Here is a 72,089-nt window from a genome sequence, read left to right on the forward strand (position 1 = left end):
AAATCAGATGGAAACGCGATCTTCGCCCAACAGTTTGTTCCACTGCGATATATTTGTTGATATACTGGTCAAAACAGAGTAGAATCTGCCCGCTTTCGTAAGCTCTATGATTAATAAAGCTGGGCCCCATCTTGTCGACTTTGTAACTCATTTTCATCAAATCTTGCCGGCCGTCGAACACGAAATGGTCATTTGGGTTTTGACGAATGAAAAAAAGAATTCGAATTTAAATTTGGATTTATATTCCCCGAATTTCGATATCAGATTTTGGCTCATATTATCTTTATCAACTGAGATAGAAGTGAAACAGAAGAAAACACTGCAGTAGTATGCACTCTTGTCACCTTTGGATTACTTTCCACACAACCGTGAACATGGTAAAGCACCTCAGAAATATATCTGGTTGGTTTCAGAAAAATTTAACATGATGGGTTTGAAGTTACGAAACGCAACCAATTAGTTCATTTATTACAGGAGATCGCGCATCACATTCATGTATTTCGTAAACCTGCTATGTTGTTATTTATAATCTGGCTCACACCAGGTACGCTGGCAGAATAAATCTGGCCTGAAATCGTGGCTTTGCATGTCGACTGACATGTACCGACGAGATAAATCGAATAACCTTGCTCTTTATGCTATTTCTAAAACATCCGAATAACTCACCAAGATTTCTTTGATATACCTTGTTGGACAAAGAAAATAAAAAACATGAACAGCGTAGCTATAAAGCGAACTTGGTACGAGCAATACAAAGTCCTACCGAGTCTAAGCCGGTGTAACATCTGTGGTTGTTTCCCATGTGTCAGTGTTTCCAAACAATAGGCAGCTAGAGAGACCATGACTTTTCAATAGGGGGAAACACAGAAAAAATTGTCAATCTATCTTTTAGCGTTCCCAAACAATGAGGGGAAACACTCAAAAATAGAAACACTCAAAAACATTACACAGGTGTGCAAGGGATAGTAGTCCTAGGGCTGATTGTCCGTGTAACAATAGCCCGCATTGCTAAATGTTTTGGTTAGGGTTAGCGGTACAATAGATCATGCTGCTTAATTGATCAAATACAATGCTACCGGACTATGACTCCAGGGGGACTATATCCGCTGTCACACCGGTATCACAGCAATTGATCTTATACATCATCAAGTGATATACAAGTTTCTGAATGGAACCCTATTGCAGGCCCTTTTGTCCATATGTTCACCAGGCCGAGACTAGCTTATTGATCGGTGCTGGACTTATAAACAGGAAATGAAAACGTTTTTAAAAAAATACTTCCTGCAGTGCATATACCAGAGCAATTTCAAAAGTAAAATTCAATACTTGACTTGCCAAACTCAGAAATGCAGCGCCACTCGCGGACAAAGATAGAACAACTCGACATTTTTTTCACCGCTTTTCGCTGCGCATGCGTACCAGCCATCCGGAAACTAATAATGGCGGCAATCTGAACATGATTTGTGTAAGTTTTTAAGAGTTCAAAAAGTTCTTTAAGGCTCATGATTTGAGATAATTTTGCAATCTGATAACTATTACGTGTTAAGAAACAGACGTACCACAGAAGATTTAAAAACATGACCACGAAAAGTGGAAATCAACTAAAGATGACGGCTGGTACGCATGCGCAGCGAAAACCGGTGAAAAAAATGTCCAGTTGTTCTTTCTTTGTCCGCGAGTGGCGCTGCATTTCTGAGTTTGGCAAGTCAAGTATTATCTAACCTCTTTGACCATAGTTTCCCTGCTGTTAAGGGCTTCCTTGGACTTCCATCTCTTGCAATGTGACCAAGACACGAACTTACATGCATGCTTTCCCCTCCGATGGTTGAAGCCTCCGATTGCATCATGTTTGGAACTCAAAACTGAACATTCTAATGTTGAGCGCGAGTTTATTGGTAGCCAGTATTTAAGGGATATATCTTCAAGCCGCTTTCCAACATTATCAAGCGGTATAAAGGTAATGCCCAAGCAAGCAAGTTGGCCTATGGTGCTTTCGCTTATACATATGATGAGGGCTGCAAACAAGATGTTTCGATGGAAACCTCTTCTCGTTGTTGACGAAACACACGCATTATCATTTGAACTGATCATTTCCGATAAAAGACTATTCAAATTCATTTATTTTGCTCTCAATCAGTGTATGTCTCTCAGTTAGGTAGGTCCACAGTTCTAGTGGAACGAAGTGCATTTGGAAGTTTGTGTTGACACCCTGTGTCCTTTGTTGGCGAGCTGATGGTAGATATGCCTGAAGAATATACTCTCCTTTCAAACTTCTAAGATCTGTTCTCAATATTTAATTCAAACTACATTACCATACAAGTTAACAAAGCATTTAATTATACTACTCTGTTATATCACGTACACGTATACCGTCTTCAGGCACCATATTTAAGAGGCCCGAAGGGATGAATACCTCGCATACCTAATACAAAGGTTAGGCCTAGTGGATTGGACTGATTGGCTCAGATCGTGGCACAGACCACTAACCAGAGACAACCACTACTTGCAGTCCGCTACCATTGGTCATAGGATTTTGAATGAATTGAATGAGTTGTATAACCAGACAATCGTGTTTGGGCTTTATTCATGGCGTGACCGAGGCGGAGCAAATGGACAATGCCCATTCATCACTTGGGCAAAGAAAAACCGCCTCGCGTGTGGTGAACCTTATTGCGTACCCCACCCAATGTATGGACACTGTTATTTTATATTAGCGGTATAGGAAGACGGTACACGTGAGGAAGCAGAGTATATACCATGGCCACTACGTCGATCTTGTTCCGGCTTGGCGTTTGCTTTGATAGAACATTGATTTGATAAACCGGTCTGAGATGGGTTAAACTATGGTATACAGGTGGATCTGCTGCAGGTAGAATGTGAACAGAAAACACACCAAAAAATGACACAACAGTTAAATATAATAGTAGTATGACACAGAGGGCATGCAGGGATATGTTGAATAATGAAATGTGGCAACTACGTTTGATTAGCGGAGCTCGAAATGCGAGTGGTGGTGTTAACAGATCATCTGCCATTATAGGGTCAATGACAAAACACGGGGGCACTGACATACCATCATCAGGCTCAGTTTGTCTAACATACTGTTGTGAAAGATGACCAAAGGAAAACTGGGGCGGGGTAAGGGGATTTGTCCGCGAGCGGAGGTAAGGCAATGACAAAAGGTAAGGATGCCAGGTCCTACCCTGAACACTCGGATGTCGGAGCAAAACCTGCCACCGACCCAAAGGCAGTCACTGCGGATCCAAAGGGCAATGAAAGATCATTTTCTGAGACTGAAACCCCTTCTTAATTTTTTGAGATATCGCGGATGTCCAAGAAAACAGCGAACAAAATCGTGAAATGGAGGTAAGGCAATGACAAAAGGTAAGGATGCCAGGTCCTACCCTGAACCCTCGGATGTCGGAGCAAAACCTGCCACCGACCCAAAGGCAGTCACTGCGGATCCAAAGGGCAATGAAAGATCATTTTCTGAGACTGAAACCACTTCTTAATTTTTTGAGCTATCGCGGATGTCCAAGAAAACAGAGAACAAAATCGTGAAATGGAGGTAAGGCAATGACAAAAGGTAAGGATGCCAGGTCCTACCCTGAACCCTCGGATGTCGGAGCAAAACCTGCCTTCGACCCAAAGGCAGTCACTGCGGATCCAAAGGGCAATGAAAGATCATTTTCTGAGACTGAAACCCCTTCTTAATTTTTGGAGATATCGCGGAAGTCCAAGAAAACAGCGAACAAAATCGTGAAATGGAGGTAAGGCAATGACAAAAGGCAAGGATGTCCGGTCCTATCCTGAACCCTCGGATGTCGGAGCAAAACCTGCCACCGACCCAAAGGCAGTCACTGCGGATCCAAAGGGCAATGAAAGATCATTTTCTGAGACTGAAGCCCCTTCTTAATTTTTTGAGATATCGCGGATGTCCAAGAAAACAGCGAACAAAATCGTGAAATCTACGAGATCAGCAGGAAGAAAGCCAAGTCCTTGAATGGGCTGAAGAACACCCATAACTTTGGAACACAAGGCACAAAGAACAAATATAAAAAGCAAGACCAGAAAGGATGTACCAGGGAAGCCGCTTTGCCGGAAGGATTTACTTTGTTGTCCGTCGTGGACCCAGAGAAGCCCCATAACATGTGCGACACTTATACTGTGCAAATCTTGAAGTCGTCCATTTTGTCTGGTGGAGCTCGTTACAAATTCGTTGTTCCTCGGTTCCCATGCGTTCCTTTATCAGGTAATTGTCCGCTGTGGATGCGGTACCCCTGGAGCCTGTTCATCTGTTGCATGTAAGCTGGTCGTCGGGCCTGGAGCCAGGTCCACTGGACGTCAACGAGCATAAACTGACACGTACAGGAGGAGGAACGCAAAAGTTCCGAACAAAACGCATGCCCAACAAAAACGAACGGTACAACCCGGCGGACGCTGTCGTCTAGTGGAGTCTGTTCCAAAGTTTGTGCATGCACAAAACACTCCTCCGAATGAGGCGAACCTCGCCCAACCTTGCCTAACAAAGAACGCATTCATAGAACGAAAGACAAATAGGAAACGCATGCAAATGGACAACATCGGATTGGACTTTGCTCTCCGTTGGACGTCTGTTATAACGCAAACCATCAAGGTGTGACTGGCGCTTCAGATCATTTCTGCATATTTAGGCAACGGAAGATACATGTAATGCACATGGATCGTTCGATGCCGTCCACCATGTCCGATTTGGATAGAAATTGTTTGGCGACACCATGTAGTCCGGTGGTCAGGGCGTCCTTTCCTGGCTCGGCCCGTGTCTTGATTCGTAGTAGTTATTGAAGCGAACTTCGATTAGTTTACGAATGTCGTGTTGGCAAGATTCAGGTTTTGATCAATGCATGTATTGATTTTTTATGCTTATCAATATTGGCTATCGAATAGGAAAAATAGCATCATATGGCTTAACTGTGATTTTAAAGATCATGAATGTTCATAATGCAACAGAAAAACATGTATTTGTTTCATCAATCTAAGACTGATGTATTACAACAATGTCGAAACAAAGACCAGGACGGGAAATAATGACCATCAGACAGCACATAGTGTCGCCAATGCATTGCCTATCCAGATCGAACTTGTTAGATATTGGCATCGACGATGCGTTTGCTATCTAGCTTGAATATAGCATGCTCCTAGAGTTAACCGGTCTGACATCGGTGTAAATAGATAATGTAAGCAAGCCGAGTCTGTTCCTTGTCTAGTGTTAATGAAATAAACGTTGGCATCGCCAATAAGTGATTGTGGGGCATTGCAGTGGATTGACTCGACAATCAACCTTGTGGTCCTTGTCTAGCTCTCTATGATGAAAATGTTGTCGTTCGATGTTTAAAAAAGTGATAAGGAGGTAGGTATTGGCTGTCGCTCTAAACACCGCAATGATGGTAGAGCTAAGATATATATGAAGATAGCTCCATCCGAGCGAAGTTTGCTGACACAACCAGTAGGCCTACTGGCAGCGATGTATTAATTTCTTTTCTAAAACATCCGAAATGAATATATTTTTAGGCATCATCCGCTAAATGTACGCAACATAGTTATATTTTGGACGTGCTGGGGCCCATTTGATTCTAATCTTTGATGGATGATGAATCTGACCTTATTTGATTAGCTTGAAGCCGGGTCTCTTGGTAAATCCAATGGCGGAGTCCTCCCCGACTGTCTGATCGCCATGCCGTTTCAACCTGTTTGTTATATTATTTGCTTCTGATCAATAAGGCAGTTACGAGGCGCGGCAAATCGAGAAATTTAGCGATGAGAAACTTGGGATTTATTGATAATAAAAATAAACAGTGTGCTGTAGCTACTGTAGTGATCAAATGACGTCCCCAAGCCACAACCAGTCCTTTGCGTTTGACCTCGGCCACTTCACCTTCATCAAGAGAGCATTGCCGCAGGAAATGGCATATGTCAGCAAGTATTGTTGTTTTTAAAACATCGGCCAGTGGTATCTGTTGTGCTGCGCAGCAGGGAGCTCTGGGTCTTGTTCTTGCATCAGCTCTCATTTCCCCGGAGAAGCTTGTGAAGGGTATCGCCCTTTTGGTAATGCGATGTATACATGCATGGCTAAACTCTGTCTTAGTCTCATTCACGAACAGATTATGAACTTTTTAAAGGTTTCTCCACTGCTTTTGGCTGGAGCTGGTCCAGGTGTTTCTTTTCTTAATCCAGGAAATTAACGTCATCAGCATATTCTATTTGTAGTGGCAGGTCCAGGCTTGGGACTGGTGGGTTAGGCCTGTTGGGGCTTGCAAGTGTAGCAGCAATTTAGCAGGTTAAAGGGACTGGTGAAAAGGCGGTTGGCCTGTGGTGAGCCTAGTAGTTTCAAAGGAATCGGACAGTTCGCTTTTCACGCCGATCCTTAGCTTCATCCCTGCCAGGAGGGATCTTACATGTCTCAGAATATGATCACCGAAGCCTGCTTTCAGTAGGACAACTAAGTTGCGTTTCCACCTGATGGAAACGCAGGCTCGAGACATATTAATGCTCATCTTGTGGAAGTCCCATTTCCTTTTGGGACTTTAGAAATTACTTAACTAGGTGTTATCTCGTTGATTGTTTTACTCATCACAGGGAGTGTGACTGAGTTCAAGATCAAGATTTTTACCCCGACTCAGCCACTCCTCTTCATAAAAAAGACAAGGGGTATCTCGATTAATTCTCCATTAGTTTATAAAAGACATACGAACCAACACACAGTACAGAGGACGGTTCTGATTTGATGATAGTTATAATGAATCGGACCAATCAAACTTCGTCTTCCAAACTGCCATGGGAAGCATTAGTGCAGAAGGTAGTGTTACGGAAAATAGAGTGTTATCATTTTTCGTCTCGTCAAAAATCTGAGCGCGAAATCCCATATCCTATAAATATACTGATCGTTTCTGAGTGGGAATTTCAGAGAGAAAAAAATGTTTCAGTTTTCACGAATGAAAAAGTTTTGAAAGTAAGGAGCAGGTTACAAAGGTTTACTTGCCACCCGATAAAATAATGGATAAGACGGAAAATTTGTAGAATATTCTATTTCTTTTAAAAACCCAGTCTATCGAGCATGAGATCGGTGATAGAACTTCAAATACCCGTGGCCAATTCCTGGCCAAGCTACGAAAGATCCGTCCTGGCCAGCGGCAATCATATCTACATATGAAATTATCGTCGATTGGTAACTCTTTCTATAATACCAATAGTGTGGAAGATTTTTCGGAATAGGAATATAGGTCACAATTAAACCTTTCTTGCGCTTGTCTGGAGTCATCGGCATCATTATTTGGTTGGCACTGTCCCATGTTACGTGATAGCAACCATGTCTACATCTAAAATCGGGCCATTTCAAATTGCAAATTACATGTATTACCACTTTCTGCTGATAGTTGCTCCTTTTAGTAAACAGATGTACACAGTTCCACATTGTGGCAAGTACATCCTTTCCTGCAGTTATAAAGACGGAATTCTGCGTTCGCTGTACTGACCGAACCATGGTTCTTTGAATGATGTGCACGTCCAGCTCCCTCCCCGCCGTCAAAGTGTAGTTGAATTTATTATCGACACCCTTGTCAATATCAATCTCGAAAACACCAAGTGCAATGAAGGAACTCGTTCTTAGGCCATTTTTGCGTACGCGATGAACGTATATAACGAAAGCTTGCCCAGTCAACTCGATGTGTTCTATGTGCAAAATTAAAACGAGCTCAATCTTCTGACTCTGAGTTGGCAGTTCCATTATGTAGAAACCCAAATGAACGCCACTGCGATCAAATATTTTCGGACATTCCCTTGGTCTGGCTGTACTAAATATCACGAAATAGGCCTTCCGAATGTATAATTTGTAGATCAACAGATGCTTGTTGATTGAACTTCTAGAAGAGTTGAATAACTGTCTTGAGACATATCGCCCTCGATTTTGATAAATCTGATGTATGAAAGGGGATCTTCGTTTAACAGACATCCTTTCCACTAGGATATATCTGTTAACATACTTATCATAATAGACTCGAAGCGAAGGGACAACCACCGTATTCCTAAAGATCTTGTCGACTTTGTAACTCATTCTTGGCAACTTTTCTCCTTTTTATAAATTCAAATTAAAACTTGTCTCACATTATTAACTAAAAGTACCAATGTCATTCAAACGCTTATGTTACAAATGTGCCGGCCACCCAGTCAACTTCTTTTTTACAGCAGCGGTTTCCACAATATTGAATAACACAAAATTAAAACATTTCAAAATTACTGAAATATAACGCTATTCCCATTTTAATCCCGACTGGACCCAAGTGAGGCATGTTATACAAACGATTAGGTAAATATCGCTTGATTACATGTAAGTGACCCAACCGAAGAAGTAACACAAAATCAACCGATTATGTGATCCACGACACAAAAAGTAAGGTGAAATACCCAACCGAACACAAAATAAACCGATAAAATGACCTTATTTTCCTGTAAGGGGAGGGGGGGGGGGGGGTTACACACGAGTTGCCACCTTTTCTTCCGTCGTCTGTAAATGTATAATAATTCAAAATGGGTTACATCTCATTTCATCAGGTTGGTTGATTTGACCTACATTTCAAGGTCACAGAAATCAACCATACGTAATTACATTTCACCAACAGTGGCACCTGTTATTAATATTTTGTCCAAGAGTCTTTACTTCGTTGATGTTTACATGGTACAGCGTTCGGTCATTCCAATATGTTGAAAACATTCGATGGAAGTGTCCTACCTTTAACGCCTTGCCAGGTCATGAATGTCAGAAAACTACTTGTAATTCATATTCAATGGCTATTTCTTTTCTTCTTACATACATGTAATGTACTGATGAAACGAAGGCAGATCATCCAATACCTTACCATGCTATAAACAGACAATGGAAGAAGCACTGTCAACGCGTGTATACCCCCTTGAGATGTGGTCACTGCATCGGTTGATTTTGTGTCACTTATTCGGTTTGGTCACTGATAATCTTGCCAATGTGAGTCATCCAAACGGTTGGGCGTTGGTCATTTATTTGGCTAATTTTGAGTCACTTAATATTCGGTAAGGTCATGGTCTAATTGGTTGATTTTGTTTTACGATTAGGTCGGATCACTTTATCGGTTGATTGTATGTTTCTTCAGTTGATTCACTTAATTTGGCGATGTGACCTATCACTTTCGGAACAAGGTATCCGTGCAGAGATCATTTTTGTGCGGAACGATGCATTGCAACGCCTGGTGTGGAGACGAAAATCTACACGACGACGTCACGCTGTTCGCACTCGTTTACCCCGTTCACCTTGTCTCCGCGGAGAACAACAAAGGTAGGCTACTGAAATAAAGAGCCGCTCACTCCGCTACAGATACAGACATGAATGCACTAAACAAATTTTGCTTTCAACGCAGTAAAATACCTGAAACCTCGAAGAGTTCAATTGAAAACCCGTGTTCTTTATGTTATTTCTGATTAATCTGATAAGAACTCACCACGATTTCTTTGATAGATCTTGTAGGAGAGAGAAAATAATACATGAACTGTCTGGCTCATAATAATCTCACCTTCTCGCTCCCGGATATTCTAACCCGATTTGGCCTTAAAAATGTTCAATGACCCAAAATTCCAATGCGCATCCAAATCTTTAACGAGATGTGCAAAACGTGTGTGCGTCGCCCAAAGCTGCCTTAAATGCACCACAGATTGATAACTTACTTTAAAAGCTGATCAGAGAGATTCTTTTAAGCCCCGGAAGAAGGTCAGACAAAAGCATGTTAGTTGATAAAACGGCGTGTTTTCATAGAAAACGGGAAATCCCAGTGCAATTCACTAGAAAACTATCGCGGGAACGAACAGACCTCGTGATCAGCATTCTATATCATGTATAAAGGTTTAGGCGTTCGGGTAGAATCTGGGCATCTAGGTGACATCTAGGCTGGTCACAACGATTTGTTGACGAAATACGGAATTCCTGTAGACCAGGAAGGGAAACTTAGTCGAAGACAATTGCTTCGTCATGTAAGTTGTTGATAGGTAGAGAAAACAGAGTTGGTATTTTGATTTGAACGCAGTAAATTGTGTTAGTTGCGTTGGAATATGAGGACACTGCGGGAGATCAGAAAAAGGATTAATCTGGAAATATCCTTTTTTCCTGCGGGGCCACTTATCCCAAAATCTACAATTTCTAGAATGTATACGTCCAGAGGGATTTCAAGAATAATAGGGGGTGCATTCAATAATCTAACCTCTTTGACCATAGTTTCCCTGCTGTCAAGGGCTTCCTTGGGCTTCCATCTCTTGCAATGTGACCATGACACGAACCTACATGCATGCTTCCCCCTCCGATGATTGAAGCCAGCGATGGCATCATGTTTGGAACTCAAAACAGCACATTCTGGTTTTGAACGCGAATTTATTGGTAGCCAGTATTTGAGGGATATATCTTCACGCCGCACCCCAGCATTATAAAGCCGTATAAAGGTTATGCCTAAACAAGCAAGTGAGGTGCTCTCGCTTATACATATATGGAGGGCTGCAAACAAGATATTTCGATGGTAACCCCTCCTCGTTGTTGACGAAACACAAGTATCATTTGAGCTGATCATTTCCGATAAAATATTAATAATACTATTCAAGTTCATTTCATTTGCTTTCAATGCAATCAGTGTATGTCGCTTAGTTAGTTCTAGTGGTCTGAAGTGCATTTGGGAGTTCGTGTTGACACTCGGTGTATGTTGTTGGCGAGCTGGTCGATGTCATGCCTGAAGAATATACTCTGCTTTCACGCATTTAAGATATGTTCCCAATATTTAATTCGAACTACATACCGTGCAAGATAAAAAAATCATTTTCGTCGTAAACCATGTCCACAACGTCGATCTTGTTCCGGCTTGGCGTTTGCTTTGATGAAGTACTGATTTAATAAACCGGTGACACTGGAGTCTAAAGGTGGGCCTGCTGTAGGTTAAATCCGCAGGTGGTAATGCCATTAGAAAAAGTAAGGATGCCAGGTCCCCCTCTCAACACTCGGATATCGGAACTAAACCTGCCTCCGACCCAAAGGCAGTCACTGCGGATCCAGAGGGCAATGAAAGATCCTTTTCTGAGATTTAAACCCCTTCTTAATTTTTCGGAGATATCGAGGTCAAAGAAAACAGCAAAATATTCACATCTATGAGATTAGCAGGAAGAAGGTCAAGCACAAAGAACAAATATCAAAAACAAGACCAGGTAGGATGTGCAAGGGAATCCGCATAGTTTGGAGGATGTACTTTGTTGTCCGTCGTGGACCCGGAGAAGGCCCATTACATGTATGGCACTTATAGTGTGCAAATCTCAAAGTATTCTATTTTGTCCGGTAGAGCCCGTTACACATCCGTTATTCCTCGGTTCCCATGCATTCCTTTATCAGGTAATTGTCTGCTGTGGATGCGGTACACCTCATGTTCATCTGCTGCATGTCAGGTGGTAGTCGGGCCTCGAGCCACGTCCACCGGACATCAAAGAGCATGAACTGACAAGTACAGGAAGACGAACACACTAGTTCCTAACAAAATGCATGCCCAACACAAACGAACCGTACAACCCGGCGGACTAGGTTGTCTAGTGGAGTCTGTGCCAAAGTTTGTATATGCACAAAACATTTCTCCGGATGAAGCGAACCTCGCCCGTTCTTGCCTGACAAGGAATGCATTCGCAGAACGAAAGACAAATAGGAAACGCATGCAAACGGACAACATCGGATTGGACTTTGCTCTCCGTTGGTCGTCTGTTATAACGCAATCCGTCAAGGTGTGATCATGACTGGCGCTTCAAATCATTTCTGCATATTTTGGAAACGGAAGATACATGTAATGCACATGGATCGATCCATACCGTCCATCATTTCCGACTTGGATAGACATTGTTTGGCGACACCATGTAGTCCGGTGGTCACGGCGTCGTTTCCTGGCCTGGCCTGTGTTGATTCGAAGTAATTATTGAAGCGAGTTTGGATCGTAGAACCTCGATTACCTTAGGCATGTCGTGTTGTCAAAATTCAGCAGGTTTTAGTCATTTCATGTATTGATTCCTTAAACTCCATCAATATAGCCGATTATACTGAGTTGCATTGGTTTGTGTTAAATGCTTATCGATATTTGGTATGGAATATGAAAAACAGTACCCTACAATGCATCATATGCCTAAATTATGATTTTAAAGATCATGACTGTACATAATGCAACACAAAAAAAGTATTTGTTTCATCGATCCATTAAGACTGATGTATTACAACATTGTCGAAACAAAGGCTAAGACGTGAAATAATGACCATCAGACAGAACACGGTGTCGCCAATGCATTGCCTATCCAGATCGAACTGGTTAAATCTTGTCATCGACCATGTGTTTGCTATCTAGCTTGAATATAGCATGCTCCTAGAGTTAACCGGTCTGACATCGGTGTAAATAGATAATGTAAGCAAGCCGAGTCTGTTCCTTGTCTAGTGTTAATGAAATAAACGTTGGCATCGCCAATAAGTGATTATGGGGCATTGCAGTGGATTGCCTCGACAATCAACCTTGTGGTCCTTGTCTATCTATCTATGATGAAAATGTTGTCGTTCGATGTTTAAAAAAGTGATAACGATGTGGTTTTGGCTGTCGCTCTAAACACCGCAATGATGGTAGAGCTAAAATATATATGAAGATAGCTCCATCCGAGCGAAGTTTGCTGACACAACCAGTAGGCCTACTGGCAGCGAGGTATTAATATCTTTTCTAAAACATCCGAAATGAATATATTTTTAGGCATCATCCGCTAAATCTACGCAACATAGTTATATTTTGGACGTGCTGGGGCCCATTTAATTCTAATCTTTGATGGATGATGAATCTGACCTTATTTGATTAGCTGGAAGCCGGGTCTCTTGGTAAATCCAATGGCGGAGTCCTCCCCGACTGTCTGATCGCCATGCCATTTCAACCTGTTTGTTATATTATTTACTTCTGATCAATAAGGCAGTTACGAGGCGCGGCAAATCGAGAAATTAAGCGATGAGAAACTTCGTGGGATTTATTGATAATAAAAATAAACAGTCTGCTGTTGCTACTGTAGTGATCAAATGACGTCCCCCAGCCACAAACAGTCCTTTGCGTTTGACCTCGGCCACTTCACCTTCATCAAGAGCGCATTGCCGCAGGAAATGGCATATGTCAGCAAGTATTGTTGTCTTGAAAACAGCGGCCAGTGGTATCTGTTGTGCTGCGCAGCAGGGAGCTCTGGGTCTTGTTCTTGCACCAGCTCTCATTTACCCGGAGAGGCTTGTGAAGGGTATGGCCCTTTTGATTATGCGATGTATACATACATGGCTAAACTCTGTCTCAGTCTCATTCACGAACAGATTGTGAACTTTCTATAGGTTTCTCCGCTGCTTTTGGCTGGAGCTGGTCCAGGTGTTTCTTTTCTTAATCCAGGAAATCAACGTCATCAGCATAATCTATTTGTAGTGGCAGGTCCAGGCTTGGGACTGGTGGGTTAGACCTGTTGGGGCTTGCAAGTGTAGCAGCAATTTAGCAGGTTAAAGGGACTGGTGAAAAGGCGGTTGGCCTGTGGTGAGCCTAGTAGTTTCAAACGAATTGGACAGTTCGCTTTTCACGCCGATCCTTAGCTTCATCCCTGCCAGGAGGGATCTTACATGTCTCAGATCATGATCACGGAAGCCTGCTTTCAGTAGGACAACTGAGTTGCGTTTCCACCTGATGGAATCGCAGGCTCGAGACATATTAATTCTCATCTTGTGGAAGTCCCATTTCCTTTTGGGACTTTAGAAATTACTTAACTAGGTGTTATCTCGCTGATTGTTTTACTACCACTCAGCCACTCCTCTACATATGGTAGGCCGTAGGGGACATTAATGCCGATTTATGTTCTAGACCGTAATGAATTTATGTCCAACAAGGCAAGTCCAGGCTTGAGACTGTTGGGTTAGGCCTGTTGGGGCTTGCAAGTGTAGCAGCAATTTAGCAGGTTAAAGGGACTGGTGAAAAGGCTGTCGCCCTGTGGCGAGCCTAGTAGTCTCAAACGAATCGGACGGTTCGTTTTTCACGCCGATCCTTAGCTTCATCCCTGCCAGGAGGGATCTTACATGTCTCAGAATATGATCAAGGAAGCCTGCTTTCAGTAGGACAACTCAGTTGCGTTTCCACCTGATGGAATCGAAGGCTCGAGACATATTAATGCTCATCTTGTGGAAGTCCCATTTCCTTTTGGGACTTTAGAGATTACTTAACCTCCCGTTATCTCGTTGATTGTTTTACTTGTCACAGGGAGTGTGACTGACTTCAAGATCAAGATTTTTACTACGACTCAGCCACTCCTCTACATAAAAAAAGACAAGGGGTATCTCGATTAATTCTCGATTAGTTTATAAAAGACATACGAACCAACACACAGTACAGAGAACGGTTCTGATTGGATGATAGTTCTAATGATAGTTCTAATGAATCGGATAGTTATAATGAATCAAACGTCGTCTTCCAAACTGCCATGGGAAGCATTACTGCAGAAGGTAGTGTTACGGAAAATAGAGTGTTATCATTTTTCGTCTCGTCAAAAATCTGAGCGCGAAATCCCATATACTATAAATATACTGATCGTTTCTGAGTGGGAATTTCAGAGAGAAAAAACTGTTTCAGTAATCACGAATGAAAAAGTTTTTAAAGTAACGAGCATGTTACAAAGGTTTACTCCCCACCCGATAGAATAATGGATAAGACGGAAAATTTGTAGAATATTCTATTTCTTTTAAAACCCCAGTCTATCAAGCATGAGAGCGGTGATAGAACTTCAAATAACCGTGGCCATTTCCTGGCCAAGCTACAAAAGATCCGTCCCGGCCAGCGCCAATCATATCTACATCTGAAATTATCGTCGATTGGTAACTCTTTCTATAATACCAATAGTGTGGAAGATTTTTCTGAATAGGAATATAGGTCACAATAAAACCTTTTTTGCGCTTGTCTGGAGTCATCGGCATTATTATTTGGTTGGCACTGTCCCACGTGACGTGATAGCAACCATGTCTACATCTAAAATCGGGCCATTTTGAATTGCAAATTACATGTATTACCACTTTCTGCCGATAGTTGCTCCTTTTAGTAAACAGATGTACACAGTTCCACATTGTGGCAAGTACATCCTTTCCTGCAGTTATGAAGACGGAATTCTGCGTTCGCTGTACTAACCGAACCAAAGTTCTTTGAATGATGTGCACGTCCAGCTCCCTACCCGCCGTCAAAGTGTAGTTGAATTTATCATCGACACCCTTGTCAATATCAATCTCGAAAACACCAAGTGCAATGAAGGAACTCGTTCTTAGGCCATTTTTGCGTACGCGATGAACGTATATAACGAAAGCTTGCCGAATCAACTCGATGTGTTCTATGTGCAAAATTAAAAGGAGCTCAATGTTCTGACTCTGAGTGGGCAGTTCCATAATGTAGAAACCCAAATGAACGCCATTGCGATCAAATATTTTCGGACATTCCTTCGGGCTGGTTGTACTAAATATCACGAAATAGGCCTTCAGAATGTATAAATTGTAGATCAACAGATGCTTGTTGATTGAACTTCTAGAAGAGTTGAATAACTGTCTTGAGACATATCGCCCTCGATTTCGATAAATCTGATGGATGAATGGGCATCTTCGTTTAACATACATCATTTCCACTAGGATATATCTGTCAACATACTTATCATAATAGACTCGAAGCGAAAGGAAAACCGCCGTATTCCTAAAGATCTTGTCGACTTTGTAACTCATTCTTGGCAACTTTTCTCCTTTTTATAAATTCAAATTAAAACTTGTCTCACATTATTAACTAAAGGTACCAATGGCATTCAAACGCTTATGTTACAAATGTGCCGGCTACCCAGTCACCTTCTTTTTTACAGCAGCGGTTTCCACATTATTGAATAACACACGAAATTAAAACATTTCAAAATTACTGAAATATCACGCTATTCCAATTTTAATCCCGACTGGACCCAAGTGAGGCATGTTATACAAACGATTAGGTAACTATCGCCTGATTACATGTAAGTGACCCAACCGAAGAAGTAACACAAAATCAACCGATTATGTTATCCACGACACAAAAAGTAAGGTGAAATACCCAACCGAACACAAAATAAACCGATAAAATGACCTCATTTTCCTACAAGAGTTGCCACCTCTTCTTCCGTCGTCTGTAAAAATATAAAAATTCTAAATGGGCTACATCTCATTTCATCAGGTTGGTTGATTTGACCTACATTTCAAGGTCGCAGAAATCAACCATACTTAATAACATTTCACCAAGAGTGGCACCTGTTATTAATATTTTGTCAAAGAGTCTTTACTTCGTTGATGTATACATGGTACAGTGTTCGGTCATCCCAATATGTTGCAAACATTCGATGGAAGTGTCCTACCTTTAACGCCTTGCCAGCTCATGAATGTCAGAAAAACAATTTGTAATTTGAATTCAATGACTATTTCTTTTCTTCTTACATACATGTAATGTACTGATGAAACGAAGGCAGATCAACTAAGACCTTTCCATATACAGCTATCAACAGACAATGGAAGAAGCACTGTCAACGCGTGTATACCCCCTTGAGATGAGGTCACTGCGTCAGTTGATTTTGTGTCACTTATTCGGTTTGGTCACTGATAATCGTGCCAATGTGAGTCATCCAAACGGTTGGGCCGTTGGTCATTTATTTGGCTAATTTTGAGTCACTTAATATTCGGTAAGGTCATGACCTAATTGGTTGATTTTGTTTTACGATTAGGTCGGATCACTTTATCGGTTGATTGTATGTTACTTCAGTTGATTCACTTAATTGGGCGATGTGACCTATCACTTTCGGGACAAGGTATCCGTGCAGAGATCATTTTTGTGCGGATCGATGCATTGCAACGCCTGGTGTGGAGACGAAAATCTACACGACGACGTCACGCTGTTCGCACTCGTATACCCGTTCACCTTGTCTTCGCTGAGAACAACAAAGGTAGGCTACTGAAATAAAAAGCCGCTCACTCCGCTACAGATACAGACATGAATGAACTAACCAAATTTTGCTTTCAACGCCGTAAAATACCTGAAAACCTCGAAGAATTCAATTGAAAACCCGTGTTCTTTATGTTATTTTTGATAAATCTGATAAAAACTCACCACGATTTCTTTGATAGATCTTGTAGGAGAGAGAAAATAATACATGAACTGTCTGGCTCATATTAATCTCACCTTTTCGCTCCCGGATATTCTAACCCGATTTGGCCTGAAACATGTTCAATGACCCAAAATTCCAATGCGCATCCAAATCTTTAACGAGATGTGCAAAACGTGTGGGCGTCGCCCAAAGCTGCCTAAAATGCACCGCAGATTGATAACTTACTTTTAAAGCTGATCAGAGAGATACCTTTAGGCCCCGGGAGAAGGTCAGACAAAAGCACGTTAGTTGATGGAACGGCGTGTTTTCATAGAAAAGGGGAAATCCCAGTGCAATTCACTAGAAAACTATCGCGGGAACGTACAGACCTCATGATCGGCATTCTATATCATGTATAAAGGTTTAGGCATTCGGGTAGAATCTAGGCATCTAGGTGACATCTAGGCTGGTCACAACGATTTGTTGACGAAATAAGGAATTCCTGTAGACCAGGAAGGGAAACTAAAGTCCTGTGTACACTAGCAACATTTTTACAACATTTCTCCAACATTCCTTGTTGCAACGCCGTGTTGGGAAAATGTTGCCAAGTGTGTACAGAGAAAATAATGTTGGAGAATTGTTGGAAATTTGTTGCAAAAAGAATTGTCTGGTCAATTTGTTGTTGCAGGTTTTTGGTCGTGTTGTAAAAATTTTGCTAAGTGTGCACAGAGCAAAACCAGTTTTCCAACATTCTTACAACATCTAATTGATCATGTGATCTACCTGAAGTCATGTGACCAGCTTAATTGGGTGTCTTGCTTTGCAATAAGGGGTGAAACCTTAGCAAGGAGTTCCTCAAATGCCCCCTCATCCATTCTCAGGAAGTTCTTATAGGAGGGCTTATCACTCATCCTCAACTCCCTCAGCAGGCAATGGTATGCTCCATGCTGCTGCCTCATTTGGATCCACGGCCTGGTCCACAGTCTCTTGACTTCCTTTTTCCTCCGCCTTTGCCGTCTTGACAAGACACTTGCCAAAACTGTGGCAGAAGCAGCCAAAACACATGTGCTCTCCTTGAATTCATCCATGATTTTCCCACCAAAAAAAAATTCCCGCTCTGTTTTTACAACAAACTTCCAACATATTCCCAACAAATTTCCAACACTCTTAAAATAGTGTACACAGGGCATGTTGTAAAAATGTTGTAAAAATGTTGTAAAAGTGTTGCAAAAATGTTGGAGAAATGTTGGAGAACTGTTGCCAATGTACACCCTGCTTTAGTCGAAGACAATTGCTTTGTCATGTAAGTTGTTGATAGGTAGAGAAAACAGAGTTGGTATTTTGATTTGAACGCAGTAAATTGTGTTAGTTGCGTTGGAATATGAGGACACTGCGGGAGATCAGAAAAGGAATAATCTGGAAATATCCTTTTTTCCTGCGGGGCCACTTATCCCAAAATCTGCAATTTCTAGAATGTATACGTCCAGAGGAATTTCAAGATTAACTGGGGGTGCATTCAATAATCTAACCTCTTTGACCATAGTTTCCCTGCTGTTAAGGGCTTCCTTGGGCTTCCATCTCTTGCAATGTGACCATGACACGAACCTACATGCATGCTTCCCCCTCCGATGATTGAAGCCAGCGATGGCATCATGTTTAGAACTCAAAACAGCACATTCTGGTCTTGAACGCGAATTTATTGGTAGCCAGTATTTGAGGGATATATCTTCACGCCGCACCCCAGCATTATAAAGCCGTATAAAGGTTATGCCTCAACAAGCAAGTGAGGTGCTCTCGCTTATACATATATGGAGGGCTGCAAACAAGATATTTCGATGGAAACCCCTCCTCGTTGTTGACGAAACACAAGTATCATTTGAGCTGATCATTTCCGATAAAATATTAATTATACTATTCAAGTTCATTTCATTTACTTTCAATGCAATCAGTGTATGTCGCTTAGTTAGTTCTAGTGGTCTGAAGTGCATTTGGGGGTTCGTGTTGACACTCGGTGTATGTTGTTGGCGAGCTGGTCGATGTCATGCCTGAAGAATATACTCTGCTTTCACGCATTTAAGATCTGTTCCCAATATTTAATTCGAACTACATACCATGCAAGATAAAAAAATCATTTTCTTCGTCTACCATGTCCACAACGTCGATCTTGTTCCGGCTTGGCGTTTGCTTTGATAAAGCACTGATTAAATAAACCAGTGACACTGGAGTCTAAAGGTGGGCCTGCAGTAGGTTAAATCCGCAGGTGGTAATGCCATTAGAAAAAGTAAGGATGCCAGGTCCCCCTCTCAACACTCGGATATCGGAACAAAACCTGCCACCGACCCAAAGGCAGTCACTGCGGATCCAGAGGGCAATGAAGGATCCTTTTCTGAGATTGAAACCCCTTCTTAATTTTTCGGAGATATCGAGGTCAAAGAAAACACAAAATATTCACATCTATGAGATTAGCAGGAAGAAGGTTAAGCACAAAGAACAAATATCAAAAACAAGACCAGGAAGGATGTGCAAGGGAATCCGCATAGTTTGGAGGATGTACTTTGTTGTCCGTCGTGGACCCGGAGAAGGCCCATTACATGTATGGCACTTATAGTGTGCAAATCTCAAAATCGTCCATTTTGTCCGGTGGAGCCCGTTACACATCCGTTATTCCTCGGTTCCCATGCGTTCCTTTATCGGGTAATTGTCCGCTGTGGAAGCGGTACACCTCATGTTCATCCGCTGCATGTCAGGTGGTAGTCGGGCTTCGAGCCTCGTCCACCGGACATCAAAGAGCATGAACTGACAAGTACAGGAAGACGAACACACTAGTTCCCAACAAAACACATGCCCAACACAAACGAGCCGTACAACCAGGCGGACGCGGTTGTCTAGTGGAGTCTGTTCCAAAGTTTGTATATCCACAAAACATTTCTCCGGATGAAGAGAACCTCGCCCGTTCTTGCCTAACAAGGAAAGCATTCGTGGAACGAAAGACAAATAGGAAACGCATGCAAACGGACAACATCGGATTGGACTTTGCTCTCTATTGGACGTCTGTTATAACGCAATCCGTCAAGGTGTGATCATGACTGGCGTTTCAAATCATTTCTGCATATTTTGGAAACGGAAGATACATGTAATGCACATGGATCGATCCATACCGTCCATCATTTCCGACTTGGATAGACATTGTTTGGCGACACCATGTTGTCCGGTGGTCAGGGCGTCGTTTCCTGGCCTGGCCTGTGTTGATTCGAAGTAATTATTGAAGCGAGTTTGGATCGTAGAACCTCGATTATCTTAGGCATGTCGTGTTGTCAAAATTCAGCAGGTTTTAGTCATTTCATGTATTGATTTCTTAAACTCCATCAATATAGCCGATTATACTGAGTTGCATTGGTTTGTGTTAAATGCTTATCGATATTTGGTATGGAAGATGAAAAACAGTACCCTATAATGCATCATATGCCTAAATTATGATTTTAAAGATCATGACTGTACATAATGCAACACAAAAAAAGTATTTGTTTCATCGATCCATTAAGACTGATGTATTACAACATTGTCGAAACAAAGGCTAAGACGTGAAATAATGACCATCAGACAGAACACGGTGTCGCCAATGCATTGCCTATCCAGATCGAACTGGTTAAATCTTGTCATCGACCATGTGTTTGCTATCTAGCTTGAATATAGCATGCTCCTAGAGTTAACCGATCGGTGTAAATAGATAATGTAAGCAAGCCGAGTCTGTTCCTTGTCTAGTGTTGATGAAATAAACGTTGGCATCGCCAATAAGTGATTATGGGGCATTGCAGTGGATTGCCTCGATAATCAACCTTGTGGTCCTTGTCTAGCTATCTATGATGAAAATGTTGTCGTTCGATGTTTAAAAAAGTGATAACGAGGTAGGTATTGGCTGTCGCTCTAAACACCGCAATGATGGTAGAGCTAAAATATATATGAAGATAGCTCCATCCGAGCGAAGTTTGCTGACACAACCAGTAGGCCTACTGGCAGCGAGGTATTAATATCTTTTCTAAAACATCCGAAATGAATATATTTTTAGGCATCATCCGCTAAATGTACGCAACATAGTTATATTTTGGACGTGCTGGGGCCCATTTGATTCTAATCTTTGATGGATGATGAATCTGACCTTATTTGATTAGCTGGAAGCCGGGTCTCTTGGTAAATCCAATGGCGGAGTCCTCCCCGACTGTCTGATCGCCATGCCATTTCAACCTGTTTGTTACATTATTTGCTTCTGATCAATTAAGGCAGTTACGAGGCGCGGCAAATCGAGAAATTAAGCGATGAGAAACTTCGTGGGATTTATTGATAATAAAAATAAACAGTCTGCTGTAGCTACTGTAGTGATCAAATGACGTCCCCAAGCCACAACGAGTCCTTTGCGTTTGACCTCGGCCACTTCACCTTCATCAAGAGCGCATTGCCGCAGGAAATGGCATATGTCAGCATGTATTGTTGTTTTGAAAACATCGGCCAGTGGTATCTGTTGTGCTGCGCAGCAGGGAGCTCTGGGTCTTGTTCTTGTATCAGCTCTCATTTCCCCGGAGAAGCTTGTGAAGTGTATCGCCCTTTTGGTAATGCGATGTATACATACATGGCTAAACTCTGTCTTAGTCTCATTCACGAACAGATTGTGAGCTTTTTATAGGTTTCTCCGCTGCTACTGGCTGGAGCTGGTCCAGGAGTTTCTTTTCCTAATCCAGGAAATTAACGTCATCAGCATATTCTATTTGTAGTGGCAGGTCCAGGCTTGGGACTGGTGGGTTAGGCCTGTTGGGGCTTGCAAGTGTAGCAGCAATTTAGCAGGTTAAAGGGACTGGTGAAAAGGCGGTTGGCCTGTGGTGAGCCTAGTACATTGTAGTTTCAAACGAATCAGACAGTTCGCTTTTCACGCCGATCCTTAGCTTCATCCCTGCCAGGAGGGATCTTACATGTCTCAAATCATGATCACGGAAGCCTGCTTTCAGTAGGACAACTAAGTTGCGTTTCCACCTGATTGTTTTACTTATCACAGGGAGTGTGACTGAGTTCAAGATCAAGATTTTTACCACGACTCAGCCACTCCTCTACATAAAAAAAAGACAAGGGGTATCTCGATTAATTCTCCATTAGTTTAAAAAAGACATACGAACCAACACAGAGTACAGAGGACGGTTCTGATTGGATGATAGTTATAATGAATCGGACCAATCAAACGTCGTCTTCCAAACTGCCATGGGAAGCATTAGTGCAGAAGGTAGTGTTACGGAAAAAAGAGTGTTATCATCTTTCGTCTCGTCAAAAATTTTAGCGCGAAATCCTATATCCTCCAAATATACTGATCGTTTTTGAGTGGGAATTTCAGAGAGAAAAAAATGTTTCAGTTATCACGAATGAGAAAGGTTTGAAAGTAACGAGCAGGTTACAAAGGTTTACTTGCCACCCGATAGAATAATGGATCAGATGGAAAATTTGTAGAATATTCTATTTCTTTTAAAAACCCAGTCTATCAAGCATGAGAGCGGTGATAGAACTTAAAATACCCGTGGCCATTTGCTGGCCAGGCTAAAAAAGATCCGTTCCGGCCAGCGGCAATCATATCTACATCTGAAATTATCGTCGATTGGTAACTCTTTCTATAATACCAATAGTGTTGAAGATTCTTCTGAATAGGAATATAGGTCACAATAAAACCTTTTTTGCGCTTGTCTGGAGTCATCGGCATTATTATTTGGTTGGCACGGTCCCACGTTACGTGATAGCAACCAAGTCTACATCTCAAACCGGGCCATTTCAAATTGCAAATTACATGTATTACCACTTTCTGCTGATAGTTGCTCCTTTTAGTAAACAGACGTACACAGTTCCAAATTGTGGCAAGTACATCCTTTCCTGCAGTTATGAAGACGGAATTCTGCGTTTGCAGTACTAACCGAACCAAAGTTCCTTGAATGAAGTGCACGTCCAGCTCCCTCCCCGTCGTCAAAGTGTAGTTGAATTTATTATCGACACCCTTGTCAATATCAATCTCGAAAACACCAAGTGCGATGAAGGAACTCGTTCTTAGGCCATTTTTGCGTACGCGGCGAACGTATATAACGAAAGCTTGCCCAGTCAACTCGATGTGTTCTATATGCAAAATCAAAACGAGCTCAATGTTCTGACTCTGAGTGGGCAGTTCCATAATGTAGAAACCCAAATGAACGCCATTGCGATCAAATATTTTCGGACATTCCCTTGGGCTGGTTGTACTAAATATCACGAAATAGGCCTTCCGAATGTATAATTTATAGATCAACAGATGCTTGTTGATTGAACTTCTAGAAGAGTTGAATAACTGTCTTGAGACATATCGCCCTCGATTTTGATAAATCTGATGGATGAAAGGGGATCTTCGTTTAACATAAACCCTTTCCACTAGGATATATATGTTAACATACTTGTCATAGTAGACCCGAATCGAAAGGAGAGCCGCCGTATTCCTAAAGATCTTGTCGACTTTGTAACTCATTCTTGGCAACTTTTGTCCTTTAAATTCAAATTAAAGCTTGTCTCACATTATCAACTAAAAGTAACAATGGCATTTAAACGCTTTTGTTACAAATGTGCGGGCTACCCAGTCACCTTCTTTTTTACAGCAGCGGTTTCCACAATATTGAATAACACACGAAATTGAAACATTCCAAAATTACTGAAATATCACGCTATTCAAATTTCAATCCCGACTGGACCCAGGTGAGGCATGTTATACAAACGATTAGGTAACTATCGGCTGATTACATGTAAGTGGCCCAACGAATGAAGTAACTCAAATTCAACTGATTATGTGATCCACGACACAAAAAGTAAGGAGAAATACCCAACCGAACACAAAATAAACCGATAAAATGACCTCATTTTCCTACAAGAGTTGCCACCGCTTCTTCCGTCGACTGTAAAAGTACAATAATTCTAAAGAGGCTACATCTCATTTCACCAGGTTGGTTGATTTGACCTACATTTCAAGGTCACAGAAATCAACCATACTTAATTACATTTCACAAACAGTGGCACCTGTTATTAATATTTTGTCAAAGAGTCTTTACTTCGTTGATGTATACATGGTACAGCGTTCGGTCATCCCAATATGTTGCAAACATTCGATGGAAGTGTCCTACCTTTAACGCCTTGCCAGGTCATGAATGTCAGAAAACAATTTGTAATTTGAATTCAATGACTATTTCTTTTCTTCTTACATACATGTAATGTACTGATGAAACGAAGGCAGATCAACTAAGACCTTTCCATATACAGCTATTAACAGACAATGGAAGAAGCACTGTCAACGCGTGTATACCCCCTTGAGATGAGGTCACTGCATCAGTTGATTTTGTGTCACTTATTCGGTTTGGTCACTGATAATCGTGCCAATGTGAGTCATCCAAACGGTTGGGCCGTTGGTCATTTATTTGGCTAATTTTGAGTCACTCAAAGCCCGTTACACACGAGGGACTTCTCACCAACTTAGTTGGAATTTTAATTCATAACAGGAATCCAGACCAGGTAACTGATACTTTGCCCGACTGGTTGGAGTTGCTGGCTGCACTACCGACTTGTTCTATTTCTTGACGACATCTTTTGTTTATATAAGGATTTTTTTGTTTATATAAGGAGTGTGGGGGAGAAATTTCCCCGTGTGATTCAGTCAACAACATAGTTGGGCCATATTTTGACTCCTTTGGCCTAAATAGTGCATGACCTAAATATTGCTGGGATTATGTCTTTCGTATGAGTGGGTGAACGACTCTCAACTTCCAGTCACCTGTGCACCTGCTCTTAATTTCAAAACCAACTAAGTTGGTGAGAAGTCCCTCGTGTGTAACGGGCTTAATATTCGGTAAGGTCATGACCTAATTGGTTGATTTTGTTTTACGATTAGGTCGGATCACTTTATCGGTTGATTGTATGTTACTTCAGTTGATTCACTTAATTGGGCGATGTGACCTATCACTTTCGGGACGAGGTATCCGTGCAGAGATCATTTTTGTGCGGATCGATGCATTGCAACGCCTGGTGTGGAGACGAAAATCTACACGACGACGACACGCTGTTCGCACTCGTATACCCGTTCACCTTGTCTTCGCTGAGAACAACAAAGGTAGGCTACTGAAATAAAAAGCCGCTCACTCCGCTACAGATACAGACACGAATGCACTAAACAAAGTTTGCTTTCAACGCAGTAAAATACCTCTGAAACCCCGAAGAGTTAAATTGAAAACCCGAGTGTTTTATGTTATTTCTGATAAATCTGATAAGAACTCACCACGATTTCTTTGATAGATCTTGTAGGAGAGAGAAAATAATACATGAACTGTCTGGCTCATATTAATCTCACCTTCTCGCTCCCGGATATTCTAACCTGATTTGGCCTTAAACATGTTCAATGACCCAAAATTCCAATGTGCATCCAAATCTTTAACGAGATGTGCAAAACGTGTGTGCGTCGCCCAAAGCTGCCTAAAGTGCACCACAGATTGATAACTTACTTTTAAAGCTGATCAGAGAGATACCTTTAGGCCCCGGGAGAAGGTCAGACAAAAGCACGTTAGTTGATAAAACGGCGTGTTTTCATAGAAAAGGGGAAATCCCAGTGCAATTCACTAGAAAACTATCGCGGGTACGTACAGTCCTCATGGAGTGCGTTCGATTACTTGTCTAGGACATGTCCAAGTGTGGTGGTTTGCCGGAAGTCAGTAGTCGGACCTGGTCCATCATCGTTCGAAAAGTGGTGTTGGACATGTCTAGGACATGCCCTTCTAACCCTCCTCGCTGATGGGGTTACTTGGGCAAGTGTCCCACAATGCATTGCAGCAACATGGCGTCGATGGCGAAGAAGCTGAAGGTTACGGGTGATAAATTCATCTTCGGAATCGATTTAGGCCTATACGATCCGCCCAGAGTGTATTGTTTGCTGTAGCAATTGAAACAAGGATGTTTTAGCAAAATTTAGTTTATAAATTGACAGTTCAATCAATTGAATTATTGTTAGCGGATCGATGATGTATTTTTTTACATATCATGATATTGTACATTTACATTACAACAAGTGAAAAGTCCAAGAGAAAAGAACCTGGAGTGTAAATAGATAACTTCGTCTCACAGGCATCATTGATGGGCACTGTGTCATTCCTCCCTGACGTAAGGAAGGAAAGGCCCAAAAATTGATTGGATTTCCGGTGATGCCTCTGTCAGCAGGTTCTTTCCTATGGGACCTCCTGGTACATGTTTATTTTTATACAACTTTTAATTGTTGATTGTTCTCAAAAATACATTTATAATATAAAATATATAGAATATATTTTGTTACTTCGATTTTGTTGCAGAACAGTGTTCGTGTCCGTCATTGGATAACTTGTACTGGGAACATCTCAAAATTGAACTTATCTCAGAAAAGACAGAACTGTTGCATGCATTTCTTTTTGAAGAGGGACTATAGGGTTGCTGTGGGTGTGGTGGGAGCTTGCAAAAGTCTTAGAGTGTTTAATTCGAAAAATCGCTTTTGAGGCTTTTTAAATGTCAGGCGAATCCACTTCTTGTTTGCGTCTTTTGGAAATTGTGTTTTTCCATTTCATGCATTGGAGAAGTTCTGTCTTTTTTCACATAAAACACTTGTGAGATGCATCCCAATCAGTAGTCACATTTAGTCTCTCCTGGCCAACAGCATTTCTAGTTCCCTACGTTTTTCAATTCCGCTGGTCCTGTGGTGGTGTGGCCTAGGCATAGCGGCATTCTCTTCATCTAATTGAAGTTCTTCTAGTGTATCGTCATTGTTCTTCAGACAAAGGTTGTGCATGACACATGCCGCCAAAATAGAGTGGCACAACAGTTCGAAGTCGGAACAATCAAAGTCCCTTAGCCTTCTGAATCGTCCTTTGAGTTGTCCAAAAGCTCTCTCAATGACGACCCTAGCAGAGTTATGTCTCTTGTTGTACCTCTTTTGATCCCTTGTGATATTCCCATAATCCTTATATGGGGTCATAAGCCATGGTTGTATCGGGTACGCCGAGTCTCCTAGGAGGAATTCATCCGTTTCAAACTTGGCTGCAGCCTCTTGGAACACTGAGGAGTTATTGAAAACACGGGCATCATGTGTGCACCCTGGCCAGCCAGTATAGACGTGGGTGAAGGCCAGGGCATCGTCACAGACACCCTGTAGCACAACCGAGTGGAATTTCTTACGGTTTACATATGAATTGGGATTCTTCGTGGGGGCTTTGATTTTTATGTGACACCCATCTATTGCCCCAATGGCCCCTGGAAAGTGACTGTACTTTTCGAATCCTTCAGAAATGTTCACTCTGTTCTCGTGACTTGGCCAGGATATTAGTTTCTTAATGAGGTTGTTCACAACGGCTTTGCAAACTCTGCGACAGATGCAGTGTGTTGTTGACCTCGAAATCCCAAAGCGATCAGAAATTGATCTAAACGAGTCGGGTGACCCAAGGTACCAGAGGAACACCAAGGCTTGCTTGCCGAGTTCAACTGGAGGAGAACCAAACCCATGTTGTCCCAGGGCGATCTCTGGACACGGTTGTAGTTCCCCCAATAAGACCTCAAATGTCGTCCTGGAGAGCCGAAAATGCGATCGGAAATCATCTAGAGACTGAAGTGGGACCGTCACCTCAGCATAGTTCTCAGTCCTTGGGACTTTGGCACGTCTTTCTTCAGGGAGGTGTCTCTCTAACGATAGGCCTGCTGTCCCAATGCTCTCACTGACAAACCTATTCTGTATTATTTGGGTATTTCCCCGGAAAAGGGCTATAAACATGGCCACCATCGCCCTTTTGCGGTTCGCCTCCATCATGTCCATTTAGGACAACCAGGACAATGCAGGAGACCAGGACAGACGTTTAGTTACAAAAGAAGACCATAGACGGCGACCATGAAGCGCCATGACACTTTGCCCTACAGAAACCTCACATGCGTTCGTTTAGTGACTCATGTCTTGGGAGCCCCAGATCGAGGTCGGACATGTCCTAGACAAGTAATCGAACGCACTCTTGATCAGCATTCTATATCATGTATAAAGGTGTAGGCGTTCGGGTAGAATCTAGGCATCTAGGTGACATCTAGGCTGGTCACAACGATTTGTTGACGAAATACGGAATTCCTGTAGACCAGGAAGGGAAACTTAGTCGAAGACAATTGCTTTGTCATGTAAGTTGTTGATAGGTAGAGAAAACAGAGTTGGTATTTTGATTTGAACGCAGTAAATTGTGTTAGTTGCGTTGGAATATGAGGACACTGCGGGAGATCAGAAAAGGATTAATCTGGAAATATCCTTTTTTCCTGCGGGGCCACTTATCCCAAAATCTGCAATTTCTAGAATGTATACGTCCAGAGGAATTTCAAGATTAACAGGGGGTGCATTCAATAATCTAACCTCTTTGACCATAGTTTCCCTGCTGTTAAGGGCTTCCTTGGGCTTCCATCTCTTGCAATGTGACCATGACACGAACCTACATGCATGCTTCCCCCTCCGATGATTGAAGCCAGCGATGGCATCATGTTTGGAACTCAAAACAGCACATTCTGGTCTTGAACGCGAATTTATTGGTAGCCAGTATTTGAGGGATATATCTTCACGCCGCACCCCAGCATTATAAAGCCGTATAAAGGTTATGCCTAAACAAGCAAGTGAGGTGCTCTCGCTTATACATATATGGAGGGCTGCAAACAAGATATTTCGATGGTAACCCCTCCTCGTTGTTGACGAAACACAAGTATCATTTGAGCTGATCATTTCCGATAAAACATTAATAATACTATTCAAGTTCATTTCATTTGCTTTCAATGCAATCAGTGTATGTCGCTTAGTTAGTTCTAGTGGTCTGAAGTGCATTTGGGAGTTCGTGTTGACACTCGGTGTGTGTTGTTGGCGAGCTGATCGATGTCATGCCAGAAGAATATACTCTGCTTTCATGCTTTTAAGATCTGTTCCCAATATCTAATTCGAACTACATACCGTGCAAGATAAAAAAATCATTTTCGTCGTATACCATGTCCACAACGTCGATCTTGTTCCGGTGTAACATCTGTGGTTGTTTCCCATGTGTCAGTGTTTCCAAACAATAGGCAGCTAGAGAGACCACGACTTTTCAATAGGAGGGATACACAGAAAAACTTGTCAATCTATTTTTGAGCGTTCCCAAACAATGAGGGGAAACACTCAAAAACAGAAACACTCAAAAACATTACACCGGCATGGCGTTTGCTTTGATAAAGTACTGATTTAATAAACCGGTGACACTGGAGTCTAAAGGTGGGCCTGCTGTAGGTAAAATCCGCAGGTGGTAATGCCATTAGAAAAGGTAAGGATGCCAGGTCCCCCTCTCAACACTCGGATATCGGAACAAAACCTGCCTTCGCCCCAGAGGCAGTCACTGTGGATCCAGAGGGCAATGAAAGATCCTTTTCTGAGATTGAAACCCCTTCTTAATTTTTCGGAGATATCGAGGTCAAAGAAAACATCAAAACATTTACATCTATGAGATTAACAGGAAGAAGGTCAAGCACAAAGAACAAATATCAAAAAACAAGACCAGGAAGGATGTGCAAGGGAATCCGCATAGTTTGGAGGATGTACTTTGTTGTCCGTCGTGGACCCGGAGAAGGCCCATTACATGTATGGCACTTATAGTGTGCAAATCTCAAAGTCGTCCATTTTGTCCGGTGGAGCCCGTTACACATCATTTATTCCTCGGTTCCCATGCGTTCCTTTATCGGGTAATTGTCCGCTGTGGAAGCGGTACACCTCATGGTCATCCGCTGCATGCCAGGTGGTAGTCGGGCTTCGAGCCTCGTCCACCGGACATCAAAGAGCATGAACTGACAAGTACAGGAAGAGGAACGCACTAGTTCCCAACAAAACGCATGCCCAACACAAACGAGCCGTACAACCAGGCGGACGCGGTTGTCTGGTGGAGTCTGTTCCAAAGTTTGTATATGCACAAAACATTTCTCCGGATGAAGCGAACCTCGCCCGTTCTTGCCTAACAAGGAAAGCATTCGTGGAACGAAAGACAAATAGGAAACGCATGCAAACGGACAACATCGGATTGGACTTTGCTCTCCGTTGGACGTCTGTTATAACGCAATCCGTCAGGGTGTGATCATGACTAGCGCTTCAGATCATTTCTGCATATTTTGGAAACGGAAGATGCATGTAATGCACATTGATCGATCGATGCCGTCCAACAATTCCGATTTGGATAGAAATTGTTTGGCGACACCATGTAGTCCGGTGGTCACTGCGTCGTTTCCTGGCCTGGCCTGTGTCTTGATTCGAAGTAATTATTGAAGCGAGTTTGGATCGTAGAACCTCGATTATCTTACACATGTCGTGTTGTCAAAATTCAGCAGGTTTTAGTCATTTCATGATTGATTTCTTAAACTCCATCAATATAGCCGATGATACTGAGTTGCATTGGTTTGTGTTAAATGCTTATTGATATTGGCTATGGAATATGAAAAACAGTACCCTACAATGCATCATATGCCTAAATTATGATTTTAAAGATTATGAATGTACATAATGCAACACAAAAAAGTATTTGTTTCATCGATCCGTTAAGACTGATGTATTACAACATTGTCAAAACAAAGGCCAAGACGTGAAAAAATGACCATCAGACAAAACACGGTGTCGCCAATGCATTGCCTATCCAGATCGAACTGGTTAAATCTTGTCATCGACCATGTGTTTGCTATCTAGCTTGAAAGCATGTTCCTAGGGTTAACCGGTCTGACATCGGTGTAAATAGATAATGTAAGCAAGTCGAGCCTGTTCCTTGTCTGGTGTTAATGAAATAAACGTTGGCATCGCCAATAAGTGTTTGCGGGGCACTGCGCTGGATTGCGTCTTCAATCAACCTTGTGTTCTTCGCCTATTAAAAAAAACCGAAAATGTTGTACTTGACCGCTCAAGTTCTTGAACGTCTGGCATCTTCAGGTTTAGGCAAATTCCCAACACACTCATGACCAAGCTTATTTCATTGAGCATTACTGGCCACCATGTTGTCACGTCACTGTGAACCCCACGTACAATAAGTGACTGGAGAGTAAGCCACGGCCATTGATATTATTGGTTTGCTTCAGTAACTCACGTTTCGATCAAAGGGTAATATTTTCTTTTTTCATTTTTTTGCTTTGAAACGCCTTATATACAGTTTTTAAGAACCCATGTTTTGATTAGAAAGACTCTTCGATATGATTTCCTATTGAAAATTTGGTAGACTATTCCAATCCTTGGTTGTTGCTGCATCGAAGCTGCGGTCACCGAACTTCGATGATAACTATAATACATCAGACCAATCAAACAACGTCTTCCAAATTGCCTTGGAAAGCAATAGTGCAAAAGACTGATAAAATGTAGTGTTACGGAAAATAGGGTGTCATCAGTTATCGTTTCGTATGATATCTGAGCGCGAAATCCCATACCCGCCAAATATACTGATCGTTTCTGAGTGGGAATTTCAGAGTGGAAAAAAATGTTTCAGTTATCATGAATGAAAAAGTTTTGAAAGGAACGAGTAGGTTACAAAAGGTTTACTCGTAACCCGATAGAAAAATGGATAAGACGGCAATTTGTAGAATATTCTATTTCTTTTAAAAACCCAGTCAATCAAGCATGAGATCGATGATAGAACTTCAAATACCCTCGGCCATTTGCTGGCCAAGCTACAAAAGATCCGTTCCGGCCAGCGGCAATCATATCTACATCGGAAATTATCGTCGATTGGTAACTCTTTCTATAATACCAATAGTGTGGAAGATTTTTCTGAATAGGAATATAGGTCACAATAAAACCTTTTTTGCGCTTGTCTGGATTCATCGGCATTATTATTTGGTTGGCACTGTCCCATGTTACGTGATAGCAACCAAGTTTACATATCAAATCCGGCCATTTCGAATTGCAAATTACATGTATTACCACTTTCTGCTGATAGTTGCTCCTTTTGGTAAACAGATGTACACAGTTCCACATTGTGGCAAGTATATCCTTTCCTGCAGTTATGAAGACGGAATTCTGTGTTCGCTGTACTAACCGAACCAAAGTTCCTGGAATGATGTGCACGTCCAGCTCCCTCCCCGCCGTCAAAGTGTAGTTGAATTTATTATCGACACCATTGTCAATATCAATCTCGAAAACAGCAAGTGCAAAGAAGCCTCTCGTTCTTAGGCCATTTTTGCGTACGCGGTGAACGTATATAACGAAAGCTTGCCGAATCAACTCGATGTGTTCTATGTGCAAAATTAAAAGGAGCTCAATGTTCTGACTCTGAGTGGGCAGTTCCATAATGTAGAAACCCAAATGAACGCCATTGCGATCAAATATTTTCGGACATTCCTTCGGGCTGGTTGTACTAAATATCACGAAATAGGCCTTCCGAATGTATAAATTGTAGATCAACAGATGCTTGTTGATTGAACTTCTAGAAGAGTTGAATAACTGTCTTGAGACATATCGCCCTCGATTTTGATAAATCTCATGGATGAGAGGGGATCTTCGTCTATCATACATCCTTTCCACTAGGATATATCTGTTAACATACTTGTCATAATAGACTAAAATCGAAATGAGAGCCGCCGTATTCCTAAAGATCTTGTCGACTTTGTAACTCATTCTTGGCAACTTTTGTCCTTTTTATAAATTCAAATTAAAACTTGTCTCACATTATCAACTAAAAGTACCAATGGCATTCAAACGCTTATGTTACAAATGTGCCGGCTACCCAGTCACCTTCTTTTTTACAGCAGCGGTTTCCACATTATTGAATAACACACGAAATTAAAACATTTCAAAATTACTGAAATATAACGCTATTCCAATTTTAATCCCGACTGGACCCAAGTGAGGCATGTTATACAAACAATTAGGTAACTATCGCCTGATTACATGTAAGTGACCCAACCGAAGAAGTAACACAAAATCAACCGATTATGTTATCCACGACACAAAAAGTAAGGTGAAATACCCAACCGAACACAAAATAAACCGATAAAATGACCTCATTTTCCTACAAGAGTTGCTACCTCTTCTTCCGTCGTCTGTAAAAATATAAAAATTCTAAATGGGCTACATCTCATTTCATCAGGTTGGTTGATTTGACCTACATTTCAAGGTCACAGAAATCAACCATACTTAATTACATTTCACCAACAGTGGCACCTGTTATTAATATTTTCTCAAAGAGTCTTTACTTCGTTGATGTATACATGGTACAGCGTTCGGTCATCCCAATATGTTGCAAACATTCGATGGAAGTGTCCTACCTTTAACGCCTTGCCAGGTCATGAATGTCAGAAAACAATTTGTAATTTGAATTCAATGACTATTTCTTTTCTTCTTACATACATGTAATGTACTGATGAAACGAAGGCAGATCAACTAAGACCTTTCCATATACAGCTATTAACAGACAATGGAAGAAGCACTGTCAACGCGTGTATACCCCCTTGAGATGAGGTCACTGCATCAGTTGATTTTGTGTCACTTATTCGGTTTGGTCACTGATAATCGTGCCAATGTGAGTCATCCAAACGGTTGGGCCGTTGGTCATTTATTTGGCTAATTTTGAGTCACTTAATATTCGGTAAGGTAATGACCTAATTGGTTGATTTTGTTTTACGATTAGGTCGGATCACTTTATCGGTTGATTGTATGTTACTTCAGTTGATTCACTTAATTGGGCGATGTGACCTATCACTTTCGGGACAAGGTATCCGTGCAGAGATCATTTTTGTGCGGATCGATGCATTGCAACGCCTGGTGTGGAGACGAAAATCTACACGACGACGTCACGCTGTTCGCACTCGTATACCCGTTCACCTTGTCTTCGCTGAGAACAACAAAGGTAGGCTACTGAAATAAAAAGCCGCTCACTCCGCTACAGATACAGACATGAATGAACTAAACAAATTTTGCTTTCAACGCCGTAAAATACCTGAAACCTCGAAGAGTTCAATTGAAAACCCGTGTTCTTTATGTTATTTTTGATAAATCTGATAAGAACTCACCACGATTTCTTTGATAGATCTTGTAGGAGAGAGAAAATAATACATGAACTGTCTGGCTCATATTAATCTCACCCCTTGCTCCCGGAAGGGAAACTAAAGTCCTGTGTACACTAGCAACATTTTTACAACATTTCTCCAACATTCCTTGTTGCAACGCCGTGTTGGAAAAATGTTGCCAAGTGTGTACAGAGAAAATAATGTTGTAAAAATGTTGGAGAATTGTTGGAAATTTGTTGCAAAAAGAATTGTCTGGTCAATTTGTTGTTGCAAGTTTTTGGTCGTGTTGTAAAAATGTTGCAAAGTGTGCACAGAGCAAAACCAGTTTTCCAACATTCTTACAACATCTAATTGATCATGTGATCTACCTGAAGTCATGTGACCAGCTTAATTGGGTGTCTTGCTTTGCAATAAGGGGTGAAACCTTAGCAAGGAGTTCCTCAAATGCCCCCTCATCCATTCTCATGAAGTTCTTATAGGAGGGCTTATCACTCATCCTCAACTCCCTCAGCAGGCAATGGTATGCTCCATGCTGCAACCTCATTTGGATCCACGGCCTGGTCCACAGTCTCTTGACTTCCTTTTTCCTCCGCCTTTGCCGTCTTGACAAGACAATTGCCAAAACTGTGGCAGAAGCAGCGAAAACACATGTGCTCTCCTTGAATTCATACATGATTTTCCCACCAAAAAAAATTCCCGCTCTGTTTTTACAACAAACTTCCAACATATTCCCAACAAATTTCCAACACTCTTAAAATAGTGTACACAGGGCATGTTGTAAAAAAGTTGTAAAAATGTTGTAAAAGTGTTGTAAAAATGTTGGAGAAATGTTGGAGAAATGTTGCCAATGTACACCCTGCTTTAGTCGAAGACAATTGCTTTGTCATGTAAGTTGTTGATAGGTAGAGAAAACAGAGTTGGTATTTTGATTTGAACGCAGTAAATTGTGTTAGTTGCGTTGGAATATGAGGACACTGCGGGAGATCAGAAAAGGATTAATCTGGAAATATCCTTTTTTCCTGCGGGGCCACTTATCCCAAAATCTGCAATTTCTAGAATGTATACGTCCAGAGGAATTTCAAGATTAACAGGGGGTGCATTCAATAATCTAACCTCTTTGACCATAGTTTCCCTGCTGTTAAGGGCTTCCTTGGGCTTCCATCTCTTGCAATGTGACCATGACACGAACCTACATGCATGCTTCCCCCTCCGATGATTGAAGCCAGCGATGGCATCATGTTTGGAACTCAAAACAGCACATTCTGGTCTTGAACGCGAATTTATTGGTAGCCAGTATTTGAGGGATATATCTTCACGCCGCACCCCAGCATTATAAAGCCGTATAAAGGTTATTCCCAAACAAGCAAGTGAGGTGCTCTCGCTTATACATATATGGAGGGCTGCAAACAAGATATTTCGATGGAAACCCCTCCTCGTTGTTGACGAAACACAACTATCATTTGAGCTGATCATTTCCGATAAAATATTAATTATACTATTCAAGTTCATTTCATTTACTTTCAATGCAATCAGTGTATGTCGCTTAGTTAGTTCTAGTGGTCTGAAGTGCATTTGGGAGTTCATGTTGACACTCGGTGTATGTTGTTGGCGAGCTGGTCGATGTCATGCCTGAAGAATGTACTCTGCTTTCACGCATTTAAGATCTGTTCCCAATATTTAATTCGAACTACATACCATGCAAGATAAAAAGGCATTTTCGTCGTATACCATGTCCACAACGTCGATCATGTTCCGGCTTGGTGTTTGCTTTGATAAAGCACTGATTTAATAAACCGGTGACACTGGAGTCTAAAGGTGGGCCTGCAGTAGGTTAAATCCGCAGGTGGTAATGCCATTAGAAAAAGTAAGGATGCCAGGTCCCCCTCTCAACACTCGGATATCGGAACAAAACCTGCCATCGACCCAAAGGCAGTCCCTGCGGATCCAGAGGGCAATGAAAGATCCTTTTCTGAGATTTAAACCCCTTCTTAATTTTTCGGAGATATCGAGGTCAAAGAAAACAGCAAAATATTCACATCTATGAAATTAGCAGGAAGAAGGTCAAGCACAAAGAACAAATATCAAAAACAAGACCAGGAAGGATGTGCAAGGGAATCCGCATAGTTTGGAGGATGTACTTTGTTGTCCGTCGTGGACCCGGAGAAGGCCCATTACATGTATGGCACTTATAGTGTGCAAATCTCAAAGTATTCTATTTTGTCCGGTAGAGCCCGTTACACATCCGTTATTCCTCGGTTCCCATGCACTCCTTTATCAGGTAATTGTCCGCTGTGGATGCGGTACACCTCATGTTCATCCGCTGCATGCCAGGTGGTAGTCGGGCTTCGAGCCACGTCCACCGGACATCAAAGAGCATGAACTGACAAGTACAGGAAGACGAACACACTAGTTCCCAACAAAACGCATGCCCAACACAAACGAGCCGTACAACCCGGCGGACTAGGTTGTCTAGTGGAGTCTGTGCCAAAGTTTGTATATGCACAAAACATTTCTCCGGATGAAGCGAACCTCGCCCGTTCTTGCCTGACAAGGAATACATTCGCAGAACGAAAGACAAATAGGAAACGCATGCAAACGGACAACATCGGATTGGACTTTGCTCTCTATTGGTCGTCTGTTATAACGCAATCCGTCAAGGTGTGATCGTGACTGGCGCTTCAAATCATTTCTGCATATTTTGGAAACGGAAGATACATGTAATGCACATGGATCGATCCATACCGTCCATCATTTCCGACTTGGACAGACATTGTTTGGCGACACCATGTAGTCCGGTGGTCACGGCGTCGTTTCCTGGCCTGGCCTGTGTTGATTCGAAGTAATTCTTGAAGCGAGTTTGGATCGTAGAACCTCGATTACCTTAGGCATGTCGTGTTGTCAAAATTCAGCAGGTTTTAGTCATTTCATGTATTGATTTCTTAAACTCCATCAATATAGCCGATTATACTGAGTTGCATTGGTTTGTGTTAAATGCTTATCGATATTTGGTATGGAATATGAAAAACAGTACCCTACAATGCATCATATGCCTAAATTATGATTTTAAAGATCATGACTGTACATAATGCAACACAAAAAAGTATTTGTTTCATCGATCCATTAAGACTGATGTATTACAACATTGTCAAAACAAAGGCCAAAACGTGAAATAATGACCATCAGACAGAACACGGTGTCGCCAATGCATTGCCTATCCAGATCGAACTGGTTAAATCTTGTCATCGACCATGTGTTTGCTATCTAGCTTGAATAGCATGTTCCCAGAGTTAACCGGTCTGACATCGGTGTAAATAGATCATGTGAGCAAGCCGAGTCTGTTCCTTGTCTGGTGTAAATGAAATAAACGTTGGCATCGCCAATAAGTGATTGCGGGGCATTGCGCTGGATTGCGTCTTCAATCAACCTTGTGTTCTTCGCCTATTCAAAAAAACGAAAATATTGTACTTGACCGCTCAAGTTCTTGAACGTCTGGCATCTTCAGGTTTAGGCAAATTCCCAACACACTCATGACGAAGCTTATTTTATTGAGCATTACTGGCCACCATGTTGTCACGTCACTGTGAACCACACGTACAATAAGTGACTGGAGAGTAAGCCACGGCCATTGATATTATTGGTTTGCTTCAGCAACTCGCGTTTCGATCAAAGGGTAATATTTTCTTTTTCATTTTTTTTGCTTTGAAACGCCTTATATAAAGTTAATAAACATGGTGTACATTCGTTATAGGATCCTTGCAATAAAAATTCCTGATCAAGCTCATAATTTCTGAAAAATGTGTGTGTTCAATAGTTCAAACTGAATAAGACCTTAACTTAGTATCCTATAAAATCTAATCGGGATTGAGGTACTGCGTGGCTAATTCGAACTTTCTCTAATGGTTGGATTACACTGATTTCAAGTAATGAGATGAAGAATCAAACTGCGATTTCTAACACTGGCAGTCAGTTCAAGCTCCTGGGACCGTACCTGAATTCCGTGTCTGGCTGATATAGCCTCTGCCGTAACCAGAGCTACTTTTTTACACATTACTATTTATGGGTGTAACCTCCTCGTCACATTGGTGTAAGTCCCGATCCTTCACGGGCAAATGAAATCCAAAATTTAAGGGTCACGGCAGGTTTTAAGATCTCAAATCATTGATCGAAGAAGTTTAATGACGAATTGGGCACCGGAGGCATGAGCCGAGGGTTTGGCCGAGGTTTTACACTTTTATAACGAATTCCAAGTAAAAACATCAAGTCCAAGTCGGAAGGGTCCTAACAGATTTCAGTTTCATCTCTAATCGTTCGATGTTTATAAAAGTGATAACGAGGTACGTAATGGCTGTCGTACTAAACACCGCAATGATGGTAGAGCTAAGATATATATGAAGATAGCGCCATCCGAGCGATGTTTGCTGACACAGTAGGCCTACTGGCAGCGAGGTATTAATTTCTTTTCTAAAACATCCGAAATACGTGTACATGTAGATATATTTTAGGCATGACGTCCCGCAGCGGCAACCTGTCCTAATATTCCATTTCTAGTGGCAAGTCCAGGCTTCAGACTGTTGGGTTAGGCCTGTTGGGGCTTGCAAGTGTAGCAGCAAATTAGCAGGTTAAAGGGACTGTTGAAAAGGCTGTCGCCCTGTGGTGAGCCTAGTAGTCTCAAACGAATCGGACGGTTCGTTTTTCACGCCGATCCTTAGCTTCATCCCTGCCAGGAGGGATCTTACATGTCTCAGATCATGATCACGAAAGCCTGCTTTCAGTAGGACAACTAAGTTGCGTTTCCACCTGATGGAATCGAAGGCTCGAGACATATTAATGCTCATCTTGTGGAAGTCCCATTTCCTTTTGGGACTTTAGAGATTACTTAACTTGGTGTTATCTCGTTGATTGTTTTACTTGTCACAGGGAGTGTGACTGACTTCAAGATCAAGATTTTTACTACGACTCAGCCACTCCTCTACATAAAAAAAGACAAGGGGTATCTCGATTGATTCTCCATTAGTTTATAAAAGACATACGAACCAACACACAGTACAGAGGACGGTTCTGATTGGATGATAGTTATAATGATAGTTATAATGAATCGGATAGTTATAATGAATCAAACGTCGTCTTCCAAACTGCCATGGGAAGCATTAGTGCAGAAGGTAGTGTTACGGAAAATAGAGTGTTATCATTTTTCGTCTCGTCAAAAATCTGAGCGCAAAATCCCATATACTATAAATATACTGATCGTTTCTGAGTGGGAATTTCAGAGAGAAAAAAATGTTTCAGTTTTCACGAATGAAAAAGTTTTGAAAGTAACGAGCAGGTTACAAAGGTTTACTTGCCACCCGATAGAATAATGGATAAGACGGAAAATTTGTAGAATATTCTATTTCTTTTAAAACCCCAGTCTATCGAGCATGAGATCAGTGATAGAACTTCAAATACCCGTGGCCATTTCCTTGCCAAGCTACAAAAGATCCGTCCTGGCCAGCGGCAATCATATCTATATCTGAAATTATCGTCGATTGGTAACTCTTTCTATAATACCAATAGTGTGGAAGATTTTTCTGAATAGGAATATAGGTCACAATAAAACCTTTTTTGCGCTTGTCTGGAGTCATCGGCATCATTATTTGGTTGGCACTGTCCCATGTTACGTGATAGCAACCATGTCTACATCTAAAATCGGGCCATTTCAAATTGCAAATTACATGTATTACCACTTTCTGCTGATAGTTGCTCCTTTTAGTAAACAGATGTACACAGTTCCACATTGTGGCAAGTACATCCTTTCCTACAGTTATGAAGACGGAATTCTGCGTTCGCTGTACTAACCGAACCAAAGTTCCTTGAATGATGTGCACGTCCAGCTCCCTCCCCGCCGTCAAAGTGTAGTTGAATTTATTATCGACACCCTTGTCAATATCAATCTCGAAAACACCAAGTGCGATGAAGGAACTCGTTCTTAGGCCATTTTTGCGTACGCGATGAACGTATATAACGAAAGCTTGCCCAGTCAACTCGATGTGTTCTATGTGCAAAATTAAAACGAGCTCAATGTTCTGACTCTGAGTTGGCAGTTCCATAATGTAGAAACCCAAATGAACGCCACTGCGATCAAATATTTTCGGACATTCCCTTGGTCTGGCTGTACTAAATATCACGAAATAGGCCTTCCGAATGTATAATTTGTAGATCAACAGATGCTTGTTGATTGAACTTCTAGAAGAGTTGAATAACTGTCTTGAGACATATCGCCCTCGATTTTGATAAATCTGATGTATGAAAGGGGATCTTCGTTTAACATACATCCTTTCCACTAGGATATATCTGTTAACATACTTATCATAATAGACTCGAAGCGAAAGGACAACCGCCGTATTCCTAAAGATCTTGTCGACTTTGTAACTCATTCTTGGCAACTTTTGTCCTTTTTATAAATTCAAATTAAAACTTGTCTCACATTATTAACTAAAGGTACCAATGGCATTCAAACGCTTATGTTACAAATGTGCCGGCTACCCAGTCACCTTCTTTTTTACAGCAGCGGTTTCCACATTATTGAATAACACACGAAATTAAAACATTTCAAAATTACTAAAATATCACGCTATTCCAATTTTAATCCCGACTGGACCCAAGTGAGGCATGTTATACAAACGATCAAGTAACTATCGCCTGATTACATGTAAGTGACCCAACCGAAGAAGTAACACAAAATCAAAAGATTATGTTATCCACGACACAAAAAGTAAGGTGAAATACCCAACCGAACACAAAATAAACCGATGAAATGACGTCATTTTCCTACAAGAGTTGCCACCTCTTCTTCCGTCGTCTGTAAAAATATAAAAATTCTAAATGGGCTACATCTCATTTCATCAGGTTGGTTGATTTGACCTACATTTCAAGGTCGCAGAAATCAACCATACTTAATTACATTTCACCAACAGTGGCACCTGTTATTAATATTTTGTCAAAGAGTCTTTACTTCGTTGATGTATACATGGTACAGCGTTCGGTCATCCCAATATGTTGCAAACATTCGATGGAAGTGTCCTACCTTTAACGCCTTGCCAGGTCATGAATGTCAGAAAACAATTTGTAATTTGAATTCAATGACTATTTCTTTTCTTCTTACATACATGTAATGTACTGATGAAACGAAGGCAGATCAACTAAGACCTTTCCATATACAGCTATTAACAGACAATGGAAGAAGCACTGTCAACGCGTGTATACCCCCTTGAGATGAGGTCACTGCATCAGTTGATTTTGTGTCACTTATTCGGTTTGGTCACTGATAATCGTGCCAATGTGAGTCATCCAAACGGTTGGGCCGTTGGTCATTTATTTGGCTAATTTTGAGTCACTTAATATTCGGTAAGGTCATGACCTAATTGGTTGATTTTGTTTTACGATTAGGTCGGATCACTTTATCGGTTGATTGTATGTTACTTCAGTTGATTCACTTAATTGGGCGATGTGACCTATCACTTTCGGGACAAGGTATCCGTGCAGAGATCATTTTTGTGCGGATCGATGCATTGCAACGCCTTGTGTGGAAACGAAAATCTACACGACGACGTCACGCTGTTCGCACTCGTATACCCGTTCACCTTGTCTTCGCTGAGAACAACAAAGGTAGGCTACTGAAATAAAAAGCCGCTCACTCCGCTACAGATACAGACATGAATGAACTAAACAAATTTTGCTTTCAACGCCGTAAAATACCTGAAAACCTCGAAGAGTTCAATTGAAAACCCGTGTTCTTTATGTTATTTTTGATAAATCTGATAAAAACTCACCACGAGTTCTTTGATAGATCTTGTAGGAGAGAGAAAATAATACATGAACTGTCTGGCTCATATTAATCTCACCTTCTCGCTCCCGAAAGGGAAACTAAAGTCCTGTGTACACTAGCAACATTTTTACAACATTTCTCCAACATTCCTTGTTGCAACGCCGTGTTGGAAAAATGTTGCCAAGTGTGTACAGAGAAAATAATGTTGTAAAAATGTTGGAGAATTGTTGGAAATTTGTTGCAAAAAGAATTGTCTGGTCAATTTGTTGTTGCAAGTTTTTGGTCGTGTTGTAAAAATGTTGCTAAGTGTGCACAGAGCAAAACCAGTTTTCCAACATTCTTACAACATCTAATTGATCATGTGATCTACCTGAAGTCATGTGACCAGCTTAATTGGGTGTCTTGCTTTGCAATAAGGGGTGAAACCTTAGCAAGGAGTTCCTCAAATGCCCCCTCATCCATTCTCAGGAAGTTCTTATAGGAGGGCTTATCACTCATCCTCAACTCCCTCAGCAGGCAATGGTATGCTCCATGCTGCTGCCTCATTTGGATCCACGGCCTGGTCCACAGTCTCTTGACTTCCTTTTTCCTCCGCCTTTGCCGTCTTGACAAGACAATTGCCAAAACTGTGGCAGAAGCAGCCAAAACACATGTGCTCTCCTTGAATTCATCCATGATTTTCCCACCCAAAAAAAATTCCCGCTCTGTTTTTAAAACAAACTTCCAACATATTCCCAACAAATTTCCAACACTCTTAAAATAGTGTACACAGGGCATGTTGTAAAAATGTTGTAAAAATGTTGTAAAAGTGTTGTTAAAATGTTGGAGAAATGTTGGAGAAATGTTGCCAATGTACACCCTGCTTTAGTCGAAGACAATTGCTTTGTCATGTAAGTTGTTGATAGGTAGAGAAAACAGAGTTGGTATTTTGATTTGAACGCAGTAAATTGTGTTAGTTGCGTTGGAATATGAGGACACTGCGGGAGATCAGAAAAGGATTAATCTGGAAATATCCTTTTTTCCTGCGGGGCCACTTATCCCAAAATCTGCAATTTCTAGAATGTATACGTCCAGAGGAATTTCAAGATTAACAGGGGGTGCATTCAATAATCTAACCTCTTTGACCATAGTTTCCCTGCCGTTAAGGGCTTCCTTGGGCTTCCATCTCTTGCAATGTGACCATGACACGAACCTACATGCATGCTTCCCCCTCCGATGATTGAAGCCAGCGATGGCATCATGTTTGGAACTCAAAACAGCACATTCTGGTCTTGAACGCGAATTTATTGGTAGCCAGTATTTGAGGGATATATCTTCACGCCGCACCCCAGCATTATAAAGCCGTATAAAGGTTATTGATAAACAAGCAAGTGAGGTGCTCTCGCTTATACATATATGGAGGGCTGCAAACAAGATATTTCGATGGAAACCCCTCCTCGTTGTTGACAAAACACAACTATCATTTGAGCTGATCATTTCCGATAAAATATTAATTATACTATTCAAGTTCATTTCATTTACTTTCAATGCAATCAGTGTATGTCGCTTAGTTAGTTCTAGTGGTCTGAAGTGCATTTGGGAGTTCGTGTTGACACTCGGTGTATGTTGTTGGCGAGCTGGTCGATGTCATGCCTGAAGAATGTACTCTGCTTTCACGCATTTAAGATCTGTTCCCAATATTTAATTCGAACTACATACCATGCAAGATAAAAAGGCATTTTCGTTGTATACCATGTCCACAACGTCGATCATGTTCCGGCTTGGTGTTTGCTTTGATAAAGCACTGATTTAATAAACCGGTGACACTGGAGTCTAAAGGTTGGCCTGCAGTAGGTTAAATCCGCAGGTGGTAATGCCATTAGAAAAAGTAAGGATGCCAGGTCCCCCTCTCAACACTCGGATATCGGAACAAAACCTGCCACCGACCCAAAGGCAGTCACTGTGGATCCAGAGGGCAATGAAAGATCCTTTTCTGAGATTGAAACCCCTTCTTAATTTTTCGGAGATATCGAGGTCAAAGAAAACAGCAAAATATTCACATCTATGAGATTAGCAGGAAGAAGGTTAAGCACAAAGAACAAATATCAAAAACAAGACCAGGAAGGATGTGCAAGGGAATCCGCATAGTTTGGAGGATGTACTTTGTTGTCCGTCGTGGACCCGGAGAAGGCCCATTACATGTATGGCACTTATAGTGTGCAAATCTCAAAATCGTCCATTTTGTCCGGTGGAGCCCGTTACACATCCGTTATTCCTCGGTTCCCATGCGTTCCTTTATCGGGTAATTGTCTGCTGTGGAAGCGGTACACCTCATGTTCATCTGCTGCATGTCAGGTGGTAGTCGGGCCTCGAGCCTCGTCCACCGGACATCAAAGAGCATGAACTGACAAGTACAGGAAGACGAACACACTAGTTCCCAACAAAACACATGCCAAACACAAACGAACCGTACAACCCGGCGGACGTGGTTGTCTAGTGGAGTCTGTTCCAAAGTTTTTATATGCACAAAACATTTCTTCGGATGAAGCGAACCTCGCCCGTTCTTGCCTAACAAGGAAAGCATTTGCAGAAGGAAAGACAAATATGAAACGCATGCAAACGGACAACATCGGATTGGACTTTGCTCTCCGTTGGACGTCTGTTATAACGCAATCCGTCAAGGTGTGATCATGACTAGCGCTTCAGATCATTTCTGCATATTTTGGAAACGGAAGATACATGTAATGCACATTGATCGATCGATGCCGTCCAACAATTCCGATTTGGATAGAAATTGTTTGGCGACACCATGTAGTCCGGTGGTCACTGCGTCGTTTCCTGGCCTGGCCTGTGTCTTGATTCGAAGTAATTATTGAAGCGAGTTTGGATCGTAGAACCTCGATTATCTTACACATGTCGTGTTGTCAAAATTCAGCAGGTTTTAGTCATTTCATGGTTGATTTCTTAAACTCCATCAATATAGCCGATGATACTGAGTTGCATTGGTTTGTGTTAAATGCTTATCGATATTGGCTATGGAATATGAAAAACAGTACCCTACAATGCATCATATGCCTAAACTATGATTTTAAAGATCATGAATGTACATAATGCAACACAAAAAAGTATTTGTTTCATCGATCCATTAAGACTGATGTATTACAACATTGTCAAAACAAAGGCCAAGACGTGAAATAATGACCATCAGACAGAACACGGTGTCGCCAATGCATTGCCTATCCAGATCGAACTGGTTAAATCTTGTCATCGACCATGTGTTTGCTATCTAGCTTGAAAGCATGTTCCTAGGGTTAACCGGTCTGACATCGGTGTAAATAGATAAAATAAGCAAGTCGAGCCTGTTCCTTGTCTGGTGTTAATGAAATAAACGTTGGCATCGCCAATAAGTGATTGCGGGGCACTGCGCTGGATTGCGTCTTCAATCAACCTTGTGTTCTTCGCCTATTAAAAAAAACCGAAAATGTTGTACTTGACCGCTCAAGTTCTTGAACGTCTGGCATCTTCAGGTTTAGGCAAATTCCCAACACACTCATGACCAAGCTTATTTCATTGAGCATTACTGGACACCATGTTGTCACGTCACTGTGAACCCCACGTACATTAAGTGACTGGAGAGTAAGCCACGGCCATTGATATTATTGGTTTGCTTCAGTAACTCACGTTTCGATCAAAGGGTAATATTTTCTTTTTTCATTTTTTTGCTTTGAAACGCCTTATATACAGTTTTAAAGAACCCATGTTTTGATTAGAAAGACTCTTCGATATGATTTCCTATTGAAAATTTGGTAGACTATTCCAGTCCTTGGTTGTTGCTGCATCAAAGCTGCGGTCAACGAACTTCGATGATAACTATAATACATCAGACCAATCAAACAACGTCTCCCAAATTGCCTTGGAAAGCAATAGTGCAAAAGACTGATAAAATGTAGTGTTACGGAAAATAGGGTGTCATCAGTTATCGTTTCGTATGATATCTGAGCGCGAAATCCCATACCCGCCAAATATACTGATCGTTTCTGAGTGGGAATTTCAGAGTGGAAAAAAATGTTTCAGTTATCATGAATGAAAAAGTTTTGAAAGGAACGAGTAGGTTACAAAAGGTTTACTCGTAACCCGATAGAAAAATGGATAAGACGGCAATTTGTAGAATATTCTATTTCTTTTAAAAACCCAGTCTATCAAGCATGAGATCGATGATAGAACTTCAAATACCCTCGGCCATTTGCTGGCCAAGCTACAAAAGATCCGTTCCGGCCAGCGGCAATCATATCTACATCGGAAATTATCGTCGATTGGTAACTCTTTCTATAATACCAATAGTGTGGAAGATTTTTCTGAATAGGAATATAGGTCACAATAAAACCTTTTTTGCGCTTGTCTGGATTCATCGGCATTATTATTTGGTTGGCACTGTCCCATGTTACGTGATAGCAACCAAGTTTACATATCAAATCCGGCCATTTCGAATTGCAAATTACATGTATTTCCACTTTCTGCTGATAGTTGCTCCTTTTGGTAAACAGATGTACACAGTTCCACATTGTGGCAAGTATATCCTTTCCTGCAGTTATGAAGACGGAATTCTGGGTTCGCTGTACTAACCGAACCAAAGTTCCTGGAATGATGTGCACGTCCAGCTCCCTCCCCGCCGTCAAAGTGTAGTTGAATTTATTATCGACACCATTGTCAATATCAATCTCGAAAACAGCAAGTGCAAAGAAGCCTCTCGTTCTTAGGCCATTTTTGCGTACGCGGTGAACGTATATAACGAAAGCTTGCCCAGTCAACTCGATGTGTTCTACATGCAAAATCAACACGAGCTCAATGTTCTGACTCTGAGTGGGCAGTTCCATAATGTAGAAACCCAAATGAACGCCATTGCGATCAAATATTTTCGGACATTCCTTTGGGCTGGTTGTACTAAATATCACGAAATAAGTCTTCTGAATGTATAATTTATAGATCAACAGATGCTTGTTGATTGAACTTCTAGAAGAGTTGAATAACTGTCTTGAGACATATCGCCCTCGATTTTGATAAATCTCATGGATGAGAGGGGATCTTCGTCTATCATACATCCTTTCCACTAGGATATATCTGTTAACATACTTGTCATAATAGACTAGAATCGAAATGAGAGCCGCCGTATTCCTAAAGATCTTGTCGACTTTGTAACTCATTCTTGGCAACTTTTGTCCTTTTTATAAATTCAAATTAAAACTTGTCTCACATTATCAATTAAAAGTACCAATGGCATTCAAACGCTTATGTTACAAATGTGCCGGCTACCCAGTCACCTTCTTTTTTACAGCAGCGGTTTCCACATTATTGAATAACACACGAAATTAAAACATTTCAAAATTACTGAAATATAACGCTATTCCAATTTTAATCCCGACTGGACCCAAGTGAGGCATGTTATACAAACAATTAGGTAACTATCGCCTGATTACATGTAAGTGACCCAACCGAAGAAGTAACACAAAATCAACCGATTATCTTATCCACGACACAAAAAGTAAGGTGAAATACCCAACCGAACACAAAATAAACCGATAAAATGACGTCTTTTTCCTACAAGAGTTGCTACCTCTTCTTCCGTCGTCTGTAAAAATATAAAAATTCTAAATGGGCTACATCTCATTTCATCAGGTTGGTTGATTTGACCTACATTTCAAGGTCACAGAAATCAACCATACTTAATTACATTTCACCAACAGTGGCACCTGTTATTAATATTTTGTCAAAGAGTCTTTACTTCGTTGATGTATACATGGTACAGCGTTCGGTCATCCCAATATGTTGCAAACATTCGATGGAAGTGTCCTACCTTTAACGCCTTGCCAGGTCATGAATGTCAAAAAAACAATTTGTAATTTGAATTCAATGACTATTTCTTTTCTTCTTACATACATGTAATGTACTGATGAAACGAAGGCAGATCAACTAAGACCTTTCCATATACAGCTATTAACAGACAATGGAAGAAGCACTGTCAACGCGTGTATACCCCCTTGAGATGAGGTCACTGCATCAGTTGATTTTGTGTCACTTATTCGGTTTGGTCACTGATAATCGTGCCAATGTGAGTCATCCAAACGGTTGGGCCGTTGGTCATTTATTTGGCTAATTTTGAGTCACTTAATATTCGGTAAGGTAATGACCTAATTGGTTGATTTTGTTTTACGATTAGGTCGGATCACTTTATCGGTTGATTGTATGTTACTTCAGTTGATTCACTTAATTGGGCGATGTGACCTATCACTTTCGGGACAAGGTATCCGTGCAGAGATCATTTTTGTGCGGATCGATGCATTGCAACGCCTGGTGTGGAGACGAAAATCTACACGACGACGTCACGCTGTTCGCACTCGTATACCCGTTCACCTTGTCTTCGCTGAGAACAACAAAGGTAGGCTACTGAAATAAAAAGCCGCTCACTCCGCTACAGATACAGACATGAATGAACTAAACAAATTTTGCTTTCAACGCCGTAAAATACCTGAAACCTCGAAGAGTTCAATTGAAAACCCGTGTTCTTTATGTTATTTTGGATAAATCTGATAAGAACTCACCACGATTTCTTTGATAGATCTTGTAGGAGAGAGAAAATAATACATGAACTGTCTGGCTCATATTAATCTCACCCCTTGCTCCCGGAAGGGAAACTAAAGTCCTGTGTACACTAGCAACATTTTTACAACATTTCTCCAACATTCCTTGTTGCAACGCAGTGTTGGAAAAATGTTGCCAAGTGTGTACAGAGAAAATAATGTTGTAAAAATGTTGGAGAATTGTTGGAAATTTGTTGCAAAAAGAATTGTCTGGTCAATTTGTTGTTGCAAGTTTTTGGTCGTGTTGTAAAAATGTTGCAAAGTGTGCACAGAGCAAAACCAGTTTTCCAACATTCTTACAACATCTAATTGATCATGTGATCTACCTGAAGTCATGTGACCAGCTTAATTGGGTGTCTTGCTTTGCAATAAGGGGTGAAACCTTAGCAAGGAGTTCCTCAAATGCCCCCTCATCCATTCTCATGAAGTTCTTATAGGAGGGCTTATCACTCATCCTCAACTCCCTCAGCAGGCAATGGTATGCTCCATGCTGCTGCCTCATTTGGATCCACGGCCTGGTCCACAGTCTCTTGACTTCCTTTTTCCTCCGCCTTTGCCGTCTTGACAAGACAATTGCCAAAACTGTGGCAGAAGCAGCCAAAACACATGTGCTCTCCTTGAATTCATACATGATTTTCCCACCAAAAAAAAATTCCCGCTCTGTTTTTACAACAAACTTCCAACATATTCCCAACAAATTTCCAACACTCTTAAAATAGTGTACACAGGGCATGTTGTAAAAAAGTTGTAAAAATGTTGTAAAAGTGTTGTAAAAATGTTGGAGAAATGTTGGAGAAATGTTGCCAATGTACACCCTGCTTTAGTCGAAGACAATTGCTTTGTCATGTAAGTTGCTGATAGGTAGAGAAAACAGAGTTGGTATTTTGATTTGAACGCAGTAAATTGTGTTAGTTGCGTTGGAATATGAGGACACTGCGGGAGATCAGAAAAGGATTAATCTGGAAATATCCTTTTTTCCTGCGGGGCCACTTATCCCAAAATCTGCAATTTCTAGAATGTATACGTCCAGAGGAATTTCAAGATTAACTGGGGGTGCATTCAATAATCTAACCTCTTTGACCATAGTTTCCCTGCTGTTAAGGGCTTCCTTGGGCTTCCATCTCTTGCAATGTGACCATGACACGAACCTACATGCATGCTTCCCCCTCCGATGATTGAAGCCAGCGATGGCATCATGTTTGGAACTCAAAACAGCACATTCTGGTCTTGAACGCGAATTTATTGGTAGCCAGTATTTGAGGGATATATCTTCACGCCGCACCCCAGCATTATAAAGCCGTATAAAGGTTATTCCCAAACAAGCAAGTGAGGTGCTCTCGCTTATACATATATGGAGGGCTGCAAACAAGATATTTCGATGGAAACCCCTCCTCGTTGTTGACGAAACACAACTATCATTTGAGCTGATCATTTCCGATAAAATATTAATTATACTATTCAAGTTCATTTCATTTACTTTCAATGCAATCAGTGTATGTCGCTTAGTTAGTTCTAGTGGTCTGAAGTGCATTTGGGAGTTCATGTTGACACTCGGTGTATGTTGTTGGCGAGCTGGTCGATGTCATGCCTGAAGAATGTACTCTGCTTTCACGCATTTAAGATCTGTTCCCAATATTTAATTCGAACTACATACCATGCAAGATAAAAAGGCATTTTCGTCGTCTACCATGTCCACAACGTCGATCATGTTCCGGCTTGGTGTTTGCTTTGATAAAGCACTGATTTAATAAACCGGTGACACTGGAGTCTAAAGGTTGGCCTGCAGTAGGTTAAATCCGCAGGTGGTAATGCCATTAGAAAAAGTAAGGATGCCAGGTCCCCCTCTCAACACTCGGATATCGGAACAAAACCTGCCACCGACCCAAAGGCAGTCACTGTGGATCCAGAGGGCAATGAAAGATCCTTTTCTGAGATTTAAACCCCTTCTTAATTTTTCGGAGATATCGAGGTCAAAGAAAACAGCAAAATATTCACATCTATGAAATTAGCAGGAAGAAGGTCAAGCACAAAGAACAAATATCAAAAACAAGACCAGGAAGGATGTGCAAGGGAATCCGCATAGTTTGGAGGATGTACTTTGTTGTCCGTCGTGGACCCGGAGAAGGCCCATTACATGTATGGCACTTATAGTGTGCAAATCTCAAAGTATTCTATTTTGTCCGGTAGAGCCCGTTACACATCCGTTATTCCTCGGTTCCCATGCATTCCTTTATCAGGTAATTGTCCGCTGTGGATGCGGTACACCTCATGTTCATCCGCTGCATGCCAGGTGGTAGTCGGGCTTCGAGCCACGTCCACCGGACATCAAAGAGCATGAACTGACAAGTACAGGAAGACGAACACACTAGTTCCCAACAAAACGCATGCCCAACACAAACGAGCCGTACAACCCGGCGGACTAGGTTGTCTAGTGGAGTCTGTGCCAAAGTTTGTATATGCACAAAACATTTCTCCGGATGAAGCGAACCTCGCCCGTTCTTGCCTGACAAGGAATACATTCGCAGAACGAAAGACAAATAGGAAACGCATGCAAACGGACAACATCGGATTGGACTTTGCTCTCTATTGGTCGTCTGTTATAACGCAATCCGTCAAGGTGTGATCGTGACTGGCGCTTCAAATCATTTCTGCATATTTTGGAAACGGAAGATACATGTAATGCACATGGATCGATCCATACCGTCCATCATTTCCGACTTGGACAGACATTGTCTGGCGACACCATGTAGTCCGGTGGTCACGGCGTCGTTTCCTGGCCTGGCCTGTGTTGATTCGAAGTAATTATTGAAGCGAGTTTGGATCGTAGAACCTCGATTATCTTATGCATGTCGTGTTGTCAAAATTCAGCAGGTTTTAGTCATTTCATGTATTGATTTCTTAAACTCCATCAATATAGCCGATTATACTGAGTTGCATTGGTTTGTGTTAAATGCTTATCGATATTTGGTATGGAATATGAAAAACAGTACCCTACGATGCATCATATGCCTAAATTATTATTTTAAAGATCATGAATGTACATAATGCAACACAAAAAAGTATTTGTTTCATCGACCTATTAAGACTGATGTATTACAACATTGTCAAAACAAAGGCCAAGACGTGAAATAATGACCATCAGACAGAACACGGTGTCGCCAATGCATTGCCTATCCAGATCGAACTGGTTAAATCTTGTCATCGACCATGTGTTTGCTATCTAGCTTGAATATAGCATGCTCCTAGAGTTAACCGATCTGACATCGGTGTAAATAGATAATGTAAGCAAGCCGAGTCTGTTCCTTGTCTAGTGTTGAAGAAATAAACGTTGGCATCGCCAATAAGTGATTATTGGGCATTGCAGTGGATTGCCTCGATAATCAACCTTGTGGTCCTTGTCTAGCTATCTATGATGAAAATGTTGTCGTTCGATGTTTAAAAAAGTGATAACGAGGTAGGTATTGGCTGTCGCTCTAAACACCGCAATGATGGTAGAGCTAACATATATATGAAGATAGCTCAAACCGAGCGAAGTTTGCTGACACAACCAGTAGGCCTACTGGCAGCGAGGTATTAATATATTTTCTAAAACATCCGAAATGAATATATTTTTAGGCATCATCCGCTAAATCTACGCAACATAGTTATATTTTGGACGTGCTGGGGCCCATTTGATTCTAATCTTTGATGGATGATGAATCTGACCTTATTTGATTAGCTTGAAGCCGGGTCTCTTGGTAAATCCAATGGCGGAGTCCTCCCCGACTGTCTGATCGCCATGCCGTTTCAACCTGTTTGTTACATTATTTGCTTCTGATCAATAAGGCAGTTACGAGGCGCGGCAAATCGAGAAATTTAGCGATGAGAAACTTCGTGGGATTTATTGATAATAAAAAGAAACAGTGTGCTGTAGCTACTGTAGTGATCAAATGACGTCCCCAAGCCACAACCAGTCCTTTGCGTTTGACCTCGGCCACTTCACCTTCATCAAGAGCGCATTGCCGCAGGAAATGGCATATGTCAGCAAGTATTGTTGTTTTGAAAACATCGGCCAGTGGTATCTGTTGTGCTGCGCAGCAGGGAGCTCTGGGTCTTGTTCTTGTATCAGCTCTCATTTCCCCGGAGAAGCTTGTGAAGGGTATCGCCCTTTTGGTAATGCGATGTATACATACATGGCTAAACTCTGTCTTAGTCTCATTCACGAACAGATTGTGAACTTTTTAAAGGTTTCTCCACTGCTTTTGGCTGGAGCTGGTCCAGGTGTTTCTTTTCTTAATCCAGGAAATTAACGTCATCAGCATATTCTATTTGTAGTGGCAGGTCCAGGCTTGAGACTGGTGGGTTAGGCCTGTTGGGGCTTGCAAGTGTAGCAGCAATTTAGCAGGTTAAAGGGACTGGTGAAAAGGCGGTTGGCCTGTGGTGAGCCTAGTAGTTTCAAACGAATCGAACAGTTCGTTTTTCACGCCGATCCTTAGCTTCATCCCTGCCAGGAGGGATCTTACATGTCTCAGAATATGATCACCGAAGCCTGCTTTCAGTAGGACAACTAAGTTGCGTTTCCACCTGATGGAAACGCAGGCTCGAGACATATTAATGCTCATCTTGTGGAAGTCCCATTTCCTTTTGGGACTTTAGAAATTACTTAACTAGGTGTTATCTCGTTGATTGTTTTACTAATCACAGGGAGTGTGACTGAGTTCAAGATCAAGATTTTTACCCCGACTCAGCCACTCCTCTTCATAAAAAAGACAAGGGGTATCTCGATTAATTCTCCATTAGTTTATAAAAGACATACGAACCAACACACAGTACAGAGGACGGTTTTGATTTGATGATAGTTATAATGAATCGGACCAATCAAACTTCGTCTTCCAAACTGCCATGGGAAGCATTAGTGCAGAAGGTAGTGTTACGGAAAATAGAGTGTTATCATTTTTCGTCTCGTCAAAAATCTGAGCGCGAAATCCCATATCCTATAAATATACTGATCGTTTCTGAGTGGGAATTTCAGAGAGAAAAAAATGTTTCAGTTTTCACGAATGAAAAAGTTTTGAAAGTAACGAGCAGGTTACAAAGGTTTACTTGCCACCCGATAGAATAATGGATAAGACGGAAAATTTGTAGAATATTCTATTTCTTTTAAAAACCCAGTCTATCGAGCATGAGATCGGTGATAGAACTTCAAATACCCGCGGCCAATTCCTGGCCAAGCTACGAAAGATCCGTCCTGGCCAGCGGCAATCATATCTACATGTGAAATTATCGTCGATTGGTAACTCTTTCTATAATACCAATAGTGTGGAAGATTTTTCGGAATAGGAATATAGGTAACAATAAAACCTTTTTTGCGCTTGTCTGGAGTCATCGGCATCATTATTTGGTTGGCACTGTCCTATGTTACGTGATAGCAACCATGTCTACATCTAAAATCGGGCCATTTCAAATTGCAAATTACATGTATTACCACTTTCTGCTGATAGTTGCTCCTTTTAGTAAACAGATGTACACAGTTCCACATTGTGGCAAGTACATCCTTTCCTGCAGTTATAAAGACGGAATTCTGCGTTCGCTGTACTGACCGAACCATGGTTCTTTGAATGATGTGCACGTCCAGCTCCCTCCCCGCCGTCAAAGTGTAGTTGAATTTATTATCGACACCCTTGTCAATATCAATCTCGAAAACACCAAGTGCAATGAAGGAACTCGTTCTTAGGCCATTTTTGCGTACGCGATGAACGTATATAACGAAAGCTTGCCCAGTCAACTCGATGTGTTCTATGTACAAAATTAAAATGAGCTCAATGTTCTGACTCTGAGTGGGCAGTTCCATAATGTAGAAACCCAAATGAACGCCATTGCGATCAAATATTTTCGGACATTCCCTTGGGCTGCTTGTACTAAATATTACGAAATAGGCCTTCCGAATGTATACTTTGTAGATCAACAGATGCTTGTTGATTGAACTTGTAGAAGAGTTGAATAACTGTCTTGAGACATATCGCCCTCGATTTTGATAAATCTGATGGATGAGAGGGGATCTTCGTTTACCATACACCCTTTCCACTAGGATATATCTGTTAACATACTTATCATAATAGACTCGAAGCGAAAGGACAACCACCGTATTCCTAAGGATCTTGTCGACTTTGTAACTCATTCTTGGCAACTTTTCTCCTTTTTATAAATTCAAATTAAAACTTGTCTCACATTATTAACTAAAAGTACCAATGGCATTTAAACGCTTATATTACAAATGTGCCAGCTACCCAGTCACCTTCTTTTTTACAGCAGCGGTTTCCACAATATTGAATAACACACGAAATTAAAGCATTCCAAAATTACTGAAATATCACGCTATGCCAATTTTAATCCCGACTGGACCCAAGTGAGGCATGTTATACAAACGATTAGGTAACTATCACTTGATTACATGTAAGTGGCCCAACCAATGAAGTAACACAAAATCAACCGATTATGTGATCCACGACACAAAAATTAAGGTGAAGTACCCAACCGAACACAAAATAAACCGATAAAATGACCTCATTTTCCTGTAAGGGGATGGGGGGGGGGGGGGTTACACACGAGTTGCCACCTTTTCTTCCGTCGTCTGTAAATGTATAATAATTCAAAATGGGTTACATCTCATTTCATCAGGTTGGTTGATTTGACCTACATTTCAAGGTCACAGAAATCAACCATACGTAATTACATTTCACCAACAGTGGCACCTGTTATTAATATTTTGTCCAAGAGTCTTTACTTCGTTGATGTTTACATGGTACAGCGTTCGGTCATTCCAATATGTTGAAAACATTCGATGGAAGTGTCCTACCTTTAACGCCTTGCCAGGTCATGAATGTCAGAAAACTACTTGTAATTCATATTCAATGGCTATTTCTTTTCTTCTTACATACATGTAATGTACTGATGAAACGAAGGCAGATCATCCAAGACCTTACCATGCTATAAACAGACAATGGAAGAAGCACTGTCAACGCGTGTGTACCCCGCTGAGATGATCGAGGTCACTGCATCAGTTTATTTTGTGTCACTTATTCGGTTTGCATCCAAACGGTTGGGCCGTTGGTCATTTATTTGGCTAATTTTGAGTCACTTAATATTCGGTAAGGTCGTGACCTAATTGGTTGATTTTGTTTTACGATTGGGTCGGATCACTTTATCGGTTGATTGTATGTTACTTCAATTGATTCACTTAATTGGGCGATGTGACCTATCACTTTCGGGACAAGGTATCCGTGCAGAGATCATTTTTGTGCGGATCGATGCATTGCTACGCCTGGTGTGGAGACGAAAACCTACACGACGATGTCACGCTGTTCGCACTCGTTTACCCCGTTCACCTTGTCTCCGCGGAGAACAACAAAGGTACTGAAATCAAAAACCGCTCACTCCGCTACAGATACAGACATGAATGCGCTAAACAAAGTTTGCTTTCAACGCAGTAAAATACCTCTGAAACCTCGAAGATTTCAATTGAAAACTTGTGTTCTTTATGTTATTTCTGATAAATCTGATAAGAACTCACCACGATTTCTTTGATAGATCTTTTAGGAGAGAGAAAATAATACATGAACTGTCTGGCTCATATTAATCTCACCTTCTCGCTCCCGGATATTCTAACCCGATTTGGCCTGAAGCATGTTCAATGACCCAAAATTCCAATGCGCATCCAAATCTTTAACGAGATGTGCAAAACGTGTGTGCGTCGCCCAAAGCTGCCTAAAATGCACCACAGATTGATAACTTACTTTTAAAGCTGATCAGAGAGATACCTTTAGGCCCCGAATGAAGGTCAGACAAAAGCACGTTAGTTGATAAAACGGCGTGTTTTCATAGAAAAGGGGAAATCCCAGTGCAATTCACTCGAAAACTATCGCGGGCACGTACAGTCCTCATGATCAGCATTCTATATCATGTATAAAGGTTTAGGCGTTCGGGTAGAATCTGGGCATCTAGGTGACATCTAGGCTGGTCACAACGATTTGTTGACGAAATACGGAATTCCTGTAGACCAGGAAGGGAAACTTAGTCGAAGACAATTGCTTTGTCATGTAAGTTGTTGATAGGTAGAGAAAACAGAGTTGGGGTGTTTTGATTTGAACGCAGTAAATTGTGTTAGTTGCGTTGGAATATGAGGACACTGCGGGAGATCAGAAAAGGATTAATCTGGAAATATCCTTTTTTCCTGCGGGGCCACTTATCCCTAAATCTGCAATTTCTAGAATGTATACGTCCAGAGGGATTTCAAGAATAACAGGGGGTGCATTCAATAATCTAACCTCTTTGACCATAGTTTCCCTGCTGTTAAGAGCTTCCTTGGGCTTCCATCTCTTGCAATGTGACCATGACACGAACCTACATGCATGCTTCCCCCTCCGATCATTGAAGCCAGCGATGGCATCATGTTTGGAACTCAAAACAGCACATTCTAGTCTTGAACGCGAATTTATTGGTAGCCAGTATTTGAGGGATATATCTTCACGCCGCACCCCAGCATCATAAAGCCGTATAAAGGTTATGCCTAAACAAGCAAGTGAGGTGCTCTCGATTATACATATATGGAGGGCTGCAAACAAGATATTTCGATGGAAACCCCTCCTCGTTGTTGACGAAACACAAGTATCATTTGAGCTGATCATTTCCGATAAAATATTAATAATAATATTCAAGTTCATTTCATTTGCTTTCAATGCAATCAGTGTATGTCGCTTAGTTAGTTCTAGTGGTCTGAAGTGCATTTGGGAGTTCGTGTTGACACTCGGTGTATGTTGTTGGCGAGCTGGTCGATGTCATGCCTGAAGAATATACTCTGCTTTCACGCATTTAAGATCTGTTCCCAATATTTAATTCGAACTACATACCGTGCAAGATAAAAAAATCATTTTCGTCGTATACCATGTCCACAACGTCGATCGTGTTCCGGCTTGGCGTTTGTTTTGATGAAGAACTGATTTTAAATAAACCGGTGACACTGGAGTCTAAAGATGAGCCTGCTGTAGGTTAAATCGACAGGTGGTAATGCCATTAAAAAAAGTAAGGATGCCAGGTCCCCCTCTCAACACTCGGATATCGAAACAAAACCTGCCACCGCCCCAGAGGCAGTCACTGTGGATCCAGAGGGCAATGAAAGATCCTTTTCTGAGATTGAAACCCCTTCTTAATTTTTTGGAGATATCGAGGTCAAAGAAAACAGCAAACAAAATCTTGACATCTACGAGATTATCAGGAAGAAGGTGAAGCACAAAGAACAAATATCAAAAACAAGACCAGGAAGGATGTGCAAGGGAATCCGCATAGTTTGGAGAATGTACTTTGTTGTCCGTCGTGGACCCGGAGAAGGCCCATTACATGTATGGCACTTATAGTGTGCAAATCTCAAAGTATTCTATTTTGTCCGGTAGAGCCCGTTACACATCCGTTATTCCTCGGTTCCCATGCATTCCTTTATCAGGTAATTGTCCGCTGTGGATGCGAACAAAATCTTGACATCTACGTGATTATCAGGAAGAAGGCCAAGCACAAAGAACAAATATCAAAAACAAGGCAAGCTAGAAAGGATGTGTCAGGGAAGCCGCATAACCGGGAGGATGTATTTTGTTGTCCGTCGTGGACCCGGAGAAGCCCCGTTACATGTAGGGCACTTATAGTGTGCAAATCTTGAAGTCGTCCATTTTGTCAGGTGGAGCCCGTTACACATCCTTTATTCCTCGGTTCCCATGCGTTCCTTTATCGGGTAATTGTCCGCTGTGGATGCGGTACACCGCATGTTCATCCGCTGCATGTCAGGTGGTAGTCGGGGCTCGAGCCACGTCCACCGGACATCAAAGAACATGAACTGACAAGTACAGAAAGAGGAACGCACTAGTTCCGAAGAAAACACATGCCCAACACAAACGAACCGTACAACCAGGCCGACGTGGTTGTCTGGTGGAGTCTGTTCCAAAGTTTGTGCATGCACAAAACATACCTCCGGATGAAGAGAACCTCGCCCGACCTTGCCTAACAAGGAAAGCATTCGCAGAAGGAAAGACAAATATGAAACGCATGCAAACGGACAACATCGGATTGGACTTTGCTCTCCGTTGGACGTCTGTTATAACGCAATCCGTCAAGCTGTGATCATGACTGGCGCTTCAGATCATTTCTGCATATTCAGGACCCGGAAGATCGTTCGATGCCGTCCAACATGTCCAATTCGGATAGAAATTGTTTGGCGACACCATGTAGTCCGGTGGTCACGGCGTCGTTTCTTGGCCTGGCGTGTGTCTTGATTCGTAGTTTGGATCGTAGAAACTCGATTATCTTACGAATGTCGTGTTGTCAAGATTCAGCATGTTTTAGTCATTTCATGTATTGATTTCTTAAACTCCATCAATATAGCCGATGATACTGAGCTCCATTGGTTTGTGTAAAATGCTTATCGATATTGGCTATGGAATATGAAAAACAGTACCCTACAATGCATCATATGCCTAAATTATGATTTTAAAGATCATGAATGTACATAATGCAACACACAAAATGTATTTGTTTCATCAATCTAAGACTGATGTATTACAACAACGTCGAAACAAAGACCAGGACGGGAAATAATGACCATCAGACAGCACATAGTGTCGCCAATGCATTGCCTATCCAGATCGAACTGGTTAAATCTTGTCATCGACCATGTGTTTGCTATCTGGCTTGAATAGCATGTTCTTAGAGTTAACCGGTCTGACATCGGTGTAAATAGATCATGTAAGCAAGTCGAGCCTGCAAATAGATCATGTAAGCAAGTCGAGCCTGTTCCTTGTTTGGTGTTAATGAAATAAACGTTGGCATTGCCAATAAGTGATTGCGGGGCATTGTGCTGGATTGCGTTTTCAACCAACCTTGTGTTCTTCGCCTGTTCAAAAAAAACGAAAATGTTGTACTTGACCGCTCATGTTCTTGAACGTCTAGCATCTTCAGGTTAGGCAAATTCCCAACACACTCATGACAAAGCTTATTTTATTGAGCATTACTGGCCACCATGTTGTCACGTCACTGTGAACCACACGTACAATAAGTGACTGGAGAGTAAGCCACGGCCATTGATATTATTGGTTTGCTTCAGCAACTCGCGTTTCGATCAAAGGGTAATATTTTCTTTTTCTTTTTTTTCGCTTTGAAACGCCTTATATACAGTTTTTAATAACCCATGTTTTGATTAGTAAGACTCTTCATAGTGTCCTTCGATATGATTTCCTATAGATTATTTGGAAGACTATTCCAATCCTTGGTTGTTGCTGCATCAAAGCTGCGGTCACCGAACATCGTTCGTCATCTTGGCAGAGTTTCTGGCCTGCTTGTCGTGGTCGGAAATGCCTATAAGACTCTTATAAAATTATCAGTAAGATCGTATTCATTTGATGTACATCAAAATAAACATGATGTACATTCGTTATAGGATCCTTGTAATAAAAATTCCTGATAAAGCTCATATTTTCTGAAAAAATGTGTGTGTTCAATAGTTCAAACTGAATAAGACCTTAACTTAGTATCCTATAAAATCTAATCGGGATTGACGTACTGCGTGGCTAATTCGAACTTACTCTAATGGTTGGATTACACTGATTTCAAGTAATGAGATGAAGAATCAAACAGCGATTTCTAACACTGGCAGTCAGTTCAAGCTCCTGGGACGGTACCTGAATTCCGTGTCTTGCTGATATAGCCTCTGCCGTAACCAGAGCTACTTTTTTACACATTACTATTTATGGGTGTAACCTCCTCGTCACATTGGTGTAAGTCCCGATCCTTGACGGACAAATGAAATCCAAAATTTAAGGGTCACGGCAGGTTTTAAGATATCAAATCATTGATCGAAGAAGTTTAATGACGAATTAGGGACCGGAGGCATGAGTTGAGGGTTTGGCAGAGGTTTTACACCTTTATAACGAAGTCCAAGTAAAAAAATTAAGTCCAAGTCGGAATGGTCCTTACAGGTTTCAGTTTCATCTCTAATCGTTCGGTGTTTATAAAAGTGATAACGAGGTAGGTATTGGCTGTTCCACTGAACACTGCAATGATGGTAGAGCTAAGATATATATGAAAATAGCTCCATCCGAGCGATGTTTGCTGACACAACCAGTAGGCCTACTAATTTCTTTTCTAAAACATCGTTTCTGAGTGGGAATTTCAGAGAGAGAAAAAAGTTTCAGTTATCACGAATGAAAAAGTTTTGAAAGTAACGCGCAGGTTACAAAGGTTTACTCCCCACCCGATAGAATAATGGATAAGACGGAAAATTTGTAGAATATTCGATTTCTTTTTAAAACCCAGTCTATCAAGCATGAGAGCGGTGATAGAACTTCAAATACCCTCGGCCAATTCCTGGCCAAGCTACGAAAGATCCGTCCCGGCCAGCGGCAATCATATCTACATCGGAAATTATCGTCGATTGGTAACTCTTTCTATAATACCAATAGTGTGGAAGATTTTTCGGAATAGGAATATAGGTCACAATTAAACCTTTCTTGCGCTTGTCTGGAGTCATCGGCATCATTATTTGGTTGGCACTGTCCCATGTTACGTGATAGCAACCATGTCTACATCTAAAATCGGGCCATTTCAAATTGCAAATTACATGTAATACCACTTTCTGCTGATAGTTGCTCCTTTTAGTAAACAGATGTACACAGTTCCACATTGTGGCAAGTACATCCTTTCCTGCAGTTATAAAGACGGAATTCTGCGTTCGCTGTACTGACCGAACCATGGTTCTTTGAATGATGTGCACGTCCAGCTCCCTCCCCGCCGTCAAAGTGTAGTTGAATTTATTATCGACACCCTTGTCAATATCAATCTCGAAAACACCAAGTGCAATGAAGGAACTCGTTCTTAGGCCATTTTTGCGTACGCGATGAACGTATATAACGAAAGCTTGCCCAGTCAACTCGATGTGTTCTATGTACAAAATTAAAATGAGCTCAATGTTCTGACTCTGAGTTGGCAGTTCCATAATGTAGAAACCCAAATGAACGCAACTGCGATCAAATATTTTCGGACATTCCCTTGGTCTGGCTGTACTAAATATCACGAAATAGGCCTTCCGAATGTATAATTTGTAGATCAACAGATGCTTGTTGATTGAACTTGTAGAAGAGTTGAATAACTGTCTTGAGACATATCGCCCTCGATTTTGATAAATCTGATGTATGAAAGGGGATCTTCGTTTAACATACATCCTTTCCACTAGGATATATCTGTTAACATACTTGTCATAATAGACTCGAAGCGAAAGGACAACCGCCGTATTCCTAAAGATCTTGTCGACTTTGTAACTCATTCTTGGCAACTTTTCTCCTTTTTATAAATTCAAATTAAAACTTGTCTCACATTATTAACTAAAGGTACCAATGGCATTCAAACGCTTATGTTACAAATGTGCCGGCTACCCAGTCACCTTCTTTTTTACAGCAGCGGTTTCCACATTATTGAATAACACACGAAATTAAAACATTTCAAAATTACTGAAATATCACGCTATTCCAATTTTAATCCCGACTGGACCTAAGTGAGGCATGTTATACAAACGATTAGGTAACTATCGCCTGATTACATGTAAGTGACCCAACCGAAGAAGTAACACAAAATCAACCGATTATGTTATCCACGACACAAAAAGTAAGGTGAAATACCCAACCGAACACAAAATAAACCGATAAAATGACCTCATTTTCCTACAAGAGTTGCCACCTCTTCTTCCGTCGTCTGTAAAAATATTAAAATTCTAAATGGGCTATATCTCATTTCATCAGGTTGGTTGATTTGACCTACATTTCAAGGTCGCAGAAATCAACCATACTTAATTACATTTCACCAACAGTGGCACCTGTTATTAATATTTTGTCAAAGAGTCTTTACTTCGTTGATGTATACATGGTACAGCGTTCGGTCATCCCAATATGTTGCAAACATTCGATGGAAGTGTCCTACCTTTAACGCCTTGCCAGGTCATGAATGTCAGAAAACAATTTGTAATTTGAATTCAATGACTATTCCTTTTCTTCTTACATACATGTAATGTACTGATGAAACGAAGGCAGATCAACCAAGACCTTTCCATATACAGCTATTAACAGACAATGGAAGAAGCACTGTCAACGCGTGTATACCCCTTTGAGATGAGGTCACTGCATCAGTTGATTTTGTGTCACTTATTCGGTTTGGTCACTGATAATCGTGCCAATGTGAGTCATCCAAACGGTTGGGCCGTTGGTCATTTATTTGGCTAATTTTGAGTCACTTAATATTCGGTAAGGTCATGACCTAATTGGTTGATTTTGTTTTACGATTAGGTCGGATCACTTTATCGGTTGATTGTATGTTACTTCAGTTGATTCACTTAATTGGGCGATGTGACCTATCACTTTCGGGACAAGGTATCCGTGCAGAGATCATTTTTGTGCGGATCGATGCATTGCAACGCCTGGTGTGGAGACGAAAATCTACACGACGACGTCACGCTGTTCGCACTCGTATACCCGTTCACCTTGTCTTCGCTGAGAACAACAAAGGTAGGCTACTGAAATATAAAGCCGCTCACTCCGCTACAGATACAGACATGAATGAACTAAACAAATTTTGCTTTCAACGCCATAAAAACCTGAAAACCTCGAAGAGTTCAATTGAAAACCCGTGTTCTTTATGTTATTTTTGATAAATCTGATAAAAACTCACCACGATTTCTTTGATAGATCTTGTAGGAGAGAGAAAATAATACATGAACTGTCTGGCTCATATTAATCTCACCTTTTCGCTCCCGGATATTCTAACCTGATTTGGCCTTAAATATGTTCAATGATCCAAAATTCCAATGCGCATCCAAATCTTTAACGAGATGTGCAAAACGTGTGGGCGTCGCCCAAAGCTGCCTAAAATGCACCACAGATTGATAACTTACTTTTAAAGCTGATCAGAGAGATACCTTTAGGCCCCGAATGAAGGTCAGACAAAAGCACGTTAGTTGATAAAACGGCGTGTTTTCATAGTAAAGGGGAAATCCCAGTGCAATTCACTCGAAAACTATCGCGGGCACGTACAGTCCTCATCATCAGCATTCTATATCATGTATAAAGGTTTAGGCGTTCGGGTAGAATCTGGGCATCTAGGTGACATCTAGGCTGGTCACAACGATTTGTTGACGAAATACGGAATTCCTGTAGACCAGGAAGGGAAACTTAGTCGAAGACAATTGCTTTGTCATGTAAGTTGTTGATAGGTAGAGAAAACAGAGTTGGTATTTTGATTTGAACGCAGTAAATTGTGTTAGTCGCGTTGGAATATGAGGACACTGCGGGAGATCAGAAAAGGATTAATCTGGAAATATCCTTTTTTCCTGCGGGGCCACTAATCCCAAAAACTGCAATTTCTAGAATGTATACGTCCAGAGGGATTTCAAGAATAACAGGGGGTACATTCAATAATCTAACCTCTTTGACCATAGTTTCCCTGCTGTTAAGGGCTTCCTTGGGCTTCCATCTCTTGCAATGTGACCATGACTCGAACCTACATGCATGCTTCCCCCTACGATGATTGAAGCCAGCGATGACATCATGTTTGGAACTCAAAACAGCACATTCTGGTCTTGAACGCGAATTTATTGGCAACCAGTATTTGAGGGATATATCTTCACGCCGCTCTTCAGCATCATAAAGCCGTATAAAGGTTATGCCTAAACAAGCAAGTATGGTGCTCTCGATTATACATATATGGAGGGCTGCAAACAAGATATTTCGATGGAAACCCCTCCTCGTTGTTGACGAAACACAAGTATCATTTGAGCTGATTATTTCCGATAAAATATTAATAATACTATTCAAGTTCATTTCATTTGCTTTCAATGCAATCAGTGTATGTCGCTTAGTTAGTTCTAGTGGTCTGAAGTGCATTTGGGAGTTCGTGTTGACACTCGGTGTGTGTTGTTGGCGAGCTGATCGATGTCATGCCAGAAGAATATACTCTGCTTTCATGCTTTTAAGATCTGTTCTCAATATCTAATTCGAACTACATACCATGCAAGATAAAAAGGCATTTTCGTCGTATACCATGTCCACAACGTCGATCATGTTCAGGTGTAACATCTGTGGTTGTTTCCCATGTGTCAGTGTTTCCAAACAATAGGCAGCTAGAGAGACCACGACTTTTCAATAGGGGGGATACACAGAAAAACTTGTCAATCTATTTTTGAGCGTTCCCAAACAATGAGGGGAAACACTCAAAAACAGAAACACTCAAAAACATTACACCGGCATGGCGTTTGCTTTGATAAAGTACTGATTTAATAAACCGGTGACACTGGAGTCTAAAGGTGGGCCTGCTGTAGGTTAAATCCGCAGGTGGTAATGCCATTAGAAAAGGTAAGGATGCCAGGTCCCCTTCTCAACACTCGGATATCGGAACGAAACCTGCCATCGCCCCAGAAGCAGTCATTGTGGATCCAGAGGGCAATGAGAGATCCTTTTCTGAGATTGAAACCCCTTCTAATTTTTCGGAGATATCGAGGTCAAAGAAAACAGCAAAATATTCACATCTGTGAGATTAACAGGAAGAAGGTCAAGCACAAAGAACAAATATCAAAAACAAGACAAGGAAGGATGTGCAAGGGAATCCGCATAGTTTGGAGGATGTACTTTGTTGTCCGTCGTGGACCCGGAGAAGGCCCATTACATGTATGGCACTTATAGTGTGCAAATCTCAAAGTCGTCCATTTTTTCCGGTGGAGCCCGTTACACATACGTTATTCCTCGGTTCCCATGCGTTCCTTTATCGGGTAATTGTCCGCTGTGGAAGCGGTACACCTCATGTTCATCCGCTGCATGTCAGGTGGTAGTCGGGCCTCGAGCCACGTCCACCGGACATCAAAGAGCATGAACTGACAAGTACAGGAAGACGAACACACTAGTTCCCAACAAAACGCATGCCCAACACAAACGAACCGTACAACCAGGCGGACGTGGTTGTCTAGTGGAGTCTGTGCCAAAGTTTGTATATCCACAAAACATTTCTCCGGATGAAGCGAACCTCGCCCGTTCTTGCCTAACAAGGAAAGCATTCGTGGAACGAAAGACAAATAGGAAACGCATGCAAACGGACAACATCGGATTGGACTTTGCTCTCTATTGGACGTCTGTTATAACGCAATCCGTCAAGGTGTGATCATGACTGGCGCTTCAAATCATTTCTGCATATTTTGGAAACGGAAGATACATGTAATGCACATGGATCGATCCATACCGTCCATCATTTCCGACTTGGATAGACATTGTTTGGCGACACCATGTAGTCCGGTGGTCACGGCGTCGTTTCCTGGCCTGGCCTGTGTTGATTCGAAGTAATTATTGAAGCGAGTTTGGATCGTAGAACCTCGATTATCTTATGCATGTCGTGTTGTCAAAATTCAGCAGGTTTTAGTCATTTCATGTATTGATTTCTTAAACTCCATCAATATAGCCGATTATACTGAGTTGCATTGGTTTGTGTTAAATGCTTATCGATATTTGGTATGGAATATGAAAAACAGTACCCTACGATGCATCATATGCCTAAATTATTATTTTAAAGATCATGAATGTACATAATGCAACACAAAAAAGTATTTGTTTCATCGACCTATTAAGACTGATGTATTACAACATTGTCAAAACAAAGGCCAAGACGTGAAATAATGACCATCAGACAGAACACGGTGTCGCCAATGCATTGCCTATCCAGATCGAACTGGTTAGATATTGGCATTGACGTTGCGTTTATTATCTAGCTTGAATATAGCATGCTCCTAGAGTTAACCGATCTGACATCGGTGTAAATAGATAATGTAAGCAAGCCGAGTCTGTTCCTTGTCTAGTGTTAATGAAATAAACGTTGGCATCGCCAATAAGTGATTGTGGGGCATTGCAGTGGATTGACTCGACAATCAACCTTGTGGTCCTTGTCTAGCTCTCTATGATGAAAATGTTGTCGTTCGATGTTTAAAAAAGTGATAAGGAGGTAGGTATTGGCTGTCGCTCTAAACACCGCAATGATGGTAGAGCTAAGATATATATGAAGATAGCTCCATCCGAGCGAAGTTTGCTGACACAACCAGTAGGCCTACTGGCAGCGATGTATTAATTTCTTTTCTAAAACATCCGAAATGGTAAGGATCGCCCTTTTGGTAATGCGATGTATACATACATGGCTAAACTCTGTCTTAGTCTCATTCACGAACAGATTGTGAACTTTTTAAAGGTTTCTCCACTGCTTTTGGCTGGAGCTGGTCCAGGTGTTTCTTTTCTTAATCCAGGAAATTAACGTCATCAGCATATTCTATTTGTAGTGGCAGGTCCAGGCTTGAGACTGGTGGGTTAGGCCTGTTGGGGCTTGCAAGTGTAGCAGCAATTTAGCAGGTTAAAGGGACTGGTGAAAAGGCGGTTGGCCTGTGGTGAGCCTAGTAGTTTCAAACGAATCGAACAGTTCATTTTTCACGCCGATCCTTAGCTTCATCCCTGCCAGGAGGGATCTTACATGTCTCAGAATATGATCACCGAAGCCTGCTTTCAGTAGGACAACTAAGTTGCGTTTCCACCTGATGGAAACGCAGGCTCGAGACATATTAATGCTCATCTTGTGGAAGTCCCATTTCCTTTTGGGACTTTAGAAATTACTTAACTAGGTGTTATCTCGTTGATTGTTTTACTAATCACAGGGAGTGTGACTGAGTTCAAGATCAAGATTTTTACCCCGACTCAGCCACTCCTCTTCATAAAAAAGACAAGGGGTATCTCGATTAATTCTCCATTAGTTTATAAAAGACATACGAACCAACACACAGTACAGAGGACGGTTTTGATTTGATGATAGTTATAATGAATCGGACCAATCAAACTTCGTCTTCCAAACTGCCATGGGAAGCATTAGTGCAGAAGGTAGTGTTACGGAAAATAGAGTGTTATCATTTTTCGTCTCGTCAAAAATCTGAGCGCGAAATCCCATATCCTATAAATATACTGATCGTTTCTGAGTGGGAATTTCAGAGAGAAAAAAATGTTTCAGTTTTCACGAATGAAAAAGTTTTGAAAGTAACGAGCAGGTTACAAAGGTTTACTTGCCACCCGATAGAATAATGGATAAGACGGAAAATTTGTAGAATATTCTATTTCTTTTAAAAACCCAGTCTATCGAGCATGAGATCGGTGATAGAACTTCAAATACCCGCGGCCAATTCCTGGCCAAGCTACGAAAGATCCGTCCTGGCCAGCGGCAATCATATCTACATGTGAAATTATCGTCGATTGGTAACTCTTTCTATAATACCAATAGTGTGGAAGATTTTTCGGAATAGGAATATAGGTAACAATAAAACCTTTTTTGCGCTTGTCTGGAGTCATCGGTATCATTATTTGGTTGGCACTGTCCCATGTTACGTGATAGCAACCATGTCTACATCTAAAATCGGGCCATTTCAAATTGCAAATTACATGTATTACCACTTTCTGCTGATAGTTGCTCCTTTTAGTAAACAGATGTACACAGTTCCACATTGTGGCAAGTACATCCTTTCCTGCAGTTATAAAGACGGAATTCTGCGTTCGCTGTACTGACCGAACCATGGTTCTTTGAATGATGTGCACGTCCAGCTCCCTCCCCGCCGTCAAAGTGTAGTTGAATTTATTATCGACACCCTTGTCAATATCAATCTCGAAAACACCAAGTGCAATGAAGGAACTCGTTCTTAGGCCATTTTTGCGTACGCGATGAACGTATATAACGAAAGCTTGCCCAGTCAACTCGATGTGTTCTATGTACAAAATTAAAATGAGCTCAATGTTCTGACTCTGAGTGGGCAGTTCCATAATGTAGAAACCCAAATGAACGCCATTGCGATCAAATATTTTCGGACATTCCCTTGGGCTGCTTGTACTAAATATTACGAAATAGGCCTTCCGAATGTATACTTTGTAGATCAACAGATGCTTGTTGATTGAACTTGTAGAAGAGTTGAATAACTGTCTTGAGACATATCGCCCTCGATTTTGATAAATCTGATGGATGAGAGGGGATCTTCGTTTACCATACACCCTTTCCACTAGGATATATCTGTTAACATACTTATCATAACAGACTCGAAGCGAAAGGACAACCACCGTATTCCTAAGGATCTTGTCGACTTTGTAACTCATTCTTGGCAACTTTTCTCCTTTTTATAAATTCAAATTAAAACTTGTCTCACATTATTAACTAAAAGTACCAATGTCATTCAAACGCTTATGTTACAAATGTGCCGGCCACCCAGTCAACTTCTTTTTTACAGCAGCGGTTTCCACAATATTGAATAACACACGAAATTAAAGCATTCCAAAATTACTGAAATATCACGCTATTCCAATTTTAATCCCGACTGGACCCAAGTGAGGCATGTTATACAAACGATTAGGTAACTATCGCCTGATTACATGTAAGTGGCCCAACCAATGAAGTAACACAAAATCAACCGATTATGTGATCGACGACACAAAAAGTAAGGTGAAATACCCAACCGAACACAAAATAAACCGATAAAATGACCTCATTTTCCTGTAAGGGGAGGGGGGGGGGGGGGGTTACACACGAGTTGCCACCTTTTCTTCCGTCGTCTGTAAATGTATAATAATTCAAAATGGGTTACATCTCATTTCATCAGGTTGGTTGATTTGACCTACATTTCAAGGTCACAGAAATCAACCATACGTAATTACATTTCACCAACAGTGGCACCTGTTATTAATATTTTGTCCAAGAGTCTTTACTTCGTTGATGTTTACATGGTACAGCGTTTGGTCATTCCAATATGTTGAAAACATTCGATGGAAGTGTCCTACCTTTAACGCCTTGCCAGGTCATGAATGTCAGAAAACTACTTGTAATTCATATTCAATGGCTATTTCTTTTCTTCTTACATACATGTAATGTACTGATGAAACGAAGGCAGATCATTCAATACCTTACCATGCTATAAACAGACAATGGAAGAAGCACTGTCAACGCGTGTATACCCCCTTGAGATGTGGTCACTGCATCGGTTGATTTTGTGTCACTTATTCGGTTTGGTCACTGATAATCTTGCCAATGTGAGTCATCCAAACGGTTGGGCGTTGGTCATTTATTTGGCTAATTTTGAGTCACTTAATATTCGGTAAGGTCATGGTCTAATTGGTTGATTTTGTTTTACGATTAGGTCGGATCACTTTATCGGTTGATTGTATGTTACTTCAGTTGATTCACTTAATTGGGCGATGTGACATATCACTTTCGGAACAAGGTATCCGTGCAGAGATCATTTTTGTGCGGAACGATGCATTGCAACGCCTGGTGTGGAGACGAAAATCTACACGACGACGTCACGCTGTTCGCACTCGTTTACCCCGTTCACCTTGTCTCCGCGGAGAACAACAAAGGTAGGCTACTGAAATAAAAAGCCGCTCACTCCGCTACAGATACAGACATGAATGCACTAAACAAATTTTGCTTTCAACGCAGTAAAATACCTGAAACCTCGAAGAGTTCAATTGAAAACCCGTGTTCTTTATGTTATTTCTGATAAATCTGATAAGAACTCACCACGATTTCTTTGATATATCTTGTAGGAGAGAGAAAATAATACATGAACTGTCTGGCTCATATTAATCTTACCTTCTCGCTCCCGGATATTCTAACCCGATTTGGCCTTAAAAATGTTCAATGACCCAAAATTCCAATGCGCATCCAAATCTTTAACGAGATGTGCAAAACGTGTGTGCGTCGCCCAAAGCTGCCTTAAATGCACCACAGATTGATAACTTACTTTAAAAGCTGATCAGAGAGATACTTTTAAGCCCCGGAAGAAGGTCAGACAAAAGAATGTAAGTTGATAAAACGGCGTGTTTTCATAGAAAAGGGGAAATCCCAGTGCAATTCACTAGAAAACTATCGCGGAACGAACAGACCTCATGATCAGCATTCTATATCATGTATAAAGGTTTAGGCGTTCGGGTAGAATCTGGGCATCTAGGTGACATCTAGGCTGGTCACAACGATTTGTTGACGAAATACGGAATTCCTGTAGACCAGGAAGGGAAACTTAGTCGAAGACAATTGCTTCGTCATGTAAGTTGTTGATAGGTAAAGAAAACAGAGTTGGTATTTTGATTTGAACGCAATAAATTGTGTTAGTTGCGTTGGAATATGAGGACACTGCGGGAGATCAGAAAAAGGATTAATCTGGAAATATCCTTTTTTCCTGCGGGGCCACTTATCCCAAAATCTACAATTTCTAGAATGTATACGTCCAGAGGGATTTCAAGAATAACAGGGGGTGCATTCAATAATCTAACCTCTTTGACCCTAGTTTCCCTGCTGTCAAGGGCTTCCTTGGGCTTCCATCTCTTGCAATGTGACCATGACACGAACCTACATGCATGCTTCCTCCTCCGATTATTGAAGCCAGGGATGACATCATGTTTGGAACTCAAAACAGCACATTCTGGTCTTGAACGCGAATTTATTGGTGGCCAGTATTTGAGGGTTACATCTTCACGCCGCTCTCCAGCATCATAAAGCCGTATAAAGGTTATGCCTAAACAAGCAAGTGAGGTGCTCTCGATTATTCATATATGGAGGGCTGCAAACAAGATATTTCGATGGAAACCCCTCCTCGTTGTTGACGAAACACAAGTATCATTTGAGCTGATCATTTCCGATAAAATATTAATAATACTATTCAAGTTCATTTCATTTGCTTTCAATGCAATCAGTGTATGTCGCTTAGTTAGTTCTAGTGGTCTGAAGTGCATTTGGGAGTTCGTGTTGACACTCGGTGTATGTTGTTGGCGAGCTGATCGATGTCATGCCTGAAGAATATACTCTGCTTTCATGCTTTTAAGATCTGTTCTCAATATCTAATTCGAACTACATACCATGCAAGATAAAAAGGCATTTTCGTCGTATACCATGTCCACAACGTCGATCATGTTCCGGTGTAACATCTGTGGTTGTTTCCCATGTGTCAGTGTTTCCAAACAATAGGCAGCTAGAGAGACCACGACTTTTCAATAGGGGGGATACACAGAAAAACTTGTCAATCTATTTTTGAGCGTTCCCAAACAATGAGGGGAAACACTCAAAAACAGAAACACTCAAAAACATTACACCGGCATGGCGTTTGCTTTGATAAAGTACTGATTTAATAAACCGGTGACACTGGAGTCTATAGGTGGGCCTGCTGTAGGTTAAATCCGCAGGTGGTAATGCCATTAGAAAAGGTAAGGATGCCAGGTCCCCTTCTCAACACTCGGATATCGGAACGAAACCTGCCATCGCCCCAGAAGCAGTCACTGTGGATCCAGAGGGCAATGAGGGATCCTTTTCTGAGATTG

The 72,089-nt window shown here is 41.3% G+C and overlaps 1 protein-coding gene across 1 annotated transcript; it reads right to left on the reverse strand.

The window, feature by feature from the left end:
- Positions 1-26,875: 26,875 nt before the first annotated feature.
- Positions 26,876-28,045, reverse strand: LOC135502812 (putative nuclease HARBI1). Its single transcript, XM_064795916.1, has one exon. The coding sequence runs from the start codon at positions 28,043-28,045 to the stop codon at positions 26,876-26,878; it is 1,170 nt and encodes a 389-aa protein (XP_064651986.1).
- Positions 28,046-72,089: the final 44,044 nt, after the last annotated feature.

The sequence above is a fragment of the Lineus longissimus genome, chromosome 19 (assembly GCF_910592395.1).
Source record: "Lineus longissimus chromosome 19, tnLinLong1.2, whole genome shotgun sequence".
NCBI classification, from domain to species: Eukaryota; Metazoa; Nemertea; class Pilidiophora; order Heteronemertea; family Lineidae; genus Lineus; species Lineus longissimus.

Bases quoted from the DNA above. Each gene is read 5' to 3' on its own strand.
- LOC135502812 (XM_064795916.1), bottom strand. From the start codon at position 28,045: ATGGACATGATGGAGGCGAACCGCAAAAGGGCGATGGTGGCCATGTTT.